Raw genomic sequence first — 70,376 nt, forward strand, 5'->3', positions numbered from 1 at the left:
CTCCATCTACATGGGGAAAAGAGCGCCAGAAGACACCTCAGGTGGTGTAAACTGACACAGCTTTGCTTGCTTACACCAACTAAGGATCTGGCCCCACATGCCTGTTACCTGCCACAGTAAAGAATCAAGTATTCAACCGCATTGAGTGATGACACCAACCATCTTAAGAAGCTACAGTGTCACTAACTGGTTACAAACTCAATGACACTGCAGTGTCGACAGGGCCCATTGGGCAGGGAAGCACCATGATATCACACTGGATCTATCCTCGGGGAGGCTAGCTCCTGCTGTCCATGCTGTGTGTGCCAGGGCTTGTGCCGATTTGCCATGCTTGGGGCTGATCTCATTGCCTGACACTGCTATTTTTTTGTCGTTAGCACGAAACAGTCAGTGGAGGCTGTGAAGACTCTTTTTTCCATGCCCGGATACTGGAAGGAATTTGCCAGCATCCAACTTCAGCAGGGTTGGGACATGATAGCCTCCCGCAATTACTACTCACAGGGTGTTGGCGTGATTGCAAGGTAGGAGCCCAAAGTTTCCATGTGAAATGTTCCTCTGTTCCAGGCTGCCATCTCAGCCCAGCAACTAGAAAGGAACACTCTCTCTCTCTCTCTCTCCCCCCGCTTGATAACCACAAGGGACTTTCTGCTCCATGTTCCAGAGCCATGATCGAGTTTGAGAACCCTCAGCTCCCTGCCGTCTTCAGAGAGGCCGTCACCACTGTTCAAAGGGAGAAGGAGGAGGAGCAGAGAAATATCGCCATAACTTTCTGCACTGAGGTGAGATTCATTAGTTGACAGGCACAAGTGGGCTTTCTGGAGAGCAGCTCAGGCCAGTAAGCTCTGGGCACATTGTCAGCAGCCTACAGCCAGCTAGCTCCTCTCCACACATGGATGGTCGTGGGGCACGGCAAAGAGAGGGAGGGAGAGACAGGGTGAGATCGCTCCTGGCTGGATGTGCCTAGATGGGATCATGTGACAAGAGGAGATGTTTTTCCGGTGCCCCAAGGCCATGCTTCTCTCCTCACCTTTTCCTGGGGTTCTGCTTTTCTTCTGCCACAGGGCAGGGGTCTCTCCATGGCACTCAATGGGGCCTGGAGATTCCCCTTTCCCTGGGGTTTATTTGTGACTTGCGCATAAGAACATTAAAATGGCCGTACTGGGTCAGACCAAAGGTCCATCTAGCCCAGTATCCTGTCTACCGACAGTGGCCAATGCCAGGTGCCCCAGGGGGAGTGAACCTAACAGTTAATGATCAAGTGATCTCTCTCCTGCCATCCATCTCCACCCTCTGACAAACAGAGGCTAGGGACACCATTCTTTACCCATCGTGGCTAATAGCCATTAATGGGCTTAACCTCCATGAATTTATCCAGTTCTCTCTTAAACGCTGTTCTAGTCCTAGCCTTCACAACCTCCTCAGGTAAGGAGTTCCACAAGTTGACTGTGCGCTGTGTGAAGAAGAACTTCCTTTTCTTTGTTTTAAACCTGCTGCCCATCAATTTCATTTGGTGACCCCTAGTTCTCGTATTATGGGAATAAGTAGATAAGGAAAAGTTATCCACTTTCTCCTCATCACTCATAATTTTATATACCTCTATCATATCTTTTTCAAGCTGAAAAGTCCTAGCCTCTTTAATCTCTCCTCATATGGGACCCTCTCCAAACCCCTAATCATTTTAGTTGCCCTTCTCTGAACCTTTGCTAGTGCCAGTATATCTTTTTTGAGATGAGGCGACCACATCTGTACATAGTATTCAAGATGTGGGCGTACCATGGATTTATAGAAGGGCAATAATATATTCGCCGTCTTATTCTCTATCCCCTTTTTAATGATTCCTAACATCCTGTTTGCTTTTTTGACCACCTCTGCACACTGCGTGGACGTCTTCAGAGAACTATCCACGATGACTCCAAGATCTTTTTCCTGATTTGTTGTAGCTAAATTAGCCCCCATCATATTGTATGTATAGTTGGGGTTATTTTTTCCAATGTGCATTACTTTACATTTCTCCACATTAAATTTCATTTGCCATTTTGTTGCCCAATCACTTAGTTTTGTGAGATCTTTTTAAAATTCTTCACAGTCTGCTTTGGTCTTAACTATCTTGAGCAGTTTAGTATCATCTGCAAACTTTGCCACCTCTACTCCTAGTCTAACTTCTGGGAATGAACCAACTGAAAGAGCAGCAACTGGCTCCCTACACACCGGAGATGTTGTATGGGAGTAAGTGGCCATTTGGTAAAGATGAGTGTCCAGGGAACAGATCCCACAGGAAGACCTCTGCTCCTCAACCCGATGTTGATTTGGCTCTTTCCAGTTTCTCCAGAGTCCTTCCATTGAGACAATACTGACAAAATCAGACCTCCAGGCGCAGCTCATGGAATGGACCCAAGACAAAAACCCCATTGTACGTCGGCTCAGTCTGCGAGGCCTTGGCAGTATTGTGCTCCAGCCAGAAAGGGTGAGAAGCGTGGCTTGCCCGGGGGACCGAGGAAGCCGATGTCTATCGAATTGCTCAGAAATGAGAGCAAGATCCCCACCCAAGCCTTGTTGTTTAACACACAGCACTCGAATGTTGGAGGTGCTTTACTGAGCAAATCAAGGCACGACGGGGTCCCTGCTCCCGTGAGCTGACCCCTGATTGCAGATGTGATGCAGTGGGGGAGGTGGGTGAGCAAAGACAAAGGTTACAGTGAGCTGCTGGCAGAGAGTGACAGGAGAATGACTTTGTGTCCCATGGTTTCTCATAGGTTGGAGTGGGATCATCCAGCATATGCCCCAGGCTGTTGCCCAGCATAGTAATGAGCTGCCTTCTTTCCTGCAGGTGCAATTGTTATGGGCCCAGCTGCCGGCGATCATGGACATGTCCTGTGACAGGGATGGAGGGCGTGTCATGGGGGCCATATATAAAGCTGGAGACATCATCTACCTCCTCGACAGGGAGGGGCTTGGCTCCATCTCCCAGGACATTGCAGTCAGCCTTCGCCCCTTCATTGATGACGTAAGGCTGGGAAACACAGGAGAACCCCATTCCCCTCCTCCGCCTGTCTCTGATGTCCTTGTGTCTCTCTCCCCATCCCCTTGCCTCCTGCCCCTCAGCCCTGCCATGAAGCCTCCAAGGAGTGCCCCCGCCATGGGTGGGGAATCTCCTGCTCAGCCACCTCCCTGTCAGAGCTCTTCTCCGCAAACCTCAGCCTCAGTGCCATGCTCCCAGCCCCTGCTGCCGCCTGGCGATGGGGAGAGGGGCCTGGCTCTGGGCATACGACCAGCTGTCTGGAGAACACAGGCCCCCAAAGAGGTGGAGATTCCCAGCAGGAAAGTGGTGGGTTGGGAATGGCCCAGCTCTCAGGGGCACTGAAAAGCAAAAGAAGTGCTGTGTTTTGTAGCAGCACCTCCCTGAAAGGCTCCAGCAGCTGCTCCTCCCCTTTCCCAGACCGGTCTCCAGCAGCCTTCCCTCCCTCTCCCCTCTCCTTTCCGCAGCACCTCCCACCATCCCTCATGGCAACAGCTCCTCCCCCCTTTCCTGCTCCTGATCACCCAGGGAGCAGAAGTGAGCGCCAGGCCCCATTACCCATGGGAGGGGAGCCCAGAGAAGCATCTTCAGCCAGCGACCTGGGAGGTCACTCAGCCATCACCTCAAGCCTTGGCTGGGGAAGAAAGAGCCAGAGGAGTGGTGGGGAAACAGAAGGGAATGGGCAGTGGAGAAGGGGAGTGGAGAGAAAGGGGGAAAACAGACTGAGAACGGAGGGACCCAGGGAGCTGGTCAAATGCAGCAGGAATGGGATAAGGATAGAGGCTCCCTATAAATTGCCCGTTGCCCCCGTCTTCACTCCCGACCCTCTCATGGCTAGTGACTCTCCCCCGACACTGCATAGGGTTGGGTTTGGTGTCTTTCCCAGGCTGGGCTGGTGGAGGTGGGAGAAGAACATGGAGAGATTTGCCTCCTCCCTATAGACTCTAGTCAGCTGGGGTGAAACTGGATGCAGGATGCTCTCCAAACAGACATTGCGTCTAGGACACCATGGGGCTGCACGGCCCTGCACAGCGTCTCAGGCCCTGTTCTGCACAAGATGTCTATGGCGCTGGCCTGGTGGCCTCACTGCTCCCACGAGCCAAGTCAGTTAACACGGGGGAACTGGAGCAGCGTGCGGATTAGGACTCTGTCGCGTTATGCTCTGATCCTGCCTGGCTTTAACCGGGCTTCCCCACTCCCTGTGTGTCATTGCCAGGAGAGGGACAGTGTGCGCTCCGTTGCCATTTTACTGCTTGGCAACGTGGTGAGCAGCGTGAAGGACCCAGACAAACCCATCGTGCAGCAGGAAATGATCCACTGCTTGCTCCCGTTACTGCTGGATCTTGAAGACCAGGATGAGAGTGTGACACTGGTAAGTGCCACGGTCATTATTTCCTTAAGAGCAAAGAGCCAGAATCCCCTGGGGCCCCCACTCCATTAATGGCCAGAGCCCCTTGCCCAAGCAGTGTCTTCTCCTCCCTGCTTCACTCCATGCTGGAGCCCAGTGCCTCATCCATTCTCACAGCACAATTGGGAAGAAAAGCCTTCTGGGAAAAAGCCCTGACCCTCTCCTGCAAAGACAGGCCTCAGGCCTTTGGGCTGCTGCATCCAAAGTTTCACAACAAGAAGCAGCAAAAGAAAAGGGAGCACAGATCTGTAACTGCCCCTTCAGTTCAGGGAGCTGATATCTGCCCACAGCCTTCTGGAAAGTGGGTGCAGCTGCCCTGACTTCTTCCCTGGAGCTCCTGAGAGACCTTCTCCAGGTCCCAGCATTCACCAGACATTGCCCTCTTTTGTTGGGCCAACTGGGATGTGGAGGGAAGCCTGATCTGGAGGCCCCTTTCGTCAGACTCTTTGGGATCCCAAAGCTGACTCACGCTCTCATGCAGTCTCTTTGCACCCCCATTTCTCCCCTTTCCCCAAACCCCTACCCCCTCCTCTGACAAGCAACACTGGGAGCCGGTGAGGCAAGGCGTAGCATAGCGGGGCCTGGTCGGTAGAACTGCTGCTGGCCCCCGTGCTGCCCAGGCCTTGTGACCCCAAAGCGCAGGGCCCTGGGCAACCACCCCAAACCGTCCAAAGGACAGGACGGCTCTGGCTCTCTCCAGCCAATTATCAGTTCCCTCTCCTGAGCACACTCCTGTGTACAACAAATGACAGGAATCTCCACTAGCAGGAAAACCAGGAGAACAAGGGACGGGGAAGGTTCCATGTCCCCCAGACTGTCCCTTTCTCAGTCAGAACCCTCTTGGTCTCATCTTCTGTTGCAGAGATGAACTGACTCTCTTCCGCTGCGCAGTGTTTCTCAGGTGGGCTCAATTGAAGATGCTGTTCCGCAGCATGGCCTGGGATGGCTCCACACAGCTCCTGAAGTGTACCTGGAAGTGCTTGGCAGGTGAATTCCTTGTGCCTTGAGAGTGGTGAATGGGGACTTGAGGGAGACCTTTCTAACCCCACACCCTGAGTACCAAGGGGATTTTCTGCACCCCTCTCGTTAGCCCGTGAAGTCAGAGGCAGTCCCTTCCAGAGGGTCTGAGGCTTTTTTTGTTTTTGTTTTCCAATCTGACCCCTTTTTCCCTCTGCAAACCTGCCTCAGTGCTGCCTCTGCCTCCTGCTTGTGGGGATTCTGCTCCGTTTGCCTGTGCGGTCGGCACATCGGCTGTGTACCCCGCTGCTGCTGTCTGCGGCCCCCGCTGCACTGCAGGCGCTGTGGAGTTAGAAACGCTGTGACTCCTTCGCTCCCTCTGCAGCTGGCCCTGACCCAAGCCTGAGAGGGTCCGGTTGTTTTCCCACCTGGAGCTGACCCCTGTAGCCAGGTCCCATCCGCTTCGGTGGGGTGGCAGGACTCTATTCCAGGCTCTCTGCTGGTTCATTTCTGCAGGAGTTACAATCCCTTCACATGTTTGAAATTTTTCTCCACAACTGTCAGACCTGCAAACGTTTGTCTTTGAAAATGAAAGCTGAGGTTCTGGAGAACACAATAGTAACTCCAGAGAGGTGCTGCTGTGGTGCATGGGCTCATACTGGCTGTTGCCATGCCCTGGCTCTATGCTTTGGCTTCCCTGGACTAGTCGCTGTGGGAAGAACATGTCATTTGTATATTGTGCGTTTCTTCCTCCTTTCTTCCTAGATGCAGAACAAGAGCCACATCCCCAAATTCCTGTTCCACGCCTTAGAGTACCTGGAAAGCTCACAGACAACAATCAGACATTCTGCAGCCCTGTTCATTGGTAAGCAGAGCAACTTCACTTGAGCTTTTTTGAACTGCTTCCTTCAAAGCCCTTTTCTAGACTGCTGCTCTGTTCCCTCCGACAGCACGAGAATCCTGAAAGTAAGTGTGTGTGGCGCGTATGTGTGTGTGTTGTGCTCGGCACATCGTTCCAGGTGACCATGCCAGGTGAGCCCCAGTATGGAGCAATGGCGAAGTGCTGGACTCATCAGTGTTTGGGGGGAGGAAGCTGTCCAGTCCCAGCTGCACTCCAGCCGTAGGAATTACGATACCTTTGGCCAGATATCAAGGGATATGCTGGAAAGGGGCCATGACCGGGACACAGTGTAGTGCAGGGTTAAAGTGAAGGAGCTGCGGAGTGCCTACTGCAAAGCCCTCGAGGCAAACGGCTGCTCCGGTGCTGCCCCCACGACCTGCCATTTCTACAAAGAGCTGGACGCAATACTTGGGGGCGACCCCACCTCCACTCCAAAGATCACCATGGACAATTCATAACCCAGTTCAACAAAGCAGGAGGAGGAGGAGGAAAGTGGGAGTGAGGGTGCTGAGGAGGAGGGAGACAGCCCAGCATCCCTAGATACATGAAGCCAGGAGGAAGGTAGCCGGTCGAAGCACACGGTGCTTGGGGAAGAACAGACACCAGAGGAGGTGCCCAGTAAGCGGCTTTTGTTTTGGGAAGGAAGTTGCTGGGTGCGGGCTCTTGGGGCGAGGAGGGTTGGCGCTGCATGCATGCCTAGATGCGGAATAGGGCATTGATGTGCTCTCTCACATTGTGGTAATCAGCCTCAGTGATCTCTTCCAAGGCCTCATGCAGAAGCTGGGCAATGCGCTTGCACAGGTTCCTTGGCAGAGCTACTGTGCTCCTTGTCCCAGTCAGGCTAACATGTCCGCACCACTGTGCCATGAGGGGCGGGGGGACCATTGCTACACACAGGCAAGCTGCATATGGGCCAGGGCAGAAGCCACATTGTAGGAGAAGACCCTCCCTTGCTTCTCAGGTCACCCTCAGCAGTGAGATCTTCCAGGACGAACTCATCCTATGGAAAATGTGGGGACAGTGTTCAGTAGAAGGGCCCCCTGCAGCTGTTGGCTCTCTCCAAGGCACAGAACCCCAGAGGACAGTGCAGCTGTGAAACAATCAGTCCCCCTTGACCCTGTGCTTACTCAGCATTTTGGGGCTCCTGTGGGTTATGTGCGCTCGCTTTGGGATGGGCAAATTATGCTATTGTGTAGACTGTGCTTGTCTTTAAGTACTCCCAAATCATTGCTCTGTCTGGTGTGAACAATGCTACCTCTGTTAAGTGTTGCATTTTGGCTTTACAGATGCAACCTGGAGATTCCAGCCGTCCTTGTTATCAATGGCCGAAAGACTACAAAGAATCAGGAAGCGGCCACATAGAAGCAGAGAGGACATGTTGCATGAAGGAATGCAGCAGTCCCTTAATGAAAATCACAAAGCACAGGAGTGGTGGGAGAGTAAAAGGAAGGGTCTGCCAGCAGAATGTGGATCGCTGGCACCAAAGCACAGAGCGGCTGCTAAGCATCATGGAGCGCCAAGTAGACTCCATACAGGTGCTCGTAGCAATGCAGCTCTCAGCTCTGGCCAGGATCAGCCCAGGGGGAGCTACAGGGAAGAGGAGGCCTGGAGGGACCTGCCCACAGAAAGCAGGTCTCTGCCAGAAGGGATCAGCGAAGGTCCCAGGCAGGAGATACCCACAAGGCTTTGAGGCAGGAAGCAAGAGGTGATTTAAACACAGTCCCTGACTGCATCACTCCGGCTCCCTGGGCTGGGACCCACAGCAGAGGGTGGGCCTGGATCCCCCTACCACCTAGGGATGGACGTGGGTAGAGACTGCTGAGAACCCTGACCGGGAGGGAACAGGAATAGTGGACTTTGCCTTTGTGTTCCTGCTGTAACTTACTTTATTTCTACTCTGCTGAAGTAAGAAGGCAAGAAACCTGTACAGGGGGGGAGCAATGGAAAAGGGGGCAGGAGAGACCCTGAGACAAAAGCCTAAATCCCTGGGACAAAGGCCCCACTAAAGGGGCCGGCAGCACTTTGGGTGGGGTCAGACTCCTCTCAGACCCGAAAGGGAAGAGACTAAGTCAGCTGGAGGACTGGAGTTACAAACACTGACAGATCTAGGTTCCATCCCTGAACCAGGTAAGGGAAACTGAGGCAGGGACAGAGACAGTTCTGCTGAGCACTGCTAGGGTTCCTACAGCACTAAAGTCCCTCAGTTATAGGTGCCAGTTGATACAGATATAATTAATTGTTAGTCATTTAGACATTTTGAAACTCCCATGAGGCATCTACCTGCATCTTTAGGTGCCTACTTACTCTTCAGTGGTGGCCTTACATGACATGACTGAGAGGGGGAGTTAGTTTCATTCTGTCCGTTCAAACAGATTTTATTTCTGCTTATTCAACTGCAAAACACCTGGGGGAAAAGATCGGCTTGTTCCGGATTCAGCCCCTCCATCTCAAATGAGAAACCTTCTGATATATGTGGGGGTCCCCAACCAGCCCCAGAAGCAGCAGGGAAGACCAGGCTCTACTGCCTGGAGGCTGCTGGAGAGAAACAGACAAACGACAGAATGGTTCTTTTTTTCAGGATAGAAAAGCTCCAGGACCTTGTCAGGCCTCACCTGTGCCCCAAGAGAAGCATAATGGGGCTCAGCCCCCTAGTTATTCTCCCCTCTTTGGATCAGCTTCAGGAAGGGCCAGTTTATAAATTACTGGACATGAGTCGTCACCTAGAGTTTTTGCCATTTTTTTTCATTCGCACATTTGAAAATAAAATCACCTCAGGTTTTGTCACAAATACTGACACTAAAGATATCTCCAGTTTTGCCCCTTTTTGTCTCTAATTATCAAATATGGTGATTAAAATCCCCTCAGATTTTCCTTTGCTCTCAAACTGTTGAATATTTATCTGTCACACACACACACCCCCAGTCAGGTTCTGCCCCATTTCCCCTAACTCTCAAATATCCCCAAATGAAACTGTCCAGCCCCAGGCCCCCCCTCCCAGTTGCTGCCCCTCCTAGCCCAGCTCCCCTCCCCAACCAACTGCCAGTTACCTGCCCCTCCCCTGCTGCTGCCCACACAACTGCCATGCAAAGCCCAGCTCCCCCCTCCCCCGACCAACTGCCAGTCACCTGCCCCTCCCCGGCGGCTGCCCACACAACTGCCCAGCAAAGCCCAGCTCCCCTCCCCGACCAACTGCCAGTCACCTGCCCCTCCCCGCTGCTGCCCCCAACTGCCATGCAAAACCCAGCTGCCCCTCCCTGACCAACTGCCAGTCACCTGCCCTCCCCGCTGCTGCCCACACAACTGCCATGCAAAGCCCAGCTCCCCCCTCCCCTGACCAACTGCCAGTCACCTGCCCCTCCCCTGCTGCGGCCCCCCAACTGCCATGCAAAGCCCAGCTCCTCCCCGACCAACTGCCAGTCACCTGCCCCCTGCTGCTGCCCCCGAACTGCCATGCAAAGCCCAGCTCCCCCTCCCCGACCAACTGCCAGTCACCTGCCCTCCCCTGCTGCTGCCCACACAACTGCCATGCAAAGCCCAGCTCCCCTCCCCGACCAACTGCCAGTCACCTGCCCCTCCCCTGCTGCTGCCCCGAACTGCCATGCAAAGCCCAGCTGCCCCCTCCCCGACCAACTGCCAGTCACCTGCCCTCCCCTGCTGCTGCCCCCAACTGCCATGCAAAGCCCAGCTCCCCCCCTCCCCCGACCAACTACCAGTCACCTGCCCCTCCCCTGCTGCTGCCCACACAACTGCCATGCAAAGCCCAGCTCCATGTACCCCGGCTCCAGCTTAGATCTCAGAGTCAGCCCTGGCCAGGCCCCAGTAAGCATCACAGCCCCCCTTTTGGTCAGGGGTTACAGCGTCACCCCGGGCTCCCTGCTGTTCACGTCAATGGCAGGGCCTGGGGACCCAGCACATCCCAGGTAGTGACTGAGTGTGGATGGAAAGTTCCCTTGGATTTCGCCCTTTTCTCTCTGATAACCCATCATTGACCAACCCCCCCCGCCCCCCGATTTGGCCCATTTCCCATTGAATGCCCAAATTAGATGTAAAACACCCTTCAGCTCGGCCCCGTCTCTCTCGTTACTGGCGACTGATATAAAATCTCCTCCGATTGTGTCACGTTCTGTCTAACTCTCAAATACTGATGGAAAATCCTCTGCTGCTCTGGGCTCCCCAGTCCCTGTCTGCTGCCACGTCTTGTTCTGGAGGGAAACTGCTGCCCCGAGTCATTACCCCAGTGCGGGGGAGGGGAACTAAACCCCCAAAGGACCAACTTTTGCCTCAGTTCTGAGCATCAGATTGTTTCCCCCTGTACATCTCACTCATGACTGAACACAGGTCAAATCTCCGGGTTTGCTCTTTCCCACGTCATTACCAGTTACTGACAGAAACTCCTCTCCGGTTGGGATTTTTCCCTCACATGTTTTAAGTGCAGCAACGTCTCCTTTTTTGGAGGGAAGCTGTCACGAATGGTAGTCAAGTTACTCCTTAAGCTACAAACTGACAGTGAGGAGTCCAACGATGATGTCGACTCGCATGTTTACGACACGAGATTGCTTGTGGCATTCACGGACATGCTCACCACAGTGGAACGCCACTTTTGGGCTCGGGAAACAAGCACTGAATGGTGGGATCACATCATCATGGAAGTTTGGGATGACGAGCAGCGGCTGCAGAACTTTCGCATGAGAAAAGCCACTTTCATGGGACTGTGTGCTGAGCTCACCCCCACCCTGCAGCGCAAGGACATGAGATTGAGAGCTGCCCTGCCAGTGGAGAAGTGGGTGACTATTGCAATCTGGAAGCTGGCAACTCCAGACAGCTACCAATTGGTCACTAACCAGTTTGGAGTGGGAAAGTTGACCATCAGAATCGTGTTGATGCAAGTTTGCTGGGCCAGTAATCGCATCCTGCTCAGAAGAACTGTGACTCTAGGCAATGGTCATGAGATTGTGGATGGCTTTGCACAAATGGTTTTCCCTAACTGCGGAGGGGCAATAGATGGGACGCATATTCCAATTCTGGCACCAGACCACCAACCCTCCGAGTACATAAATCGGAAGGGGTGTTTCTCTATGGTTCTCCAGGCGCTTGTGGATCATTGTGGGTGTTTCATTGACATTAACACAGGCTAGCTGGAAAAGTGCATGACGCACGAATCTTTCAGAACACTGGCCTGTTCAGGAAGCTGCAAGCCGGGACTTTCTTCCCAGACCAGAAGATCACCGTAGGAGAAGTCAAAATGTCCACTGTGATCCTTGGAGCCCCGCTTACACGTTAATGCTGTGGCTCATGAAGCCCTACACAGGGAGCCTTGACAGCAGCAAGGACCAGTTCAACAACAGGCTGAGTCAGTGCGGAATGACTGTGGAGTGTGTTTTTGGCTGTTTAAAGGGCCGCTGGTGCTGTCTGCATGGGAAGCTGGACTTGGCCAACGACAGCATCTCCATGGCTATAGCTGCGTGCTGTACCCTCCATCACATTTGTGAAGGGAAGGGTGAAAGCTTCACTCAGGCATGGATCTTGGAGGTTCAATACTCGGAGGCTGAATTTGAACAGCCAGAGAGCAGAGATACTAGAGGGGCCCAGCACAGGGCTGCAAGGATTAGGGATGCCTTGAGGGAGCAATTTGAGGCTGAAAGCCACTAGTAATGTCTGGTGCCCTGCACAGGAGTGAAGTGCAGTGGTTCCAATGTTAGTAGGAATCTGTGTTTGCTACGTATGATACACTGACTTGCCATGCCTATTGCTTTCCCTAGCTAAGGTGTCTTTTACTTAATGCAATAAAAAAAGAATGTTTTCAAAGCCAAAAATATCATTTATTGAAAAGAAAAAACTGCTGGGGAAACAGAAAGGGCAAGGGGGTGGAGTGCGGAACAGTACAATCACAGATTTGCGTATGTGCTGTTATCATACTCAGCCTTCCTGTCTGGAGTGCTGCACTTCAGGCTGAAATGCGTGGTGATGGGGGCTGAGCGCAGTGGGTAAGGGTCGTAGTTTGCAGGGCTGGGTGGTGAAGCTACAGGTGTCGGAGGTAGTTGGTGGCTAGAAGAACCCGGATGTTGGGGAAATTGGGTTGGAGGTGACATAGAAGCACAAGGGAAAGAGGTCCTCAGGTGCATGAACAATAAGGGGACATATTCCCTGGGGTAGTGAGATCTAAGGCTCCCAGGGCCCTTTGTGCAGTCACTTTCCAGCCCAGCCCAGCACTTTCCCCCAGGTCTCTCTCATCACCTAAAGCCTCCAGCTCAGGGGTTGGGGTCAACAGCACCTGGGGCTGCCCTAGGGGGCTAGTTCCAGTCACAGGAACCCTCCTCCCCACCAGGCTGGGCATAGAAGGGGCTTTAATGAAGGCCTTTCCTTGGCATAAAACCACATCGGGGAGAGCAGCAGCTGCTCAGCCCAGGATTGCAGATCACAATGGAGGCAGTAGTGTCTTGTAACTGGCTTCATCACTAACTCAGACCCAGGGCCTGCAGGGTTTCTAATTCCTGTTCTCTAGTCTCCCTACACTTCATAGTCTTACAGGGCAGTGGGTGCTTCACCTCCGTCCAGAGCTCTGTCAATAGGAATCACAGTGCAGGGTGCTGGGGTGGTTGTGAGTCTGTGCCCTGGAGCCTTGGTCTGGCTCCCTTCCTGGCCAGTGCTGGCCGCTCTGTGGGCAGCACTGGCTGGGGGCTGTCCCAGGCTAGGGAAAGTCACAGGCACAGTCTGGTTCACACTGACCACTGCACGGCCTGGCAGGAGCTGCATGGCTGGGTGCAGCGTGCCCTGAGTGACTAACACTAGTGTAATAAAAACAGCAGTGTAGCAGGGGGTCGCGTGGGTGGTGGCTCAAGCTAGCTGCCAAGTACGTACCCAGGGGGTCCAGGCGGGTTTGTTCTCAGGCAGGTAACCCGAGCTGCTGCCTGGGTTACCCCAGCTACACTGCTAGTTTTAGTGAACTAGCTCGAGCAGAGCTATCCTGTGTCCGTCTACACCACGGCAAAGCTCGCTCCCACCTGCAGTGCAGACATACCCTGTCAGGGTTCCCTCCCCTCTGAACTCTGGAGTACAGATGTGGGGACACACATGAAAGACCCTCTAATCTTATATTCCACCATCTTAGGTTATAAATTTTCCCAAGGCACAAATCCTTCCTTGTCCTTGGATTAGTACTACTGCCACCACTGAGTAGACAAAGATTCAGGAAAAGGACCACTTGGAGTTCCTGTTTCCCTAAAATATTCCCCCAAGTCCCTTCACCCCTCTTCCTGGGGAGGCTTGAGAATAATATACCAACCAAATAGGTTAACAAGGTGAGCACAGGCCAGACCCTTGGGTTTTTAGGACATTAAAAAACAATTATAATAAAGTTCTGTTTTTTAAAGAATCTAAAGAAAAATGGTAAAAGAAGCACCTCTGTAAAATCAGGATGGAAAGTAATTTTACAGGGTAATAAGATTCAAAACACAGAGGATTCCCCTCTAGGCAAAACTTAAAAGTTTAAAAAAAAAACAGGAATAAACCTCCCTCTTAGCATAGGGACAATTCACAAGCTAAAACAAAAGATAATCTAACACATTTCCTTCCTATTACTTACAATTTGTAATCTTAGATGCTTAGTTCAGGTATGACTTTGGGAGATGTATTTTCCCTGCCCTGATTCCTCGCTGACCTGGAGAGACTACACAGAGAGAGACAAAACAAAAACCTTCCCCCACAGATTTGAAAGTATCTTCTCCCTTTATTGGTCCTCTTGGTCAGGTGCCAGCCAGGTTATTTGAGCTTCTTAACCCTTTACAGGTAAAGGAGGGATTTTATGCTACCCTTAGCTGTATGTTCATGACATACCCTGAGAGAGGTTTAAATGTTACAGGTCCCAGCGGGCACAGAGCCAGGGTGACCCTGCTCAGAATTCATCCCTGACATTTGCACCAAGGCTCGAGCCAATGAGGGTGGGTCACCCACATGTAAAATCACCAGGGACTCATCTGCTCATTGGGAGACCCCAGAAAGCCCTCACGTGGGACAGGTGTGGTCAGGCAATGGAGCCACTTTTTCCCACAGCAATCAGTGGCCATTCATACCATGCTGGCATAGGTGCTGGAACTAGGGGTGGGAGAGAGGTGGTTTCCATTACATACACGGTTTACAGTTTGGTTCAGTAGCTCTGCACCCCTACTATAAAAACTGTTCCAGCATCTCTGCACACTGGCTTGTTTTCCTCAATATGTCCAATCTACAGTAGGGTCTAAATGCCCCGAGACAGGGCCCCATTGTGCCAGGCACTGTACACACCAATAGTGAGCAACCAGCCCTGCTATCAAGAGTGCATTACAATCTAATAGACTCAACAGCCCACAGGTGAAGCCACAGTGTGAGCGTGTGATATGGACCGGCTGCTGGCACAGGGACATCTGACCCTGCTCAGAGCCAGGACTGTGGGGATAGGGTTATGAAAAATTAAAAGTCTTGGTTATAAGCTGATGAGATACATAGGGTACATAACAAGACTTGTTCCAGATTAAGGCGTGTAAGTTTTTAAAAGTGGTAGGGAATAAGTGACCTTGGGTACGCCACCCATAGAGTGTATAGAGTCAGAGGCAGTAGCGGAAAAGTGGATATGGACATGGACGGAGTTTGTCCCTCAATCCGTCGGCATCTGGTGGGTCTTCTATGGACGGATACAGTCTGTTGGGGAAGGAAATGGGTTATTTCCCTCACTGTGTCCCTTGTTGGCTTTCTCATTCAAGCGTCCTGGTATTGTCGGTGTCCCGTGATATGTTCGGTGTACATGTCCCTGGACCATCTGATGGCGTCAGATGGTCCATTAACCGGACGTAGCACTGACCGACTCCGCACGCTCTCAGCACAAACTGACTGTTGGGGTCCCATGTGCCCAGGGCTCCGACGATCAGGGCATGGATTTGGACCTCGTAGGCCTGGGCGCTCAGTGTAGGCCAGCGGGGTATATTTCTCCACCTTCTGAGATCTCCCCCCCCCCCGGCACAGTGGTGCAGTGAGGAGACATGCCTCTCTCCCCAGTCCCAGAGCTGCTGTGGCAGGAAGAGGCACCCCTCCCGCATCCCAGGTGCTGTTGCGAGGGTGTGCGGGGGGGGTGAGGTCCTCTCCCTGCTGCAGCCCAAAGGAAACCTGCACCCCAAACCTCTCATTCCCAGCCCCACCCCACAGCTGAGACCCTCATCCCTGCACTCCGATGCGCTGCCCCAGCCCTGAGCCCCCTCCCACACTCCAAATCGCTCGGCCCCAGCCCCGCCACACATCATATTGGTGCACATAATAAAATACATCCCGCACACGGATGGGAAAAGATAGAGGGACCATCACTGCTGGTTCCTGGGGGGCTGAGGCCACAGGAGCGGGGATCACATGCCTCTGGGCCGGGCTCAGCCCAGGGAGACTCCAAGCACCGCAGTGTCTGCTTGGCGCTCCGGCCCCTCACTGGCACCTCAGCGGGGGGAGGGGCGTGGGCAGTGCTCCTACCATGGGCTGAGCAGAGGGACCCTGCTTCCGGTTCTCACGCTGGTTGAGGGCGGCCATTCGGAGTCATGCAGCAGCTGCCCGAGAGAACCCGTCTGGGGAGGGGGCAGTTGCAGCCCGCCCCCTCCGCTCCGTACCCAGGCCCAGATGCTGAGGATAGGGCCAAGCAAACCAGAACCACCCCCCTCCCTCACATTTCTGGATTGTTTGGTCCCTTTCACCAGACCCCCAAACTCAGCTGGGCCTGACCAGACACAACCCCAGGGCAAGCCGGATGGGGGTGCCAGCCGGACCTGGCCCTGACAGTGACAGCAGAGAACTCCACCATCACCCCAATCCTACTGAGAGATACCCCCCTTCAACCATCCCTTCATCAGGTAGACAAACTGCCCCTGGCCCACCTCCTTTCCACCCATTCCCCACTCCTGAAAGCCTGTGTAGGGGAGCTCATTTCCCCTTGCAATGCTCTGAGTCCCCCAGGATGCAGCCAGACCATAGATGGGTACCCCTTGCCCAGCTTCTCCCATATGAGAGCCTAAGGGTTAATAGAGAGGAAGCTAATGAGGCTCCAAGTTGGACCGGCTGATCTCCACCCCGATTCTCAACGGTTCTGACCAAGAGAGCTTACTGGAAAACAACTCACCATCTTTGTTCATTTTAATGAAATATATAAAACACACAAAATGAAGAACCTAAACTACTACCAGCACCATCAGCTCGCTCTTGGGTACACAGTACAGGTCAGATCAGGAAATGAGTCAGTCAACAAGGATCCTGCTTTGGAACCAAATCATCAGAATAATACAGCAGAAAATCAACCCTTCGAAATCCGGAAACAGGAACCAAGGAGGCAGCTGTGCATTTAGTTATTCATCTCAGCTATTGAATTTCACTCAGGCAGTGTGATCTGCACTGAGCCGCTCGAATATTTCAATACTAACACCAATTGATTGTTCACATTTAAGCCACAACCTCAGAGCTTCCCTCTTCGATTTCATTAGTATGTGGCTAACCTTCTCCTGGTGGCTTCCAAAGATAAAAAACTGAATAGAGACAGACCTTACTACACAGAATTAATAGAGACAGACCTTACTACACAGAATTTTGATACCTGACAGCTGAGGTTGTTTGAACACTTTCACAGAATGAGGAGCACATATTCAATTGTTTTGATGGGCAATATTTTAGAGTTATTTAGATTTGGGAATTTTTTTCTATCTCCTTCCCTGCATGGATGTGACAGGTTTCATACACACAGGTACGTGCAGAGCCCCACTGCAGTACAATAGAAAGACTGGGATGACACCCAGTTTGTAAAAATCAAACAATAAGACATTGAAATTGACGTGATGGAAACTCTGCAGCTTTTTGGACTCCCATGGAGTAGGCGCTAAAGCTGCAGTCTAGGTGACGGGGTCACAGGCTCAGTACTCCACATTCATAAGCTTTCTCAGGTACGGGGAGAGAGGTCAAGGCTGACACAGCCTGTTGCTGATATTATGTCTTCCTTCCCCAGAGGGGATCAGTCAGTGTCCTGGAATGTCCATCTTAATTTGACAGGTTGAGGGTGCAAAAGGGCTTCTGGCCTTTACCTTGGTCTTTATGGTTGAGGATTCCAGCTCACCCCACATTACAGTCATTCCCCTGAAGTCTCCGGGCATATAAGGAGCGAAGGATGTTTTGTTTACAGACACTGTTGCCTGATCCATTTCAAGCGAGGCAAACTCTGGGTTATCAGCAGTTTGGAAAAGTCCCATTAAAGCCACCAGTATTCTTAAAATATCGGCTGTTGAGAACCACAAGCATTGTGGAGGTTTGAACCCCAAAGATCTCCAAAATGAACGAAATCCAAGGACTGTTAAGAAGTTACATTAGCCTTGCCTGGGGGTTAAAAGGCTGAACTGTGACAGTGGGCTTCCTTAAAAAAGGAAAAGGGGTCTCAGCTGCCATAAATATAATGGGTAGCCAAAATAAACAAAAAACCCGAACAAACTACCTATTGCCTCATGCATCCATTGTCATTCATAAAAAGAATCGCGGACATCTCCTGACAGACATCATACATCTTCACTTTGCAGAGACGAGAGGAACTCAGTGACCCATGCTGTCTAACTGGGTAAAAGGTTACAGAACTTGTCGCCTTATTAATTTTACTTTAGAGCTTGTCAGAAAAAATTCCATTTGAAATAGAAATAACTGTCTTCTAGACTGGGTCCGTATTCTCCTATACACTATTTCTCCTAGACATTCCGCCACCTCAGCCTTGGAGTGATGTTTTATGTCAGAACTCCCCAGTCCAAAGGGGATATGTGACATCAAATAAACTTGACAGGAATGGCCATCAGTTCGTATAGTACTAACAAAAAAAGGTGAACCAATGGAAGTCGCGGGCTTCCAATATAATTCAGGAAATCACTAAGCTAGGCTTTAAGCAATAATGAACTTCATGTTTAACTTCATTTTCGCTGGGAACGAGAACATAGTCAAAGATTATAAAATCTTATCATACCTGTTTGTTTCATTTTAAGCCCCATTTCCAGCAAGCGAGTACTGCGTAAATGTTGGCTACACCAGCCTAGGAGCTTTCCACATCTGTGAGTTCACTGATCTCTGGTTCTTCTGAAAGAAGTGTTGATGGAAGGGGGCTCACGCTTTGCATCATGAGAAAAAGGACCCCGGCTCTATATTCACTCCTGCCAATCGTTCATAGTAGCAGGAAGTGGAGGCGGAGTGGTACAACTACACCAGACACAAGAGCAAAACGAAGTGACAAGAGCAAGCACAGAATCAGGACTCAACATTTGTACTTCCAGCTTTCTGAAACTGGAGCCTGACACATTGAGTCCCTTCTCTGTTACTGTCATTCTAACAGAATGGAAGTCCTTGGTGCTCAATCAGGCTGGGGAAGGAAAGTCCCCTCTAAAGGCATCAACTATTTTTCACTTTGCATCATGGAACTCTGGATCCAAATAGTGAAGGACCTTCCAGTGTAGCCCTGGCATCCACTGGGGTGGAGTACATGCAGCGCTGTAGCCAGGGAGATACAACGCTGTATGTGCCTTGCCAGTGTGGACGGTGAGTGAGTTGCAGCGCTGTAAAGCCACCACCAGCGCTGCAGCTCTCCAGTGTAGCCAAGCCCTGGGACTGTAATCAGTGACACTGAGTGGTGTTAGAAACAAACAGTTTTACCTGGACCGTAGTTCACCACAGCTTCCTTCTCTGGGGCAACAATCAACTAGTGGGTGTCTGCTATATCAGCCTGAGTTCTTCCAAATCCTTGGCCTTGGTCACAGTATGTTTCCATTCCTCCGGAACACAGTCCTTTACCAAACCACCCAGCGTCTGAGCGGAGTTAGTGAGGAATGGCTGCTCCAAACATGCCCAATTTGTTTCTTTAATCTGGTGGCACAGGGTGTAAGTTAGGGACTAGAAACACTTCTGCCTCAGAATCCCTGTAAGCCACCAAAGGAGGGGAAACTTATTAAAAATAGATATTCTGCAGTTATCTCACTTTCAACACGGAGTTCATTTCAGTCCACATTTGAGCATCTATCACGGGCAAGTTCACAAATGTACTTGTTTTCTCCACATCAACTCAGACAGGGAAAGTGTTTCCCAAATAGCCCACATGCACCCAGTTACTTCACTTAGTTGCAATCGGGGGGTTGCTGTTGTTACCATTTCAGAGTGGATGGAGGCCTAAGCGCGCTCCTGTTTCCTTGGCAGCAGGCCCAATGGCTTGGAGCAGCCTCTCCTGGTGCGTGAACTGCACTAGAGCTTCTGCAATGTCATCATGCAGCGGTGGGGGGAAGGACAACAATAAATTAAGGAAGGACTCTTTTAGCCAACAGTCATTTCTCCCAAAGTCCTTGATAAATCCGAGCTACATCCCGGAGAACACAACTGATATTTGATTATGTGACCAAATGGTCTTCAGGAGACAGAGAGAAACACGGAGCGCTGTAAGTCACTTTCTCTTTCATGAAAAATGAAATTCCAGATCAGGTTACATCTGATGACTCAGAAATCAGGAAAGCAGATTCCCCCATTGCTTTCTCCTCTGATCCATTCAAACCTGCTTCAGCAACAGCACTTTGTTATCACGGAGTTGTTATTGGGAGGGGCGGGGGGGGAGAAGCATCATTGTAATAGGGAAAAATTCCAACCTTCTCATCTGCAAAGAATCCCAAATCAGCAGGAAAAAGTCCAGAAGTGGCTTCATCAATAGATAGCAACTGGGATTTAAACTCAGAATGATGTCACAGTGTTTGGGATCCACTGGAATTCCCCACCAGGTCTGGGACACTTCCATTGCCAGCACTAATGAGTCAGATTTAGGATCAACTTGATACTAATTGCAGAGACTTTCTGGGAGCTGGAGGGGTAGAATAGAGGTGGAGAAACTCCATTGTGCCTCACACAGATGCCAGCACTGCTGGAGTGAGAGGGCATACTGATGGTGATGGGGAAGGAGGGAATCCCTCCGACTCACCCCATTTCCTTCCGCCATCGCAGAGGCTGAAATGAAACATTTGTCCTACTCCTGCTTCTCCTCTTTGCTATATTGAAATGTATTGTCAATAAGGAAACTGATAAAAGTAAAAATATCTGCTGCCCAGCACAACCTGTACCAGCGCGAGCACAACTGGGAAGGAGACATTTTGTCAGCAAAGAGGGAACTTGGTGACTAACAATCTGTTCTGCTACTGGGGTGGCAGTATAAACGTGATGCTCAGGGATTGTCCAGACCAGGAAAATGGGTGTCCATTAGGACAGGCCAAAGGGGAAGATGCCAGCTAACCCCAACCCCTGTGCCTGGGCGATGTCAGCACTGCAAACAGAGCGGTGTGTTTACATCAGGATAGCTACCTCGAGCACGCCGACTCCAAGGGAAATCCTAGAGTAGAAGTCAAAGCCCAGGTCCATTCGCACTCAGTGAGGCTACTTGTGGTCACCCCAATTTCCCCCACCTGGGGCTGATGGAAACTCCTTGCTGGAAGGACACACACTCCAATGACTCACAGGAGCAAGGACCACGGGATTCACCTAGAGAAGGGCGACCTGTAAAAGGCACGAGTGGTCAACACACGAGGGGTCTGAGAGAACAGAGTGACACAAATGGTGCAAACAACCCAAAAGGTCACTATGTGGGAATTAGCAAATGTATTTTGTTTTTTTTTAATTTTTTCTCCGCCCTACACAGAGTTTCTATGCTGTCTCTCTCTCCTGTGAACACTCTGATGTCTTTTAAGGGGTGAGCTCCGGGTGAAACTTTTCCCGCACTCAGAGCATCTATAAGGTCTCTCTCCCGTGTGAATTCTCTGATGTACAATGAGGTCTGAGCTCACACTGAAGGCTTTCCCGCAATCACAGCACTGATAGGGTCTCTCTCCTGTATGCCTTGCCTGATGCGTAATTAGGGTTGATTTCTGTCTGAACAGTTTCCCACACTCACAGCACTCATAGGGGCGCTCTCCCGTGTGGATCCTCTGATGTGCATTAAGGGATGAACTCTGTGTGAAAGTTTTTCCACACTCAGAGCACTGATGAGGTATCTTTCCCATGTGGATATTCTGATGTTCAATAAGGTCTGACTTTACAGAGAAGCTTTCCCCACACTCACAACATTCGTAGGGTCTCTCCCCTGTGTGGATCCTCTGATGTTTATTAAGGGCTGAACTCTGAGTGAAGCTTTTCCCGCACTCACTGCATTTGTAGGGTTTCTCTCCTGTGTGCAATCTGTGATGTCGAATAAGGTGAAAGCTCTGACTGAAGCTTTTCCCACACTCACAGCACTCGTAGGTTCTCTCCCCTGTGTGGATCCTCTGATGTTTATTAAGGGCTGAGCTCTGAATGAAGCTTTTCCCACACTCACAGCATTTGTAGGGTTTCTCTCCTGTGTGGATCTTCTGATGTATAAGAAGACCTGAGCTCCGAGTGAACTTTTTCCCACACTCACTACATTTATAGGGTCGCTCTCCTGTGTGGATCCTCTGATGATTAATAAGGTCTGACCTGTCGGTAAAGCTTTTCCCACACTCACAGCATTCATAAGGTTTCTCTCCTGTGTGGATCCTCTGATGTTTAACAAGACCTGAGCTCTGAGTGAACTTTTTCCCACACTCACTACATGTATACGGTCGTTCTCCTGTGTGGATCCTCTGATGGTTAATAAGGGTGGAGCTCAGAGTGAAGGTTTTCCCGCACTCACTGCATTCATGGGGTTTCTCTCCTGTGTGGATCCTGTGATGTCGAATAAGGTGAATGCTCTGACTGAAGGTTTTCCCACACACATTGCATCCATAGGGCCTCTCTCCAGTGTGGATTCTCTTATGTTTTAAAAGGCCTGAGTGGCTACTGAAATGCTTTCCACACTCAGCGCATGTGTTTTTTCTCTCTCCTGTAGGTATTCTTGGCTGGGCTGTGGTTTCCAGGAGGTCCTGGTGAGTTCCCTGACAACTAATGGAGTTACCCACTTTTTCCGCTGGCTGGTTTCTCTGCTCCCTCTCTAGTCTGTGCTGACTCTCACAGGCTTTCCCCTGCACACGACGCCTGGACACATTCCCTCTGGAGCCGTGCGATAATCCCCCATGTGGTGCCACTTGCTCAGAATCTTCCTGCTGAGGATTCTGCTTCTTCTCCTCACTCACCATCCCAGCACCTGCTGGGACAGAGAGAGAAACCTCAGACACAGGGATGTAAAAGGGGGAAACAAACCAAAATTACAGCTGGAGAGACAGAAAAGAAACCTAGTAGCTGAATTCTCCAAAACTCTTCCCTATGAGGAGGGGAACAATTCTGCCTCCACATCCCCTCAGGGAGGGAGCTCCGCCAGGTGTCAGTCAGGATGCGCAGGAAGCCATGAGCGACAGCTGCCCTGAGGATACAAGGCCTCCTGGGGACACTCCTGAAACCCGAGAGCTCACAAGGCTTTTAGGGACTCCCAGCTGTTTCCTTCAGGCACTGAGAGCTTTGAGTTGGTTTAATGATCCCTCACCTGCACAGGCACCTCTCGGGATCTCTCCTTCCTCACAGCCCTGGAGATCCGGGACCCACGGCTCCTCCCCTCGTTCCAGCTGGGAGATCACATCAGGTTTGGAAACTGGACACCCTGCTCAGGGGAAAGAAAACAAGGGAGATCAGGGGAATTCATGGGACATTTCTATTACTTTAAGCCCAGCCCATTTTACAGCAGTGAAATCCTGGGGGCAGCTCCCCAGATGCAGGAGACTCTGCGTATGAGGGATTTAACTATCCCCATCTCTGCTGGGAACACACACAGCCAGACACTGCTCAGCAAAGGGGCTCCTCAAACACAGAGACAGGAACTCCGTGTTCCAGGAAGGTAAGGCTCCAGCCAGAGGGGAAGTTACACTGGACCTGCTTCTTCACCCCAGAGAGAACGGGAGAGTTGTAGGAAAGCCGGGACCAGTGAGCATGGACTGGTGGGATTCAGCGCAGTGAGGAATAGGCGGGACGGGGGTGTCATTGAATGTCGTATCTCAGGGCTTGTCTACACTTGAGACACTACAACTCTACTGCTGTAGGGAGCTGGTGTAGACACTGGGCTTTCCTGTCAGTGTAGGTCATCCACTTCCCCCAGAGGCAATGGCTAGGTCAACAGGAATATTTTTTGGTTAAAGACCAACTATTCTAACTACCCTAAATTCCACAGGTTTTTTCGAAATGTCTTGAAATTTGCTGGGCAAATTTTTCATGGGCATTCAGGGAAGAGTTTGTGGTCCAAATATGGGGTGATTTGTAAAGGATCCTAAGACAGAGCCCCCACACATAAGGTGGCTTTTTAAACAATCATCTTGCTCTTGTAACATTTGCTTGCACACAGCTGGGGCTGAAACTATGGCTCTGATTTCCCCCCGACGGAGCTCAGTCACTTGGCATTCATCTCAGTTAGTAGGTGCCCCCTCCCCCCCCCCGTTTCTTTGGTCTGGCTCGAGGATTGGCTGTTGCTTTGGGTTGGCTGTGGTCATTGAAGCTGAGCTACACCCATGAATGTGAGATTGAGCCCCACATCTGCTACCTTTCAGACAACGCATGTTGTCCTTTTTTCTTGCATTCAGCAGACGTTCACCTTGGAAGTTTTGCCCTCTGATTACAAAATATTTGGGTTCAGAGTCACATTTTAAAGTGATCTAAAATCCACACAGTCTTCCCGGTCTACACTTAAAAGTTTTGCTAGCATAGCTCTGTCAGATGGGGGTGTGAAAAATCACACCGCTAACTATCGTAGCTAGGTCAGGAAAAGCTCTAAGGTAGATACAGTTATACTGGCAAAAAATCCACTAAAAATCAAGGTAAATAAATACCCATGAACTACATTCATGCCGTTAACACTGCCCAGTGCTGCCTCGTGTCTCCCAGCATGTGGATGGGAGCTAAACTTAAACCTCTGAAAACTAGGAAATTATAAGTTTAAATACATGCCACACCTGCAACACAACCTTAACTCTGCCCTTCCTTAACCCTTGAGTTGGCACTAAGCATAGGAAATAGTGCAGTAAGGCTGTTGTAAAGGTTTACAAACTATGAACGTAAGAGGCATCTTCTCCATCTCAGGAAGTCTCCAGGTCAAGACTGGCTGCCTTTCTGGAAGATGGTTTGTTCAAACACAAGGTGTTCAGCTCAATACAGCAGTAGCTGGATGAAATTCTATAACCTGTCTTATACAGGATGGATGAATAGTCCTTTCTGGCCACAAAATCTATGACTCTACAATAGACACGAGGAAGGACTGAGAGAACGTCACTGTTTCTGTTGTGTTCCACAGATGGGAAACCCAGCATTTATCTGCATGCCCCCCAGCTGTGTCCGAACGGTGTGAGGATCAATGGGAGCAGCTCGGTAGAGCTGTGACTATGGTAGGAAGAGAAGTGCCTATTAACACCTAGTCTGCCTCATCTCAGCACCGGGTGTTGTCGGTTGTGTCACTGAAGGTGCACAAGGGTGTGTTGTTGTCACGGAGACTGTTAGCAGCCTGGTGGCGCACATGCTAGTAGACTCCAGGGTTGATCAAAGACAAAGTGAAGGCCATGACGCAGAAGGAACACTCAGGGGGAGGGTAAGGGAGTGTGTAGCATGGAGGCGTGGCCTGCCTCAGCCCTAGACCTGGGAGGACCACAACCCACCCCTTGGGCTGCAGAACAGGAAAGCCACGACCCCCCCCGCCAGAAGCGCATCCTGCGGCTTACGTGCGCTGGAGCTGCCGAGGGAGATGGATGCTTCCCCTGCCGCTGCCGGAGCACGAGACCATGGAGGAACTCCCAGCTCTGCTGCCTGAGGACTGGCCTGAGCTCCCAGAGCCACCGGCTGGCCAAGGTGCTCAGGAGCGGCTGGGGCTACGGCTCACCACCCATCCCAGGGGGACAAGGACACGTGCAGCACAGAGGTCCCAAACCCAGAGAAGGTAGCAAGTAGCCCATGGAAACCAGATGAGTCTGGTTGGGCCTTGGCCGGATACTAGGCTGGCGTGTGACAGGCAGATCCCTGCTGATCCTGTGGTGGACCACTCCGCCACTGTCATGGCCCTGGGCTGGGACCTGGTGGAGTAGGGTGAGCTCGGGTCCCCCTACCTCCTGCCAGCCCACCCCTGGGGTGACAGCCTCCCTGCATTAGGCCAGGCCTAACCCCTGCCAGAGCCCCTAACTGCCTGATGCCCTGCCCTGACGAAGGGCCTGGGCTTCCAGACTATGTTACTCTGCCCTGACCATAGGCGCCCATTGACCAAGTTGTCAGGGGGTGCTTGACCCCCACTCCGCCTCAGGCCCTGCCCCTACTCCACCCCTTCCTCCAAGCGCCCACCTGCCCTGCCTCTTCGCACCACTGTCCCGCCCTCCTGCCCGCCGCAGGACAGCTGATCGCTGGCAGGTGGGAGGGAGGTGCTGATCCACAGGGGTTGCAGTGTGTGCAGAGTCAGCCCCTAACCGCTGGTGCCCTGCCCTGCCTGCAGGCCGGATTCACAGACTCACTCTTGCCCAGCCAGAGCCAGCAGACTGAGCTCTAAAGACAGCTCATTTCCCCGCTAACTGAATGCAGTGCTAAGGGCTCTGCGTGGCCTCCCTGAGGGCTGGACCCAGAGGGACGGCCCCGCAGGATTACAGAGCGGAATTATCTCGCACGTCCGAGCTGGTTTGTATGGAGCAGGCTCAGTGTTTGTGACACGGCCAGGGGTCGTCACACCGAACCCAAATCCAGACTTTCCCTTAGCAAAGAGAAGATGTCAGACGTCGCGCTGTGCTGCCCCTGTGCGCTGTTCCCAGAGTGGTGGCAGGGGAGGGCAGAGCGCCAGCGTGTGTCACGGGCGCGTTGGGGTGTTGCTCATAGGTGCCGACTCCGTGGGCATGCCGGGGCTGGAGCATCCGGGGCAAAACGAGTGGGTGCTCAGCATCCACCAGGATAATCAGCTGTGGCGGCCACAAATCAGCCCTTGCGAATGGGGGCCCCCTCAGCCTGTCCCAGCATTAACTGTTTCCAACCAATCCATTTGGTGGGCGGGGGAGCGAGCCTGCCCACGCCAGCTGTTCACCCACCGCCCATGGAGCCAGCAGTGTGTGGCTGTAATTCCTAGCCCGGCTCCTACTGCAGGTAAAGGTGGTCCCTTTCCAGGGCATCATTTGGGAAGGGCAGAGGGGCTTCTGCTCCTCCCTGAGTTTCCTAGCACAGCCAGAAAATGAACTGCTGCTCCCCATCCCCTCTGTCACTGGAGGATCCAGAAGCCCTTAGCTACGAGCGGAGCTAGAAGTTGCTTTGGCTGATAGGGCTGTTGCAGAGATCAGCAGCTGGGAAATGTAAATTCCCCCTTGTGCCGGCTGCTGCTGCTCCGTGGCTGGGAGCCAGAGGGGAGAGCTGTATCGTTCTCTCCACTCCCACCCCTTTGCACACAGAGGGTCTTTAATGAGGTTCTCAAATGCCCCCTCCGGCTGAGAGCCTGTGCCACTTCGAAATCCCCCTGCCAGCCCCCGCAGCCAGCAGCCGCGCTAGCAGCCTGGGGACCAGAGGGGCACTCAAAGCACCGTCTGTGGGAAATAGCTCCTTGTCACCCAGCTGATAGGATGAGTCAGGGGGAGCAGGTTCTGGCAAGCCTTGGCCAAGAGAAGGGACCTGATGATGCTGATCTCCTAAAGTCTCTCCCACAACACTGGTCAGTTTTATTTTCAGTGTAAGAGTTTATTTCAGTTCTATTTAGTCTATAATAGTCTAATTCAGTCGTATTTTGGTGAAATAGTTATTTCAGTTGTTCCCAGTGGAAATCAGAGGAAGTTATTGTACAGAGCTCTGCTTCGCAATCCCCAAATAACAATGTTTGCTTTCTTCAATTGGTCTCTGGATTCTGGGGATATTTTTTTAAACAATTCCTGGAGTGCTCTTAGTTCTATCTGTTTTTACAGCCTTAGAACAGATCGCTTTACTAGCTTCCATAATATTTGAGTGTGCCCTTGAAATGACATTGTTCAGAGGGCAAATCTTCTTAACATTTAAGATGTACCGTGTCATATTGTAGTTTCATTGAGGCACGGTTAAGACTCATCCAGTTGGGTCACTGGAGATACATACTCAGGATTTCTATATCACATTACAAACTGAACAGTTTCCAGAGGCTAAAACAGGCTTTTAGATCAGTCATTTGTAAATAAAAGTTCAATTTTTTAAATTTGTTTTTATGTTTTGAATCTTTACTATACCTTGAACTGAAGTGTGTTTTCATTTGTGCTGGCGAAATATCAAATGCAGTGTATAAACAGATTGCAGTGTTTAAGAGTTGATTTCTACTTCCTGAGTAACTAATAGGAAAAGGCAGCACTGCCACTGGAGAAAGGTGATAACATTTGTATATTCTGGAAATACACCTTCAGGTGTCTTAGAGCTGATGGGAAACAAACAAAAGGAAGTATTTCTATACACAGCGCACAGTCAGCCTGTGGAACTCCTTGCCAGGGGGTGCTGTGAATGCCAAAACCTGGATACCTCCATTGCCTGCATCACCACACAGGCATGAATGGATTTAGCCTAGGAGGCAGGGTCAGAATGAGCCCCATTGGGCAGGTGGGATGTAGGGCACCCAGAGGTGACGTGACTTTCTCAAGGCTAAGCAGGGAATCTGTGGCAAAGCAGAGAATCAAACCCAGAACATCTGAGCCCGATGCCTGTGCCTTAACCACTAGGCCACCCTTCCTACCCTGAGGCGGGAAAACATCCTGGGCCGCTTTGAGTGTGTGGGTGTGGGTGGGTGCTAGACAGAGCCACCAGGAGGGGGGAGCAGAGAGAAATGGAGTTGGGGTGGGGGCTCAGTGTCGGGGCCTTAGGGGAAGGGATGGGACCAGCTTGGGGCACCAGCTGGCAAAACCAAGGCATGCAATGCTGAAAGAGGGCAGAGCAGAGATTGCATTCTGGGGATGATGTGAATCTAAACTCTGCATATCTCCCCTTCTAAGAACCGAGGGGACAGGAACCCTTACCCAGCGAGGTCACGTTTTCATAGTTCTCCTGCATGACGTCTCTGTAGAGGGCTCTCTGAGCAGGATCCAGCAGAGCCCCCTGCCCTGCGGTGAAATACACGGCCACCTCCTCGAAGGTCACTGGCCCCTGAAAGAGCAAGAGCCCCCCACTCAGTGCCTGCTGCCCCTGCCACAGCCCCACTATTCATGGGGAGAGGAGCCAATCAAATGGAAGCTCTGAGTAGCTCACAGTCACCACGGTCCCACCCCCACCCCACTCAGAGCATCCAGGAGACACCAGGGGGAGGGGACAAAGCGAGAGCCCCTTGTCTCTCTCAGCAGTTCCATCACACACTTACTAGCCAGAGACTGATACAGGAGGTGGAGCCCTAGCAAGGGCCAGGGAGAGCTCCCTGGTAGGGAGCCCAACACCCTCCTCATTGTGAGGAGCTGGATACGAAGGGCCAAGTCATCTCCCCTAAGCCTCGCTGCTGAGTGCCACCTTCACATCTCCCAGCAGCCGCTGGTTAGTCGGGTCAGGCTCCAGCACTGGGAGTCTGGCCCGTTTTCCTAGCCCCACCTTGGTGGGTCATGTCCTCTTCTATAAATCAGGGCATTTCACCTCCAGACCTCACGCTCTGATCCTAGACTCTAAGCCACATATCAAACAAGTCCCAGCAGGTTTGCCACCCCCTGGCCTCCTCCCTTTCTCCACCCTGTGAATTTCCTGCCTGTTTGAACCTCCAAACCAGACCCAAACCTTCCCACCACCTGTGTATTGCTGCCTCCTCCCGCCTGCAGGAACCCACCAGCCACCCCCAAATAATCCCTACCTGAACTGGCTCCGCCGTAGCCATTTCTCTGCCCTGTGCCATGGGAGGACGGGAGGAGCTGGAGTGAAATGTGGAGTTGTTCTGCAGCCTGGCAGGGCAAGAAGGGAAATGGGGGAGGTCTCAGAACAGGCTTCAGTTAATTTCACACCACAATTCCCCCGATTCTTTCCCAGCAGACAGACACCCTAGATTCTGCCATGCTGGGAAAACGTTTGATCTCTTTATTCCTCCTGCCAGGCTGAGCCCACAGAGACATTCTAAAGTCTCCCAGTAACAGTCTCTGAACAACATGCAAGGGGACAGCAGAACAATGGGGCTGGGCAGACTCCATGGGGGACCTGTTCCGTCCTTCCCCTCCTGTGCCCTGTTGCTAGCAGGGAACGGCCACCCCATCCCCGAGGCAGCCGCGTCTCAGGGCTCCCCCAACAGCCCCCAGTGACCCCCGATCCCTTTTGGAGAATGACTCGCGGCAAGAATTTCCCACCCAAACAAGGACAAATCGCTGCTGATAATATGGCGGGAAACCGCCCCAAATCAGAGACTTTAAATGGCCATTTGAGACCTTTGGAAAAAATAGGGTGAAAATCAGAGACCAGAGAGTTAATTTTAGGAAAAACAGGGGACTCTGCCTGGACTGTATATCCAGCCGTGACAGCGAGCGAGAAGAGGGGGCGCACCAGCGAGAATCTGTACCAGGATGTGAGGGGAAGGGGCACAGACAGGGGAAGGATGAAATTAACTCCCCCCACAGACGCTTCCCCCCTCGACTGCGCGGACAGTTCAACCCTCACCTGCCCCACTGACCTCCCCCCCCTGCAACTCCGGCTCCCCCCCCCCGGGGCCCGGTCTCTGCCCCCCCCCCGGCTCCCAGCTGCGCCCTTTGCAGAGTCCCTTTCCCCGGGGTCTCCCCCCGGCCCCAGGGGTCACCCCGTGTCCGACCTCTGGGTCCGTTCGCCCCAGTTCCCGCCCCACCGCTCCCGCGCCAGGCCGGCCCCTTCCTGTGTGTGCTGCAGACACCGGCCGGGCTGCAGCCAGCGCCTGCCCCGGGATCGCGGGGGGGAGACGGAGCCTCCCGGGCAGGGGGGCGGGACCCGCGGGACCCACAGCTCCCTGCCCCCCCGGCTCCCAGCTCCGCCGGGGCCGCTCCCAGCTGCGCCCTTGGCAGAGTCCCGCTCCCGGGTCTCTCGCTCCCTCGGGCGGGGCCCGGCTGGAGACCCCCCCCCCCCGGGCTCCCCCCGCACACACCCGGGAGCCGCAGCAGCTTCCCGGCCGGATCCCGGCTCGCAGCGGCGGCGGCGGCAGCAGCAGCGTCTGGTCCGTGCCAGGCCCGGGTTCCCCGGGATCGCGCAGCGCCGGGCCCCGCTCGGGGTGGGGGCAGCACACCCGCTCCCTCCCCCCCTCCCGCTGCGGGCCGGGGAGCTGAGACCCCACGGGGCCCTGGGAGCTGTAGTTCCTCGGCCGCTCCCTGCCTACGGGGCCGGCCGGCCCTGGCGCAGGGCAGGAACTACATTTCCCAGCATGCCCCTGGGCGCCGGGAGGGAGGGGAAGCGGAGCCCCCATGCGCCCAGCTGGCTGAGCGGGGGTGGCAGCGGGAGCCCCAGGGCAGGGCGGCCCCGGCCCCGGCCCCGGCCCCGGCCCCGCTGGCGCCAGCAGAGCTCTGCCCCGGCCTGGCTGTCACCGCGCCTGGCAGCCCGCACAGACGCCTCTCTAGCGGAAGCCCGGCAAGGGAGGTAACTGGCTCCCGCCAGAAGCCAGGGCGGGGAGGCTCTGCTGGGCCTGGGGGGCTTTAGGGGCAGTGCCAGGCACGCGGGAGGGTTTCCAGGGTCGAGCCCTGGCCGCAGACATGGGCTTGTCCTGTCCAGATGTAGCCAATATTCAGGAATCCAGCACCTGCCTCTCAGATTTGAACTCACTCAGAATTCAGCAGTGCTCAAGCTCAGTTTGGGCCGCTGTTACTTCATTTCTCCCAAATCAAATATGCTGATGCACTGTAACATGCTGCAGGAAAAGCAGATAAAATTGAGCAGCAAATGCTGGCATCTCCCCCGTGCGAACTAGGCCTGGAATTGCTACTTTCAACAGCCATTACCAGTCTTTTTAGTTTGTTTAAAAGGAAAACAGTAATATTGCATTGGGAGCCCCCTCTCACCCCATGGGCTGGGGGAGCTGCCATTGTATCTCTCCCCATCCCCCACCTGCCGCTCGGCTCTGCCCTCCCCAGCCCGTCTCTGCTTGCTCCATATTCTCCCCACATCCCCCCTTTTCATCCCTTTATCCGACACTCAGAGCTTCCCTCTAGTCCAGCTCTGCTCCCCTGAGCCCCAGAATTCTCCCCCTGCCCCCCGATACCTGTGTGTTCCCCCAGCCTCCCTCCAGCGCCCCACATCCCCCTGGCCCCCTCCTGCACCCTCCCACATCCCTGTTCCCAATTCCTGCCACATCCCCCTTCCCCCTCCTGTCCCCTTCCATATCCCATTCACCCTCCTCCTCCCACATCCCTGGTCACCCCCCAATGCCCACTGCTTCAGAGCCCCCTGCTCAGCCCCTCTTCTGGCTCCCCCCCCCCCCCCAGCTCTCCACACTTCGCTGCCCCCCCCGCTGCAAACCCTGGGAGCTGTAGCAGGTTCCCTCTGCCCCAGGCCGGGACTCGCAGCCTGCCCTGCTGGGAGCAGCGTGGGGCCCCCTCACAGGCTGCACTGAGAACAGCTCCTGGGGGGGGGGGGCAGGTCTCCCCTTCTCCCCACATGGGGCACTGCTGGGGGGCTGGGCTGGGGTCTCTGCCCGGGGAGAATCTCTCGGGTGGGGGCAGAGGGAATGTGCCTCTCCGCCCGCAGCCAGGGCTCGGGGGGCCCCAGTGGCAGCAGCCGAGACCCCAGGGGGCTGGCGAGGCAGCACCCTCATTCAGTCCTCCGGCTGGGCTGGGCCCCGGGCTCGCTCTGCCCGGCACCCTCTGGGCCCTGGCAAGCTGGAGTCCCTGGGTCTCTTTTCCCCACAGCACGTCACTGTCTGAGCCCTGGGCTGAGCTGCAGGGTCGCTCCCCTACTTCAGGCCATGGAGCGGCCAGTGCTCTGCCTCCAGCTTCCTCTGGTGTTAGCTGTAGGGTTAAATCAACCCGCCACTGGCTGTAGGAAAAACCCTCCAGTTCTCCCTCTTCCCCCCAGGGCTCCCTGCTGCTCCCCCTGCCAGTGTCACTTTGCCTGCACAATTTGCTCTGGAAGCTGTTACTACCGTCTGTGTGTCCCTCCTTTGCAGCCCTGTCACAATTCGCTGCGTCTGCCTTTCCCCACCCTACAGCCCCAGGGCAGTAAGTTGTGATGGATGGAGAGATTCCCGCCACCGTTTGGTACTCTCACCTTTCCCCGCTTTCTGCTCCCGGCGGGGTTACAGACTGGGATGGGTGGGGTTCGTCTAGCATCGTTTTCCCACCTCGGCCTCTCGCCATCCTTTGGTCCAGGGCTGGTAAATTCTGATGGCTGGGGACATTCCCAACACAATGACCTTTCCCCGTTCTCTACCTTCCCCTAGCTCCTAGACCAGGGGTAGAGAGTTGTGATCGATTGGGGATATTGAAGCCTATAGGGCTAGCCTGCTTACTTGCCTATATATCTTTTCTCATGGGTTTGACTATTTGTTTTATTATAACAGGTTATAATATGTTTAGAGATTTATATTAGAGTGTTTTTGGCCGTAACGTAAGGGACCTACAGGCCACATCCTGTATGTTGTTCTAAGGCAAAGTTAGTGTACATGTGTTGAGGGCCTTTCACCTAGAGAGGTGGTGATGAGTAAAAGCATAAGGTCCATATATGGTTGCAACCTTTAACAGAGCTAGATAAAGGATGTGTTGAAGCAGAGTGGTCTGGGGGGCTACCTCAGTGCATACCCTCTTTGAACTGACCAGGTTCGCCTCAACTTGGAGAGGAACCGAAATGACCAGGTAGGGCAGAAATCAGAGAATGAGCTAATGCCATTAATATGTGGGTTTATGTTATCAGACACACCAGCCTATGGAGTGGGGGCACCCCAGCATTTCTGTGGGAGAGGAAACGAAGTTTGGAAAAGAAGGAGGGCTCAGGTGTTCATGCTCTGTGGCAAGAGGGACCCACCATGCCTAAGAGGCTTCTTCGTTTTTTGTTTATTGCCCTTTGGTTCATTAGTCCATTAGTTCTGAATTGTAAGTTTTAAGTCAGTCAGTTCAGTAAAATTCTGAAGTTATCTTGGCCAGTCTTCTCCAGCTCTCGCGTCACCTAAGCTCTGTCCTTCCCACTCGAGAGCTGAGGGACCTGGACTCTCTTGGCATGCCAGAGGCGAGGCTGGTCCTTGGTCTCTGACCTCCAGGTTATAACCAGGGCTGCTGGGGGTGGGGCAAAGGGGGGCAACTGCCCAGGGGCCTGGGTGACTTAGAAGAGCCCAGGTCTGCCAGGGTAGCAGCAGCTGGGGGCTCCCTGCTGCTTTTAAAGAACAGTAGTGGTGCCCCTGGCAGCCCGGGGCTCCTGGATGCTTTTAAATCGCTGGCCAGGCCAGCAGCTGTATGGGGCACCCAGCACTGCTGATAGGGGGAGGGGAGCAAAAGGGGGGCTACAGGCTAGTCCCTGCAGCCCCGCCCCTTCTACCTGAGGTCCCGCCCCTTCTGCAGGCCAAAAGCCATCCCTCCCCCCCCCCCCTTTGCCAAGGGGCCGGGCAATTCCGGTTATAATGCAAGACTGTGAGTATATTAATCAAAAGCTTGATAGTGCATCATATCACTTATATCTCTAGACCAACGTTGTTGCCTTTGTAACTCTGATCATTTTACCACTTGGTTGCTGTTTGGTTACTATTCCATTGATCTCTGGAAAAGTCTCTAAGGCTACATTTGTCTCAGTGCGAGTGTCCTTGTCGTACATCCCGAGGGTCCTCGCAAACTCTGTGTAGCCTGATTCTGGGACAAGAAACTTCTTATCCTCTGATCTGATCAATTGGCAAACCTATAACCCATATTATCTAGCTCAGAATATTAACCTCCTAAAATCAGGCAACTGTGTCCTGTCATAATTTGCTACCTCTCTCTGCCCATCAGTGCAGTGTTGCCAATTTGGGGAGACCAAAAATCGTGAGTCAAACCCCCCAAAATCATGAGATTGGCCCAGAAATCATGAGACTTTAATAAAAGTTTATACTGAGTTTGTAGGTCAGTCTTGTTTAAACTCCCCTCCCCTGCCCATCAGAGCTCAGGGTGTGCGATGTGAGACCCACTCCCTCACATACAGGAGAAGGTGATTTTGGTCCCTGCTGCGGGAGCTCTCGGCCCCACAAGTGTCTGTCTCCTGCCCAGCAATTAATCCTGTTGCCCCAACCCCCCATCAGTTCTGTCCCCACCCAACCCCTCAATTCACCCCCCCAATTCAATCCCCCAGTCGCCATCACCACCACCCCATCACTCCAGTCCCCCCACCGCAGTCAGTGCACCCTCCCAGCACTCACCCCATCTGCTCAGAACCCACTGTCAATGCAGCCCCCATCCCACCCCATCAGCCCCCACCTGCCTCAGTTCAGCCCCCTGCAGCCCCCAGCCTCATCTCTGCTCCTTAGGGTTCTTCACCCTTCCCAGGAAGGTGGAGGGGGGGGCTGCACTGGGGTCCCTTCTCCCATGTCCCAGGACAGCAGGGGACCGGCCACCTGGGCCTGGCAGCTGGAGCCCTGTCACGTCTGGGGCAGCTGACAGGATTGCAAAGTAACACTTAAGCCTCACTTTTAGAACTCTGCACTGTCAGGATTTTTTTTGCAGTAGATTAAATTGCTTGTTTGAGGATTGTCCCCTCCCCCTTCTCCCTCTCTCTCAGCTGAAGGCACCCCCCCCCCCCCCCTAGCTTTGTTTCCCTGCTGTGTAAGAGGTTTCTCATTGTCTTTCCAAGTGCTGTGCAGGAACTGCCTCATGGAGGAAGCACATTCCTTTGTGTAGGGCAGGTCTCTCCTGTTTGGCTGGAAACCCATTTTAAGAATCCTGTGGCACCTTATAGACTAACAGATGTTTAGTCTATAAGGTGCCACAGGATTCTTTGCTGCTTCTACAGAACCAGACTAACACGGCTACCCCTCTGATACATTTTAAGAATGTGCCTCAGGTGGAAAAAAAATCCTGCCATTGAGAGTTCTACCAGGAGATCTCTGAGGAAGGCTTCATTTGACTCAGAAATTGTGACTCTTGGGATCAGTTCACGACAGCTGGCATGTCTGCTCTGCCCAGTCTGGCCTGCATCCAGGACGTGGCAGAGCCTTGAACTGAAGAAGGATTTTATCTTTCATGGGACATCTAAGTGTTGTTATTTCCAGGTCTGCAGGTCACAGCTCAGCCCTGATGTGACGAAGTGCGGGGTGGGGTTCTTGGTTTTTCTGTGTTTCCCAGTGGGTTGCATGCAGAGGGGGTGGGACTTGGTGTCCCCAGGTGGTTTAACGAGGGGAGGGGAGAGGGAGTTTGTTGGGACACAGGACCGGAGAGGGAACTTGAGGATGGAGATCCCAGCGACTGATGACCCGGAGACCCAGCTCAGGAGTCACAGCCGGTTCTGGCCAGTGGGAGGACAATGGGCTGCAGGGAGAGGACCCCGGTGACCTGACCAGCCGGTTCCAGCCAGAGGAGGGCGGAGAGGAGAGGAGACCCAGGCCTTCCTGTTTACAACCCTGTTTACCTGGAGAGAAGACAATGGACAGAGGGGGCTTGGGGCCGGGGATATCGAATGCCCAGCTGGGAAGCAGGGGGGCTCTGGGCTGGAGAGGGGGAGCAGGCAGAGCCCACCTGGATGCAGGGAGACTGGGATGTGCTGGGCTGAGGGAGGCCAGGCCTGAGGCCCTGAGAGTTTCCGGTGCTGGGTTCAACTCTCAATAAACCCTCCTGTTTTATGCTGGCTGAGAGTCACTCCGGGCTAGAGAACAGGGGGCATCAACCCCTTCGGAGGTGGAGGCCCGGGGGGGGGTCCAGAGCGCGTGGACTCCCTGAGGGGGCCCACGGCAGAGACACACGTGCTAAGGCTCAGAGAGGTGGAGGGGCCTGACCCCGAGAGAGAGTGGACCCCCGAGAAGGGCTGTCTCACTGAAAGGGGCACCCCCCACGGACCGCACGGGGCCACACCGCTGTCAGGACACACACAAGGTGTGGTGGTAGTTGTGTATCCTACTTGTTTGTTTCAGTCTATAAATGTTGGGGCACTTTGCCTTAATTCTTTGTTGAGCCGAGGGGGCAGTGGACTGAGCCGTTCCTGGCAGCGTTACTAAGGCGAGGACGTTCCAGGCTTCAGCACTCAGCAACGCTGGGTAGTGCGGTGGATGTCTCTGAACCAGCTATCTGCGCTGAGCTGGGCAGCACCCCGAAAGAACACATATGGGGCAATGCTGGGGGGGGGGGCTGTAGCCACCCCAACATTTGCCTCAACCCCCCACAGCCACCCCTCTAAGCACAAAGGTCAAAGCAGCCGCTGCTTTCCGGCCCCCCAGCTCTGAAGGCAGAGTGGAGAGTGGGGGCTGCGGGCGGTGGGTATGGGGCTGGAACGTACCACCTACTTCAGCACCCCACCCCCACCCCGGGGCTGGGGAGCTCCTGAGAGCGTGGCAAGACTCCCACGTGGCACAGCCTAGCAGGGACGGGAGCTCCTGGTCCGGCCTCCAATCACAGCCCCAGGTGCGCTCTGCACAGGCCAAACAGACCAGCAGGTGCCCATGTAAACACCCTTCCCAAGTGCAGTCGGGAGAGGCGGGATTCCCTGGCACACCAGTCAGGTGTGGTGGGCAAGTGGGAGCCCCAGGCAGGCAGCGGCGAGGGCTCAGGGGTTCTCTTTGGAGCAGTTGGCTGCATTGAGTCTCCATGAAGGTGTGTGGGGGGGGTCCCCACCTCGGCTCTCGGGGCCACAGCTGGAGATACCTGCCCTGACAGGTGCTGGGGGGAGGGGTTATGGGGGGTCGCAGGGGCTGTAGAAGCTGTGTGAGTCGGGGGGGGGTTGGATACGTTGGGTGCGTGTGCAGGGGGGTAGGCTGGGCGCCTGTGGGGGCCCATGGGCTGGGATGTGCGGGGTTCTGTTCGGGGCAGAGGGGAGGGGACAGGGAGCGGCTGGGTTGACGAAGGGACCTGGGGTGCCGGGGGGGGGGCTGGAGTGCTGAGGGGTGTGAATGGAACTGGGGTTCTTGTGGGGATGGGGGTTACACAGAGGTGGGGGTGGGGCTACACAGAGCTCTGGGTTCTGGTGGGTGTGCCTTTGGGGTGTATGGGGTGGGAGTGGGGCTGTGTGGAGGGCTGGGTCCTGCTGGGGGTGTATAGGGTGTGAGTGGGGCTGTGTGGAGGGCTGGGTCCTGCTGGGGGTGTGCGGGGTGTATAGGGTGTGAGTGGGGCTGTGTGGAGGGCTGGGTCCTGCTGGGGGCGTATGGGGTGTATAGAGTGGGACTGTGTGGAGGGCTGAGTCCTGCTGGGGGTGTGCGGGGTGGATGGTTTTGGGTGGTGAGATGTGATTGGGTGGCTTGGGGGCATATTTTGGGGTCAGACACCTGGTCCCTAGGCCCAGGCTGGCTTGTCCCCTCTGCCACTGCCCCATTCTCCGTTGGGGGCAGCGTGTGCTTGGCAGCGGGGGCCTCAGCACCCCTGCTCCATGTGGGATACGGGCTGGGCTGCCCGGGCTTCCCTCCCTGCACTGAGCCCTGTAAAGATGGCACAGGTGGTGGTGGCTCTCTGGTCGCTGCTGGGGACCGAAGGGGGCAGCCATGCCAGGCCTGGCTCTGACAGCCCCATCCCCACTCTCCCCTAGGCAAGAACCTGTCCAGGCGTGGGGACGCAAAGCAGAGCCAGCGGCTCCAGGGAGCACCAAAGGGGGGGCCCAGCCATTGAATGTTTAAGGAATTACAGTAACACCTGCCTGGAGCGACCACTCAGTGCCCTCCCTGCTGCACTGCTGGGGGGGCAGCACGGTGCTCTGGCATTTGGGGAAGCTACGCTCCCCGAGGCCTGACCGTGGCTCTGCCTGGGTCCCTGCCCAGCCTCCTCTCCTGAGCCCCCCCCCCCCCACATTCCCTTCCCCCACCACGGCCCTTGGGTCAGCCCAAGGCCCCTCCCCCCCTCAGCCCCAAGCCCCCCCCCCCCCCCATGGACCTGCAACCCCTTCCTTGAGACACTACTGCTCGCAGGCCACTGAATGACAAGCCCTGTCTGAGACACCCCCCACCTGCTCCTTGCTGAGTTCCTCCACCCCCCTCCCCTGCCCGCTTGGGTGCTCTGAGTCCTGACTCCCTCCTTTCCTCCACTCCCCTCCCCTGCCCACTTCCTGAGTCCCTCCTTTCCTCCACCCCCCGGCCTGCTGCTCACTGACTCCCTCCTTTCCTCCACCCCCAGCCCCGCAAGGTCCCTGCTGCTCACACTCTGCCCCTCCCCCGCCCACTCTGGAACTTGAGCAAGTACAAACACTTGGGGGGAGCATTCGCTGCCCCCCCAGGTACCCCGAACTGTGGCTGCTGCTTACCGGGAACACTGCGTTTGAATCACTGCAAACCTGGCTGCAAGGAGAGAGACACTGCGTCTGCCGGGTTCCTGTACCCTAACCATGCCTTGTAATAGTCCCGTCTCAGTGACCGATTTTCCGGCCATGGGCAGGTTTTGGCTGCTCAGCTAAAGGAGAGGCGTGAGGGGCCGGGGGAACAGGCAGAGAGGAGCGAGCAGGGGCCAGGAGGGCCTTGGGGGAGAGGCAAAGGGAGGACAGGGCCCAGGGCAAGAAGCCGAGAGGGAGCAGGGCCTCCAGGTGGAGCGCGGCCAGAGCACGGGTGGGGCCACGGTCCAGGTGCTGGTGCCTTCCAACACCAGCCCGTCGAAGGCAGCAGGCGGGCGGGTCTCCGGAGAGGGGTGCGCCCCAGCCAGCGTTTCCTGCCACCCACGCCTGCGTCGCCTCACCTTCCCTCCAGTGCACCCGCTGCCCCACATCCCCGTCCCAGCCTGCCCCTGCACCCCCCGGGGCGGGTTACTGCACGGGCCGACGGGATCTGTGCCACGGGGGGCCCCGCCGGAGCGCTGGCTCTCTGCCCCGCCCCTGCTGCTCCTTCCCCATCACCCCTCAGCCCTGCACCCCCTCTTCCTTCTGCGGTCCCACGCCAGGCCGGGAGACTGACAGAGCCTGGGTGGAGAACGAGTGTATTCCTCCGCCCCTCCCGCGCGAGCCGGCCGAGCCCCCTCCCCAAGCGGCGCCCCTTTCCCCAGCCCGCACGCAGCACCGGCCGAGCCCCTCTCCCTACCCCCGCGGGCCGGCCGAGCCCCCTCCCTTCCCCTCTCCCCGTGCGGAGCCGGCCGAGCCCCCCTCCCTTCCCCTCTCCCCGTGCGGAGCCGGCCGAGCCCCCTCCCTTCCCCTCTCCCCCCGCGGGCCGGTCGAGCCCCTCCCCCAAGCGGCGCCCCTTTCCCCCAGCCCGCACGCAGCACCGTCCGAGCCCCTCTCCCTACCCCCGTGCGGAGCCGGCCGAGCCCCCTCCCTTCTCCCTTCCCCTCCCCGCGCGGAGCCGGCCGAGCCCCCCTCCCTTCCCCTCTCCCTACCCCGCGGAGCCGGCCGAGCCCCTCCCTTCCCCACGCGGAGCCGGCCGAGCCCCTCCCTTCCCCCCGCGGAGCCGGCCGAGCCCCCTCCTTCCCCCATCCCCAGCGCGGAGCCGGCCGAGCCCCCTCCTTCCCCTCTCCCCCGCATGGAGCCGGCCGAGCCCCTCTCCCTCCCCAGCCCCGCGCGAGCCGGCCGAGCCCCCTCCCTTCCCCACCCCGCATGGAGCCGGCCGAGCCCCCTTTCCTCCCCAGCCCCCAACGCAGAGCCGGCCGAGGCATCTCCCTTCCCCTCGCGCAGAGCTGGCCGAGCCCCTCACCCTGCCCCCATCCCCCCATGTGGAGCTGGCTGAGCCCCTTCTCCCTCCCCACCCCCATGTGGAGCTGGCCGAGCCCCTCTCCTCCCCCAGCCCCCGCTGAGCTGGCTGAGCCCCTCTCCCCCATCCCCTCGCGCAGAGCTGGCCGAGCCCCTCACCCTGCCCCCCATCCCCCCCACATGGAGCTGGCTGAGCCCCTTCTCCCTTCCTTTCCTCAGCCCCCCCAGGCCCCCAGCAGACCCTCCCCCCCAACCCCTTTTTTGGCAAAACGGGGCATTCATAAAGTTTTCCCAAGGCCAAAGCAGGCTGGATGGTCACCCGAGGCCAGGGGCCCCAGACTTTTTTGGTTGTGCTCTTTCTGGTCTGCACCCCACCCTGGGAGCCATGGCCAGAGCCAGGGGCTGTGGTGAGTCCAGAGGTGGCAGTCAGGGGCCAGGAGTGGGGCTGCATTGGGAGTGGGGCCAGAGGTGCAGCTGGGGCACCCCACAGTTTGGGCATCACTGCCCTAGACTGTGGTAAAAGCCACCCAGGGAGCCCAGGCAGCTATGGGGAGCCCATGGGCCTCCCCCTGTCCTGGGTGGGGGACGGGTGCCCGAGAAGAGCTGCTGCCCCATATCCCTGCCCCCCAGGGTGCGCCCCCCAGGGCAGATGAAGGGTCCAGCACAGTGTCCTGGTCTCCCTGAGCAGTTCTTACCACGGTTGGTCAGGCCAGCGCGTTGGGGAAAGGGGAGAAGAAGGGGGTGTGGGGAGATGGGGGGACAATGTTCTTTGTGCCCAGGGTCCCAGTAAATGTTAATCCACCCTGGGGGGGGGGGAATCTCTTTTACCTTCTCTCCAAGTGGTGCCCTCCCTGGGAGCAGGGGCTGGGAAGGGGGACCCTGGCTGGGCTGGGGGCTCTGCCCTGGGGGACGCTCCTGGGGAGCAGTGGGATGGGCCCGGCTGGAGATTCCCCGCTCCCGGCTGCAGCCAGGGCTTCGGGTCCCCAGCAGCTGCCAGGGCTCAGGGATCTTGCAAGGAACATGGGCTCCCCACAGCGACTGCCCCAGCCAGGGCCCCATACACGCCCCCCACCCCTACTAGGGCCACCATGCACCTGCCCCCAGACTCCCAATGCCCAGCTAGACCCGCTCATGTAGTCCCCCAAGTGCTCTGTTCTGTCCAGTCCCGTCCCCCCCACCAGGGCCCCACACACCCCAGTCTTCATTAGATCAAGATTCTGCCCCCACCCCCTTTCAGACTCTCCCTCCAAAACAGCATCCTTGCCCCCCCCTCGGATTTTCTCCATCACATTTCCCAGGGGGCAGGAACCCCTCATTCTGCCTCCATTGCCCCACGCACACACTCTGGGGTCCCTATCGGGTGTGCTGCAGCCGCCCAACCAGTCTGTGTTCCCGCTGCCCCTCACAGCCCTCCACCCCCCGGCCCTGGTGCAGGGCACGACCCCCAGCGATGCACCACAGCCGCAGGTCCCTACCTGCAGCTGCTGAGAATTCAAGTCCAGAAGGGTCTTAGCCAGGCAGGCAAGTGTGAGTTACGTGCGGAGGGGGCGGGGCCTGGGGGAAGAGGCAGAGCGGTGATAGGATGGGGTGGAGTGAGGGCGGGGTCTGGGGGAAGAGGCGGAGTGAGGGAGGGGCCTGGGGGAGAGGAGGAGTGAGGGCGGGGCCTGGGGGAAGAGGCGGAGTGAGGGCGGGGCCTGGGGGAGAGGAGGAGTGCGGGCGGGGCCTGGGGGAAGAGGCAGAGTGAGGGCAGGGCTTGAGGGAAGAGGCGGAGCGGTGGAGGGACGAGGCGGAGTGAGGGCGGGGCCTGGGGGAAGAGGCGGAGAAGTGGAGGGATCAGGCAGAGTGAGGGCGGGGCCTGGGGGAAGAGGCGGAGTGAGGGCGGGGCTTGGGGGAAGAGGCGGAGTGAGGCGGGGCCTGGGGGAAGAGGCGGAGCAGTGGAGGGATGAGGCGGAGTGAGGCGGGGCCTGGGGAAGAGGCAGAGTGAGGCAGGGCTTGAGGAAGAGGCGGAGCGGTGGAGGGACGAGGCGGAGTGAGGCGGGGCCTGGGGAAGAGGCGGAGTGAGGCGGAGCCTCAGGGGAGAGGAGGAGTGAGGGCGGGGCCTGGGGAAGAGGCGGAGCAGTGGAGGGACGAGGCGGAGTGAGGGCGGGGCCTGGGGGAAGAGGCGGAGCAGGGGAAGAAAGAGGCGGAGTGAGGGCGGGGCCTGGGGGAAGAGGCGGAGTGAGGGCAGGGCTTGAGGAAAGAGGTGGAACGGTGGAGGGACGAGGCGGAGTGAGGGCGGGGCCTGGGAAGAGGCGGAGTGAGGCGGAGCCTCAGGGGAGAGGCGGAGTGAGGCGGGGCCTGGGGAAGAGGCAGAGCGGTGATAGGATGGGGCGAAGTGAGGCGGGGCCTGGGGATGAGGCGGAGTGAGGGCGGGGCCTGGGGGAAGAGGCGGAGCAGTGGAGGGATGAGGCGGAGTGAGGGCGGGGCCTGGGGGAAGAGGCGGAGTGAGGGCGGGGCCTGGGGAGAGGCGGAGCAGTGGGGGGACGAGGCAGACTGAGGGCGGAGCCTCAGGGGAAGAGGCGGAGTGAGGGTGGGGCCTGAGGGAAGAGGCGGAGTGAGGGCGGGGCCTGGGGGAAGAGGCGGAGCAGTGGAGGGATGGGGCGGAGTGAGGGCGGGGCCTGAGGGAAGAGGCGGAGTGAGGGCGGGGCCTGAGGGAAGAGGCGGAGTGAGGGCGGGGCCTGAGGGAAGAGCTGAGCGGTGGAGGGACAAAGTATGGGTAATAAGCAGGAAGAACTGGAAGTGCTAATAAATAAATACAACTATGACATCGTTGGCATCACTGAAACTTGGTGGGATAATACCCGTGATCGGAATGTTGGTGTGGATGGGAACAGCTGGCTCAGGAAGGACAGACAGAGGAAAAGGGAGGAGGTGTTGCCTTATATATTAATAATGTGCACACTTGGACTGCGGTGGAGATGGACATAGGAGACGGGAGTGTTGAGAGTCTCTGGGTTAGGCTAAAAGGGGTAAAAAACAAGGGTGATGTCGTGCTAGGAGTCTACTACAGGCCACCTAACCAGGCGGATGAGGTGGATGAGGCTTTTTTTAAACAACTAATAAAATCATCCAAAGCCCAAGATTTGGTGGTGATGGGGGACTTCAACTATCCAGATATATGTTGGGAAAACAACGCAGCGGGGCCCAGACTATCCAATAAGTTCTTGGACTGCATTGCAGACAACTTTTTATTTCAGAAGGTTGAAAAAGCTACTGGGGGGAAGCTGTTCTAGACTTGATTTTAACAAATAGGGAGGAACTCATTGGGAATTTGAAAGTAGAAGGCAGCTTGGGTGAAAGTGCTCATGAAATCCTAGAGTTTGCAATTCTAAGGAAGGGTAGAAGGGAGTACAGCAAAATAGAGCCAATGGATTTCAGGAAGGCGGATTTTGGTAAGCTCAGAGAGCTGATAGGTAAGGTCCCATGGGAATCAAGACTGAGGGGAAAAACAACTGAGGAGAGTTGGCAGTTTTTCAAAGGGACACTATTAAGGGCCCAAAAGCAAGCTATTCCGCTGGGTAGGAAAGAGAGAAAATGTGGCAAAAGACCAGCTTGGCTTAACCACGAGATCTTGCATGAGCTAAAAAATAAAAAGGAGTCATATAAAAAATGGAAACTAGGTCAGATTACAAAGGATGAATATAGGCAAACGACAGGAATGCAGGGGCAAGATTAGAAAGGCAAAGGCACAAAATGAACTCAAACTAGCTACAGGAATAAAGGGAAACAAGAAGACTTTTTATCAATACATTAGAGGCAAGAGGAAGACCAAGGACAGGGTAGGCCCACTGCTCAGTGAGGAGGGAGAAACAGTAACAGGAAACTTGGAAATGGCAGAGATGCTTAATGACTTCTTTGTTTCGGTCTGCACCGAGAAGTCTGAAGGAATGCCTAACAGAGTGAATGCTAATGGCAAGGGGGTAGGTTTAGAAGAGAAAATAAAAAAAAGAACAAGTTAAAAATCACTTAGAAAAGTTAGATGCCTGCAAGTCACCAGGGCCTGATGAAATGCATCCTAGAATACTCAGGGAGCTAATAGAGGAGGTATCTGAGCCTCTAGCTATTGGAAAATCATGGGAGACGGGAGAGATTCCAGAAGACTGGAACAGGGCAAATCTAGTGCCCATCTATAAAAAGGGAAATAAAAACAACCCAGGAAACTACAGACCAGTTAGTTTAACTTCTGTACCTGGGAAGATAATGGAGCAAGTAATTAAGGAAATCATCTGCAAACACTTGGAAGGTGGTAAGGTGATAGGGAATAGCCAGCATGGATTTGTAAAGAACAAATCGTGTCAAACCAATCTGATAGCTTTCTTTGATAGGATAACGAGTCTTGTGGATAAGGGAGAAGCGGTGGATGTGGTATACCTAGATTTTAGTAAGGCATTTGATACGGTCTCACGTGATATTCTTATCAATAAACTAGGCAAATACAACTTAGATGGGGCTACTATAAGGTGGGTGCATAACTGGCTGGATAACCATACTTAGAGAGTAGTTATTAATGGTTCCCAATCCTGCTGGAAAGGTATAACAAGTGGGGTTCCGCAGGGGTCTGTTTTGGGACTGGCTCTGTTCAATATCTTCATCAACGACTTAGATATTGGCATAGAAAGTACGCTTATTAAGTTTGCAGATGACACCAAACTGGGAGGGATTGCAACCGCTTTGGAGGACAGGGTCATAATTCAAAATGATCTGGACAAATTGGAGAAATGGTCTGAGGTAAACAGGATGAAGTTTAACAAAGACAAATGCAAAGTGCTCCACTTAGGAAGAAACAATCAGTTTCACACATACAGAATGGGAAGAGACTGTCTAGGAAGGAGTACGGCAGAAAGGGATCTAGGGGTTATAGTGGACCACAAGCTAAATATGAGTCAACAGTGTGATGCTGTTACAAAAAAAGCAAACGTGATTCTGGGATGCATTAACAGGTGTGTTGTGAGCAAGACACGAGAAGTCATTCTTCCGCTCTACTCTGCGCTGGTTAGGCCTCAGCTGGAGTATTGTGTCCAGTTCTGGGCACCGCATTTCAAGAAAGATGTGGAGAAATTGGAGAGGGTCCAGAGAAGAGCAACAAGAATGATTAAAGGTCTTGAGAACATGACCTATGAAGGCTGAAAGAATTGGGTTTGTTTAGTTTGGAAAAGAGAAGACTGAGAGGGGACATGATAGCAGTTTTCAGGTATCTAAAAGGGTGTCATAAGGAGGAGGGAGAAAACTTGTTCACCTTAGCCTCTAAGGATAAAACAAGATGTAATGGGCTTAAACTGCAGCAAGGGAGGTTTAGGTTGGACATTAGGAAAAAGTTCCTAACTGTCAGGGTGGTTAAACACTGGAATAAACTGCCTAGGGAGGTTGTGGAATCTCCATCTCTGGCGATATTTAAGAGTAGGTTAGATAAATGTCTATCAGGGATGGTCTAGATAGTATTTGGTCCTGCCATGAGGGCAGGGGACTGGACTCGATGACCTCTCGAGGTCCCTTCCAGTCCTAGAATCTATGAATCTATAATTATTTATTTCAATGCCCCATCCCACCAAAAAAAAATTGACTGCAGTGGTGAGGTACATTAAAAAACCCTGAAGTGAGTTGAATGTATTATGATTGTTGTTGTTATTAGCTAGCTAGATAGGTTATTGGGGGGCAGGGTTCAGTGTGGAAAATGGTGTGGGTTGAATGATGACCGAATGACATAACCCCTGGCCCATGTCCGTCACTTAAGTCCAGTAATTTTGTCAAGTGTCTGTTGCACAACATGGTGGTGCCTACCCCTGCCTGCATGGAGGCAAACCCATGTGGCTCATCTTTACCCTACAGACTTCAAACTCTCATTCTGAACAAGCCCTTTCATCTCCGGTGAGATATTATCCCAGGAGCTTCCTGGAATCTACACTCCCTTTGATTAGAAACCTTCTCAGTCAAGGCAACTGGACGAGTGCACTGCTGCCTGGGCCTGCCTGCTGAGGTATGGACTATAATGGTCCGAGATCTCACCGGCACAGAAGTATATTGAAGGTGAATCCTAAGGAAATAGAGTTTAAATGATCCTCCACATGTCCTGCCTCCCACGAAAATGAATCCAAGCCACAGGTCACTTGGGCAGACATATCCATGGCAGGACACTACACTGTTAGCAATGCAAATGAAGCTGCCAAACAAATGCTGTTTCAATGACCTCACTCTAGTGTGCAGACTCCTCTGCTAAGAGGTAGTTGATGCACATGAACACCAGGCAGGGTCCTTGGAAGCCGGAGACTCTGTGCGTCCATCCCACACCACTGTCGAGTTTCAGCACGTTGGGGCTAGTCAGCAAATAAGAACAATCTTAGCCAGGGCTGCCCCTAGAGGGGTGCAGGGCCTGGGACAGCTTCCCCCACCCCACCCCTTCCTGCCCCACGTGTTCCCCATTCTCCTCCTTCCCTGCCCCTGCTCCGCCCCTTCCCCCAAGCCCTGCCCCTGCTCTGCCCCTTCCCCCAAACCCCACCCTCTCTGCTCCCGAGCAGTTAGGCAACAGTTGAGTGTGTGTGTGTTGTAGGGTTGTTGGCATCAAAATCTCAGATTCAGGTATCTAAAGTGAAAGTAGCACCTGGGCATCTAAATCTTTTTTGTGCATCTAGCCCCGTGGCTCTCAAACTTTTGTACTTGTGACGCCTTTCACACAGCAAGCCTCTGAGTGCGACCCCCCCCCCTTATAAATTAAAAACACTTTTTTATATATTTAACACCATTATAAATGCTGGAGGCAAAGTGAGGTTTGGGGTGGAAGCTGACAGCTCACAACCCCCCATATAATAACCTCGTGACCCCCTGCGGGGTCCTGGCCCCCAGTTTGAGAACTCCTGATCTAGCCCCTAATGCCTAACCTGCTTTGACAACCCCACTAAGCCCCTCTCTGCATCCTCAGGTGCCTAATAGCTAAAACTCTAATCCTAAGTCTCATGATGTGTATGTACTTTTGAAAAATTTACTGAAAATCCAACCGGATTTAAAATCCAGTTTAATATAATCTGGGCCCCCAAGCCCTAAAATACCTTCATCAGAACAGCGTGGGGCTTTGATGGTATCTCTCCATGGCAGGGTCTGACAGCCGGTGCAGAATGTCGGAACAGCCCCATTGGCAGTGATTATTGCTAAAGCCGTAAGAGAGTGACTGTCCTCAGAGAATGTCGTCTGCGCTCTAGGGGTAAGAGCTGTAATTCTGGGGAAGAACAATCTGCGTTTGTCACACGTAACAGAAGCTGAACAGCTGCTTCCAGGGCAGAACCTCGTTCTCTCAGCCATTGGGAGATGCTGCCCCCTCCCCTCATCATTCCCCTTGGGGCGCCACTCGTAGCCGGTTAGATTTCAGAGTCACTCCTGACACGTGCAGAATCCTTATGTTGGCTGTTCTGCATATTTAGGCTGGAAGCTCTTTCCCTTAGGGGCTGTCTCTCATGATGTGTATGTACAGCACCTAGCGCAGTACAACCTTGGGCTTCTGGGGAGCCTCTGGCTGCTGCTGTCTAACAATAATCATGGTATTAACTGAGACACAATTATTTTGTAGCCAGACATGAATTAATTTGGGGAAAGTTGTGGTGTGAGGATCAGGCCGAGTATGATCAGGGAGAGACTCCCAAACCCACCCATCTAACCTCCCAGTCCTGCCAAACCTTAGTCACATGCTTAATTGTACCACTGCTGATAGCCCCATTGCTTGAAATGGGTCTGAGCTAGAATTAGGCAGGTGGTAAGGTTGAGAGAGCCGGGGTTTGGGGTTGAAACCAGCTCAGAGCAGAATCACTTTAGCCCGATTATCCACACAGAAATTTGTCAATATACTGCCTGCAACTGAGCCTAGGAGAGGGCAGAGCTGAGACTGTCTGAGTGACCTCACTGCATTTCCGTACCAGACCACAGTAGCACTGCAGTTACTGTTCACCTCCACTCTGAACCCAGGGGGTATTTCATGGAAAACAAGGACACAGTGTGAGAAACTAAATTCTACTTTATTATAACAAAGGAGAAACAGACTCCTGTCCCCACCCCCAGCCAGCTCAGCATGGGACTTTCCATCCCCAGCCCAGCTCGCTGCTGCGCCCAAATCCCCCGGGCACCAGCAACAGAGCAACATTTACCAACCGGTAGAAAAGGGCAGAGAGATGCCCAGGAGCGGTGCTGGGGCCGTCCCAAAGCAAACACTGCGAGGGCAGGAATCCCAGGAACGGAGATTAGAGGGATGGGGTGTGGGGTGAGTGGGGCAGACAGCCCCTGTCGTCCCCACACAGGACACCGGGTTAGGTGGGGAGGGGTGACCAGCTGGGCTGTCAGGCTCCTCATCTCCCTCTCGCCTCTATGGTGGGGTCAGCCTGGCTTCAAGGCTGGCTCAGGCCTCTTGACTTCCCCAGCTTCCGTCTTGCCTCTGCCCAGGCTCGTCCTCTGAGCAATGGGGAGACGCTGCCCCCTCCCCTCATCATTCCTCCTGGGCATCGTTTGTAGCCCTTCCGACTTCAGGGATGGCTTCACCCAGCACTCCCAGGGCAATTCCTGTCTCCCTCTGGCACTGGCGCAGCAAGTTCACCGTTCTCAGCCTCAGCTGTCTGGCTCCCAAGAGACAAGTCTGCAGTTTCCCAGCTCTGTTCCCCACCCTCTCCCGCTCCTGTCTGCATCTCACAGCTCTGCAGGGATCTGGCAGTAACTCCATACCCCGAGTGTGAATCTAGCGCTCACCCTCGGTGTTTGTGCTGAGAGATATCGATAACTGTCATTGTTCAAACAATCTCCTGACAAACGGAAAGAACCGTGAAAATAAAACAAAAAAGGACTCTTCTGGCAAATGATCCTTTGTCTCATAAAGTCCTTAATAAAACTGCTACATCCTGTCAAAGTAAACTACTATCAAAATATAAGACCAAACGGCCTGCAGGAAGAGACAGAAACCAACACTACAAGGTGTGCTACAAAATAATGTCAGGTTTATAAAGTGAAAATCCCACAGAACTCTAACTCCCCAAAGAAGGAAAACCCGTTCATTCATTTTCTTCTGACCTGGCTAAACCTGCTGTACTCAGCACCTCCTCATTATCTGGTTGTGCCATTTACAAAAGTTTTAACATCGTCCTAATGCAAAAATAACAAAAAAAAACCAAAGCTCAAACCTGACCATCTACAAAGCCCAGAAGCCACTTTAACAACAGATCCAAGATTGGCAACCTTTGGCACCCAGCCTGCCAGGGTAAGCCGCTGGTGGGCCACGAGACGCTTGGTTTCCCCGAGTGTCCACAGGCACAGCCGCTCGCAGCTCCTAGTGGCCATGGTTCACCTTTCCTGGCCAATGGGGGCTGCAGGAAGTGCGGCCAGCACGTCCCTTGGCCCGCGCTTACCCTGACGGACCGGGAGCCAAAGGATGCCGACCCCTGCAATAGATGAAAGCAGGGACTTTAGCTCAGAAAGATGAGCCAGAGCTTTGGGGTTCATTTGAATTCCCCCTCCAGGTGTGGGACATTTTCATCTGTAGCCCTCAGGAGTCTGAGTCAGGACCAAAGAAGTCAGAGTGTGATTCCTAAGCACGGAGAGCACAGAACATTGTGGTAAGTGCCGTGCTGGGAGGACAGTGCACCCCTGGGGTTTGCACTCCTGCAGTGGTGTGCACACGAGTGCAGGGCACTTCCTGAGCTGGGTCTCACCGTGCAGACCTAATCTCCGCGTCCGTGTCTTTCTGCAGCGGGATGTGGCACTTCCTGTGGGTGTGACAGAGTAGGCTGGCAGGCTGGGGTCAGGGGGCCCTGGCTGGTGGAACGGGCAGGCTCAGTGGAACCCCAGTACATCAGGTGACATACCCAGATCGGCAGGACAACCCGTCAGGACTGATTGGGGCTTCTTTTCCCCTGCTGGGGTTTGCTTAGACCAGGCAAAGCCAGAGGGTCCCTGATCAGCTCCAGGTCAGCTGCTGCTGGAACCTGCCCCCAGAGACGGGCAGCTGGATACTGTTAGCACATAAGCCTGGTTGTCAGCCTGAGACAGAATTTGGGGCTTGACCCTTTGATACTCTTGCATATTTTACTAAATGTGTGTGAACAAAGGACAGTGGCACCGTGTGCTACATCTGCCCACACGCAGATGGGGTGAAGAGCTAAGAGCTGGAGCTAGCGTTCCTGGGCACAGCTGGAGTGTAATATACGAGCGCCCACTGCCAACCGCTGCAGCTCCCTCTCTCAAAGCAAGGCCAAGCAACTGGTCAGGAGGGGAAGGCGGGATGGGGGCAGTAAAACACTAAAAGAGCAAAGAAATGCCTGCCCCTGCCGGAGCCCAACCTCACCCCTCACCCCTCCCCTGGGTACAAGAGAGGAGGCACGAAGACCCCAACTCACGACCCTCCCGAACAGAAGTTGTAAGGGGCGTGACTGGGGCGTGCGCTGCAGCTCTGTCTGGGCCTGCTGAGGAGGAGGAGTGGGAAGGGGACTGAGGAATGAGAATGGGGAACAGGGAATTGGGCCGCAGGGAAGGCTCTGCAGCGTCAGAGCCGGGAAGGGAACACCAGGGAACAGGCTATCGGCGCGTAGAGATAAGCCTGACTGGTGTGAAGGGTGCGAAATATGCTTGCTTGGAAACGAATCCCAATAAACATTGAATTGTCTGTCCTTTGGACTTCTGGTCTGCTCTCTGTCTGTGAGACAAGAACCAGGAGAGAGGTGAGGGGAAAAGCCCTCTAACAGATACCCGGGAGCCAAATGCCACCGATGCGGGTGGGAATTAGGAAATGGAGTTTTTACTAAGGCCAGCCCCAGTCAGGGCACTGAGGGCTTGGCTACACTTGAGAGTTGCAGCGCTGGTCGTATAGCTGTGTAGGGAAAGCGCTGGTGTGTGGCCACACTCACAGCTACCAGCACTGCAGTGTGGCCACATTTGCAGCATTTGCAGCGCTGTTGGGAGTGATGCATTATGGGCAGCTATCCCAGCGTTCAAATGGCAGCAATGTGCTTTTCAAAAGAGGGGGGTGGGGTGTAGTGTGACAGGGAGCGGGGGAGAGAGAGAGAGAGTGGAGTTTTGGAGCCGACACTGTGTATCAGCTCCCTGCCTTGCAAAATCAGAAAATTTTCCCGACCCCTTAGTCTTAACTGCAAACAGCCTGCAGATCAGATAAGCAGCATGGACTCCCTTTCTCCCCCTCCCCTGCTGTTTCTCTCGTCAAGCAAACACTCAACCCCTGTGAATGAGGCAGGCAGGGGTTTCTCTCATTTGATTGTTCACAGTCACTTACAGATTGATCACAGCAAACAGGAGCTGTGTTTGTTTTTTAGATAAGCAGCTCCCAGAGCCCCAAGTTCACAACAAAACAAAGAGAGGCTGCATAACAAAACAAAGAGAGTAATTTAGTTAAAAGCATTCTGGGATACATCCTTATTCCCTGGAGGCCAATTAAAGCGCTGGTGTGTGGCCACACTTGATGAGCAGCGCTGGATCACCAGCGCTGCAATGCTTATTCCCCAAGCAGACCAGGTGTTCAGCCAGCGCTGCAGCCAGGGAGTTGCAGCACTGGATGTGCCTTGCAGGTGTGGACAATTACTAAGTTGCAGCGCTGGAAAGCCTCCACCAGCGCTGCAACTCTCAAGTGTCGCCAAGCCCTGAGAGAATTTCCCTCCTGTGTGGAGGAGTCTCTGATGTCCAGTGTGGTGTTCGCTCCATCTGAAGCATTTTCCATGCTAATGACACATCAAAGGCTCTTCTCTGTGTGGATTTACTGAGGCTTGATTCCGTGTGAGCACCAGATAAAGCTTCCTGCACATTCTAGCTCTTTCTTCTGTGAATTATGCGCTGAGGAACAATGTATGAGCTCCGACTGAATCTCTTTGTGCTGTTATTGAACCTTTTCCCCCAATCCAAGCATTTATGGGTTCTCGGTCGTGTGGATTGTCTCATGGGATGGAAGGTTTGATCTACAAATGAAACCTTTTCCACAGTTGAGGCATTTATAGATTCTGTCCCGTGTGAATTCTTCAATTTTTATGAAGTTATGAGCAGGGACTGAAACTTTTCCAATCATCTAAGCATTTATAGGGGTTTTCTCTTGTGTGGATTGTCTGATGTCTAACAAGGTTTGAGCGCTGACTAAAACCTTCCTCACAGTGGAGGCATTTATAAGGTTTCTCTCCTACGTGGGTTCTCTGATGTACAATAAGGGCTGATGGTGCACTGAAACTTTTCCCACAGTCCAAGCATTTACAGGGTTTCTCTCCCATGTGCAGCTTCCGATGGGCAGTGAGATTTGAGCTCTGACTGAAGCTTTTATCACAGTCCAGGCATTTATAGGGTTTTTCTCCCGTGTGGGTCCTCTGATGTGTAATAAGGGCTGATGGTACACTGAAACTTGTCCCACACTCGAGGCATTTATAGGGTTTCTCTCCCGTGTGGGTTCTCTGATGTACAATAAGGGCTGATGGGGCATTGCAACTTTTCCCACACTCAAGGCATTTATGTGGTCCCTCTCCTGTGTGGATCCTCCTATGGCTAGTAAGATGTGAGCGCTGATTGAAACTTTTCCCACAGTCCAAGCACTTATAGGGTTTCTCTCCCGTGTGAGTTCTCTGATGTACAGTAAGTGCTGATGGTGCATTGTAGCTTTTCCCACACTCAAGGCATTTATACGGTCCCTCTCCTGTGTGGATTTTGCCATGGCTAATAAGGCTTGACTGTTGACTGAAACTTTTCCCACAGTACAAGCACTTATAGGGTTTCTCTCCAGTGTGGGTTCTCTGATGTGCAGTAAGGGCTGATGGGCCACTGAAACTTTTCCCACAGTACAAGCATTTATGTGGGCCCTCTCCTGTGTGGATTCTCCCATGGCTAGTAAGATGTGAGCGCTGACTGAAACTTTTCCCACAATCCAGGCATGTATATGGTCTCTCTCCTGTGTGGATTCTGCTGTGGTTTATAAGTCTTGAGTGCAGACTGAAGCTTTTCCCACAGTCCGAACATTTATAGGGTTTCTCTCCTGTGTGGGTTCTCTGGTGTACAATAAGGGCTGACGATACACTGAAACTTTTCCCACACGCAAGACATTTATAGGGTTTCTCTCCTGTATGGATTCTCCTATGGCTAATAAGGCTTGAGCTCTGACTGAAGCTTTTCCCACAGTCCAAGCACTTATAGGGTTTCTCTCCAGTGTGGATCCTCTGATGTGCAGTAAGGGCTGATGGGCCACTGAAACTTTTCCCACAGTCCAAGCATTTGTGTGGGCCCTCTCCGGTGTGGATTCTCCCATGGCTAGTAAGATGTGAGCGCTGACTGAAACTTTTCCCACACTCAAGGCATTGAAATGGTTTCTCTCCCGTGTGGGTTCTCTGATGGATAATAAGGACTGATGATGTACTGAAACTTTTCCCACATTCAAGGCATTTATATGGTCCCTCTCCTGTGTGGGTTCTCCCATGGCTAATAAGGCCTGAGCACTGACTGAAGCTTTTCCCACACTCAAGACATTTATATGGTTTCTCTCCCGTGTGCAGTCTCCGATGGGTAGTAAGATTTGAGATCCAGTTGAAGATTTTCCCACAGTCCAAGCATTTATAGGGTTTCTTTTCCTTGGGATTTGTCTGTGGGGTTGTGATTTCTTTGGAATCCTTGTCTCCTCCCTCACATCCAAAGGATTCGTGCACTTGATTGTGTGGGTGGTTTCCCAGCTTCCTCTCTGACCTGTCCCAATTACTCCAGACTTTTCTCTGTTCCCAGCGCTGGGAAAAATTCCCATCTGCTCCTCTCAAAAAGTTTCCCTGCAGTTCCACTTGCTCAGGACCTTCCTGCTGTGGATTTCCCTCCTCGTTCTCACTCATCGTCTCCTCACCTGCTGGGGGAGAGAGAGGGAACCCAGGCAGGAGTCAGTGCCTGGGCTGGCAGAAAGGGCACAAAGGGGAGTAGCAAAGGGGGAAAACACAACGCAATCACTGTTGGGAGACTGAGCAATTGGATTCTGTCTCCACGTCCCATCCAAACACTCCCAGGGAAGTGACGTCAGGGAGAAAACTCCTGACAGCGAACAGGGTGGGTGGGAAGCCATGAGTTATATCTGCCATGAGATGACACCTGCTGACTATAGTCTAACCTGGGTGAGATGAGGCAGAACTGACGGGGGCTCATGCAAGTTTTTTGGGGTTTTCAGCTTTTTCCATACAGTTTCTGTGTCAGTGTCATTCCTCACCTGTGCAGGTGCCTCTTGGCATCTTCCTTTCCTCAAAGGCCTGGAGATCTGGGACCCACGGCTCTTCCCCTGCTTCCAGCTGGGCGATCAGGTCAGGTTTGGGAATGGGGAGTCCTGCTCAGGGGTGAAATCAGGCATGAGCACAGTGCCCTGAGGATCGGGGCAGTATTTGTCACAAAGGGCACAACTGAAGTTTCAAATGACCCCATGATTTCTTGGGGGAGTTGTGGGATGTGAACAGATGGGAACGTGGTCACTGAGTCCCCGTGGCACAGGCCGATGTCTGGAGGGAACGGGAAGTTCTCACAGTGTTACCGGGAGCGTTCAGGGTCTGTGGGCTCTGGGGAACTTGCTGAGGCACACACAGCTCTGGTGTTAAACCCCTGCCTGTGTCTGAACCCCCAGAGCCCTCCCCACACCTGGAGCCAGTCCCAGGAAGGGAGGTGCACAGAGATGCTGTGTGTGAGTGAGAATTAATGCAGAGAGGCTAAGACACTGCTCCTGCCCCTGTGACAGCTGGAGGGACGGGGATGAATTAGCATGTCCATTAGGTCCATGACTCCCCCTGTCCCACTGGAGGGGGTTTGGAGGTGAACGGCTCCCTCCTGTGGACTATGCGACCCATTCCCCTCTAATGTAACTGACCAGCTGCAGAAATGCAGACCCCGTGGCTTCACATAGCTGAGGGGACAGGAACCCTTACCCAGCGAGGTCACTGTTTGATAGTTCTCCTGCATGACGTCCCTGTAGAGGGCTCTCTGAGCGGGGTCCAGCAGAGCCCCCTGCCCCGCGGTGAAATAAACAGCCACCTCCTCGAAGCTCACCGGCCCCTGAAACAACAGGTGCCCCCCACTCAGTGCCTGCTGCTCCCGCCACGGCCCCACCATTCATGGGGGAAGCAGCACAATAGGACGGGTCTGGGAGGGCCAGAGGAGCAGAATCCCATCCCACCCTGGCCAGGAGGCTGCAGGGAACAGAGAGAAGAGGAGAGCTCCTTGTCCCTCCCAGCAGGCAGAGGGGGGCAGGGTCTTCCCATTTCCCACCCACCTACTAGGCACAGGCTGAGGTGGGAGGCAGGGAACAGGGACAGGAATCCCAGCCCCTCCCCTTTGTATTTCATCGCAGTCTCTGCCTGGGGGGTTCAGGCTCCAGCCAAATACTAGAAAAGAGCAGAATCAACGGAGGAGCAAAGACTGGGTGAGGAGGGGCCATTTGAGACGTTGCACCCCATAATGCTTTATGGGAATATGCTTATAGATGTAAATATGACATAACTGGATTATGTTTTATGCTACATATGCCATGTAACAGATCTCTGTGAAGGTTGTGATCTACTGGATATATTCATCCTATTTGTATGCATCAGTTTTGTACTCAAAGTTATGAATATTGGCTGCATACCTGTTTGATTCTAAGTAGGGTGTAGTGAAGCAGTTGATTGGGTTCCTGAGAAAAGACTATTCTCCGTAAGTGCCCCATCAAGAACCACCAAAGAATCCTGTGGCTTCTACAGAACCAGACTAACACGGCTACCCCTCTGATAATCAAGAACCACTTTAGCCAACAATGAACTTGGAGACACCAACCCACATCTGGGCTTTCCCAGGAATGTGGCTTGGCTGGTAGGAACTCAGTCATGCATGGACATGTGACTTGCCCAGGTGACTCCAAAACTCCATCTTTGTAGCTGGATTCTACACAGGGGGAGGGAGGGGTCTCCACCCACAAGAGAGAGTCTATTTAAACTCCTGGGAGACCCCTCCATGTGGTCTTCAGCTGGCTCAAGAGATGGTCTCTCCATCCCCAAGGATACCTGAAAGGAACTGGAACAAAGGGCAGTGACTGCAAGGGGTGAGTGATTGCTGGACCCAGACCAGAAGGAGGCTGGTCTGTAAAAGAAGCTTATTGGAGCATCTCTGAGGGTGAGATTTTATCTGTATTCAGCTTCTTACTGTATTAGGTTTAGACTGGCGCATTTTATTTTATTTTGCTTGGTAATTCACTTTGTTCTGTCTGTTACTACTTAGGCCTGGTCTACACTGGGGCGGGGGGATCGATCTAAGATACGCAGCTTCAACTACGAGAATAGCACAGCTGAAGTCGAGGTATCTTAGCTCGACTTACCTCCCATCCTCACGGCGCGGGATCGACGGCCACGGCTCCCCCGTCGACTCCGCTTCTGCCTCTCGCCCTGGTGGAGTTCCGGAGTCGACGGGGAGCATGTTCGGGGATTGATTTATCTCATCTAGACGAGACGCGATAAATCAATCCCTGATAGATCAATCGCTACCCACCGATCCGGCGGGTAGTGTGGTCGTACCCTTGGAACCACTTAAATCCTACTTTTTGTATTTCATTAAATCACTTTTTACTTATTATTTAACCCAGAGAATGTATTAATACCAGGGGGAGGGGGAATTAATACCGGGGAAACAGTTGTGCGTCTCTCTCTATCAGTGTTATAGAGGGCGAACAATTTATGAGTTTACCCTGTATAAGCTTTATAGAGGGTAAAATGGATTTATTTGGGGTTTGGGCCCCATTGGGAGTTGGGCATCTGAGTGTTAGAGATGGGAACACTTCTTACACCGCTTTCAGTAAGCCTGCAGTTTGTGGGAAGTGGTTCAGACCTGGGTCTGTGTGTTTGTAGTCGGCAAGCGAGTCTGGCACAACCAGGTGGGGTTCTGGAGTCCCAGGCTGGCAGGGAAGGCAGGGGCAGAAGTAGTCTTGGCACATCAGTTGGCAGCCCCAAGGGGGTTTCTGTGATCCAACCCGTCATAGTGGCGTAGTTGGCAGGGTCTGTGCACAGCTGATTGCTCTTAAGATACTGGTAGTGATTTTAAGTGAGTTTTGGATGTGATGGCTGGAGAACAAACAAAGTGGTTACTGGTTTGTTATTTTCTGTTTGCTTATTTGGGGGAAGGGAAAAGAGGCAGGAAAATCAGCAACATGAGTGAGAGCGAGGCTCAGAAAAAGCTAGAACTGTACAGGCTGCAAATGGCTGAGAAAGAAAATGAACATAAAAGGCTGATGGAATTCAAACAAATGGAAATTAATGCAGAAACAGCCAGGGAGGAGGCTGCCCACAAGAGAGCTATGGAGGCAGAGGCAGCCAGAGAGTAGGCTGCCCATAAAAGAGCCCTGGAGTTAAGAGACAGAGAAATACAGGCCCAGATTGAGGCCCAGAAGCATGAACTGGCTGTTATGGAGTTGAAATGACAAAACCCTCTAGCTGCTGGCTCCACGTGCCCAAAAATCCACAAATGGGAGCGACTATGTCCACAGTATGATGAATCCAGTTATATTGCTGAATATTTCATCACCTTTGAGAGACTGTGCACCCTCCATGCTATCCCTAAAGATCAAAAGATGACCACATTGATAGCAACATTGACTGGCAGAGCTCTGGACATATTCAATAAGATGCCTATTGATGATGCTTCAAACTATGGTAAATTTAAGGAATTGGTTTTGAAATAGTTTCAGATTACACCTGAAATCTACAGGGTTAAATTCAGGAGTCTTAAGAGGGGATCTGGATTGAGTAATGTGGCTTATGCAAATGAAATGAGAGATTTGGTAGATAAGTGAGTGAGGGGGAAAGGCATTACAAGCTTTGAAGGGATGTGTGATTTGGTTACTCAGGAACAATTCCTGAATATGTGCAGTGATGAGGTAAAACAGTATTTCTGGGACAAAAAGGTGAATGTAGTGGGTGGATTAGCTGGGTTTGCAGACTCTGATGAGCAAGCTCAAGCTGCAATTAAATATAAACCACTGGCAGAGGGGTACAGGGTTGGGGGAAAGCAGAATCACCATTTCACCCCGGGAAAAAGGAGGCTGGACATTCACCTCCCCAGTCCCCTGGTACTCGTCCCTGGTACTTCTGGGCCTCAATCTGGGCCTGTATTTCTCTGTCTCTTAACTCCAGGGCTCTTTTATGGGCAGCCTACTCTCTGGCTGCCTCTGCCTCCATAGCTCTCTTGTGGGCAGCCTCCTCCCTGGCTGTTTCTGCATTAATTTCCATTTGTTTTAATTCCATCAGCCTTTTATGTTCATTTTCTTTCTCAGCCATTTGCAGCCTGTACAGTTCTAGCTTTTTCTGAGCCTCGCTCTCACTCATGTTGCTGATTTTCCTGCCTCTTTTCCCTTCCCCAAAATAAGCAAACAGAAAATAACAAACCAGTAACCACTTTGTTTGTTCTCCAGCCATCACACCCAAAACTCACTTAAAATCACTACCAGTATCTTAAGAGCAATCAGCTGTGCACAGACCCTGCCAACTACGCCACTATGACGGGTTGGATCACAGAAACCCCCTTGGGGCTGCCAACTGATGTGCCAAGACTACTTCTGCCCCTGCCTTCCCTGCCAGCCTGGGACTCCAGAACCCCACCTGGTTGTGCCAGACTCGCTTGCCGACTACAAACACACAGACCCAGGTCTGAACCACTTCCCACAAACTGCAGGCTTACTGAAAGCGGTGTAAGAAGTGTTCCCATCTCTAACACTCAGATGCCCAATGTTTCTACTGGGGAATGATTTCTTTGATGTGGTAGAATCTGTCCCAGGGTTGGTTGGCAGCAAGAAGGAATCTTGTGCTAAAAGCCCCGGGAGAGAGAGAGAGAGAGAGTGAGTGTGTGTGGGGTCACATGGACTGCTGGGGAAATGGGAGGGAGGCTCTTAAATTCCTCTGTAGCTGTGAAAAATGCAGCTTTGGGGGCAGGGATGGTTGTAACCAGTTCCTGTAGCCCTGGGCCTGGAGGCAAGTTCCAGAGGGAGGGGCTGGACGAAGCCAACTCCTGTCCCATAATCATCTGTTTGGGGGAGGGGAATGTTCCACCTTGTAGCAGGGGGGCCACCCCAGCTGCTGACTGCCAGGAAGTTGCAGGTCAGCAGGGGACAGGGCCTGCCCTGGGGTGCACAGAGACATGTGTCCTAAAAGTGGGAGTCAAGGTCCTGGTGACTGATGCAGCGGGAACAGGCCCCGGGAACTCCGTAGCTGGGTGCCAGCCCAACCTGAGTGGAAGGGGGTGGGATTTTGCTGGCCAGTGAAGGGTCTGTCATAGCTGGTAGCTGTGAGCCCACAGCCGGACCAGGGTCACCTTCCTTTTAGGGGACACAGGAGTGTCTGACCCAGAGGGAATTCCAGACACAAGGTGGGGGGGGGGGGGGCGCGGAGGGTCCGCCTACCTTTCCTAGGGAGGATCTTTCCCAGGAGGATGGTGAAAAATCTGCATTTAAAATGCCAGACCCCTCTCCTGTGCATCAGGGTTTAAGGGAAAACTGGGGGTCACATCTCCTGGAGGGGAGCACTCCCCCCCCCCAGCTAACCTTTTGGGAACAGAGAGTGGGGTATCCAACGGGATCTTACCAATCCAAAGCACCCCACTGAAAGATGATGTTCCTGCTACGCTTGTAAGAGATAAAACTGTCTCTTCAAGGCAGGAGGGAAAAAACCTCTGCCTGGGTTCACAAGGGAGTGGGGTCCCCCCCCCGGAGACATTCCAGAGGGAGGAGCCGAGGGCAGGCATGGTGGCAGTGCACCCTGTCCTTGCCAGAGCCTCAAACACAGGCCTGAATTAAAAGCCTTCTCCAAAGAGGCAGAAGAATCTGCATCAGGACACCTACCAGGTACACAAAGGAATTGAAAAATGTAATAGACACTCAACAAGCTAAATTGTGTGAACGAAGCCTGTCCGCCGTAGATTTGCTGTTAATCTTGTGTCTTTTGCTACTTCATCAATGGGTCAAGACAAAGGAGTTAACACTAGTGGTAAACACTTTAAAGATGTGGGACATACCTGATCTGCGGAAGAAACAGGGGTACATGCTAGGGATGGTGACAAGACAGTCCCACAAGCACCAGGTTTCAGAGTAGCAGCCGTGTTAGTCTGTATCCGCACAAAGAACAGGAGCACTTGTGGCACCTTAGAGACTAACAAATGTATCTGGGCATAAGCTTCCGTGGGCTACAGCCACTTCATCGGATGCACACAGTGGAAAATACAGTAGGAAGATATATATATCTACAGAGAACATGAAACCATTTCTCCCTGCTTATTCCCCCCCCCCCCCAGTTCCTCACATCTTGTCAATTGCTGGAAATGGGTCATTTTCATTACCACTACACACAGTTCTTTTTCTCTCCTGCTGATAATAGCTCACCTTAACTGATCACCCTCCTTATACTGTGCATGGTAACACCCATTGTTTCATGTTCTCTGTGTATACATACATCTTCCTATTGTATTTTTCACTGCATGCATCCCATGAAGTGGGCTGTAGCCCACGAAAGCTTATGCTCAAATAAATGTGTTAGTCTCTAAGGCCTGGTCTACACTAGGAGTTTATGTCGAATTTAGCAGCGTTAATTCGACTTAACCGTGCACCCGTCCACACCAGGAAGCTAATTAGTTCGACCTAGAGGGCTCTTTAGTTTGAATTCTGTACTCCTCCCCGACGAGGGGAGTAGCGCTAAATTCGACGTGGCTATGTCGAATTAGGCTAGGTGTGGACGGAAATCAACCTTAGTAGCTCCGGGAGCTATCCCACAGTGCACCACTCTGTTGACGCTCTGGACAGCAGTCCGAGCTTGGATGTTCTGACCAGACACACAGGAAATGCCCAGGGAAAATTTGACACGCTCCGGCGCCTTGTGGATGTTCTGCAGGACCACAGGCAGGAGGACAGAGCCCCCCTGCACTGTATCTGCAACCGCCCTCCCCCGCCACAAAGTCCCAAACCCTCCTCACCCAAAGTAACAAAAAGGAGGGGCGACAGGGGCCGTGAAAACTGTCACTGCACCCCTGCAGAGTGCACAAACACAAGAAGGCTCTCATTCCCTAAATGGTGAGAAGTCCTTCCCTTCCTGGCTCACCAAAGCCCCAATCCCAGTTTCATCCCCTAACTGTGTAGTTGATTATTAAAAGTAGTTTGCTGTTAATTACTATTTCCGTCAAGTTTTTCTACAGAAGACTGTCTGTGAAGGGGGGTGCCAAGGGGGTTGTTAATTGCATATGACAGTCACCTTTACCAGGGTACAGACATGGGGGCAGGATCAGCAGCAGGTCACACACACAGTGCAGTCAGTAGGCACCCTGGTCAGTCTGGGAGGTGTTTTCCATGTTCTGTGTGGGTGGGGGGTATGTGACTTTGTGGCATGGGAGGGCGGTTACAGAACTTATGCAGCGGTCCTTGTCCCGGACCACAGAGCCACGCAGCAGGGGAATCTGTAACCGTCCTCCCCCACCACAAGGTCACGTAGCCCCCGCACACAGAGTCCCGAAAAGGAGGGATAGCAGGCTCCATTGAAACAACCAGTCCGCCACTGCGGACCGCTCTAGGAGCAGGAGCCTGTCATTCCTCGAGTTTAGAAGCGGTCTTTACATCACTGCACACCCTACCCACCACAGTCTGCATCCCTGTTTCAACCCTTTAACGCGAATTCATTAATAAAGAAAACGTTGTTAATTAACAATGTTCCATTAACTTTATTTTTAAACGTGTGTTGGAAGAGGGGAAATGTGGTGAACGGGATATGTAACCGCAGAAGAAAGTCAACAGTAACTGAAGCAGGGGCAGGTTCAGCTTCTCTGTAAAGAAACTGAACAGTCACAGGTCACGCTGCTCGCTGAGGAACCTAGCTTTCAAAGCCTCCCGGATGCACAGCGCTTCCTGCTGGGCTCTTCTAATCGCACGGCTGTCTGGCTGAGCGTAATCAGCAGCCAGGCGATTTGCCTCAACCTCCCATCCCGCCATAAAGGTCTCCCCCTTGCTCTCACAGAGATTGTGGAGCACACAGCAAGCTGCAATAACAATGGGGATATTGGTTTCGCTGAGATCCGAGCAAGTCAGTAAGCTCCTCCATCTCCCCTTGAGAGGTCTGAAAGCACGTTGAATGATGACAGTTACCCAAGACCACCCTCGACACATTTTTCCCCCCAGCATGCATTGTGGGGAAATCCCAAAATTCAAATGGGCAGCGGAGACTGCAGGAACTGTGGGATAGCTTCCCACAGTGCACCGCTTCCAGTGTCGACGCTGGCCCCGTTACTGTGGACTCACAAAGTCGAATTAGTGTCCTTAGTGTGGACACACAAATTCGACTTTTTAAGGTCGATTCCACAAATTCGAATTAAGTTAAATCGAACTAATCTGGTAGTGTAGACATACCCTAAGGTGCCACAAGTCCTCCTGTTCTTTGTGCGGATACAGACTAACACGGCTGCTACTCTGAAACCTGCACTTTAACAGATTTTCCTGTCTGCATTCTATTAGCAATACTACACCCCAACCTGGTTTCAGGCACCCGGGGACCAGGAACCCCATAACTGGCTAGAACACTTATGAATGACGCCATATGGTTTAAAGGTACTGAAAGGGAGTGTGAGCAAAGAGAGACAGGGATTTTACACGTACTGCCTTCGTCATGGGCAGTGTCCAAGTCTCGGGCAGTAAGCTCAGGAGGAGGGTGTGATGCACTTTATGGGAATATGCTTATGAGTGTATACGATATAACTGGAATATGATGATCTTATTTTCATTGAAGAGAAGACAGCAGACTAGCCAGCGGGCTAGTGATGGCTCCAGGACGGCCTGCCCCAGGACAGTGAGCAGAGAAGGGGGCCAGCCCACTGGAGCAGGGAGTGAGAGGGGAACCTTGGGAGCTGCCTGCACCCCATGGGAGGCAGAAGGGGGCCCAGAGGTGGATGAGCCACCTCTGAGATGCCCCTGGGGAGAGAAGGGGTTGGATGCTCCCTGGGCCCTGAAGTTCATAATAACTCCCCAAGGCCAAGGGCAAAGGTAACGGCTCCCCAAACTTCTCCCCGTGACATGCCTCCTCCCACCATCCCCAGCCCTGGGGCAGCGCCTCCCTCCAGTTGCCCCACTTGAGGCAGGGTTCATGCTCCAAACTCCCACTGAAGCCGCCTGCAGGGCCCACTGCCAGCCCCCGCTCGGGGCACTGTCTGATACCCGCCTTCAAACCCCCCCTCCCCCGGAGCTGTTCTCTCTTTTCACCCATCCTGGCTATGGCAGGCTCCGATTCAGGGCCAGTCTGCATGCAGCAGCGTGTGTCCTGCCGCTGACCCAACCCTGCTGCAGCAGTGAGCCCTGAGCTGGGCTCTGAGCCTAGCCGAGCGACTCCTGGAGCTCAGGGAGCTCTGCCAAGACGTGACCACCTCCAGCCGGGAGCTTCACCTGACAGGATGGGCATGGAGGGCGACTGAACGTTGTGACGTTGCACCCATAATGCTTTGTGGAAATATGCTCATGAGTGTAAATATGACATAACTGGAATCTGTTTTATGCTAGATATGCCATGTAACTTACCTATGCAACGGTTATGAGCCACTGAATCTATTCAGCCTATTTGTAGGCATGTCTCATTTCTGTATCTGAAGTTATGAGCGTTGGCTCTGTGTTTGTATTGAAGTGTTTGCTGTAGGAAGCACCTAAGGCAGATTTGGTCAACATAGTGTGAAGGGTTATTCGAGTAATTGGGAGCACTTAGCTAACAATGGACTTTGAGAGACGCCAATCCACACCTGAGCTTTCCTGGGAACCTTCAAACTAACATGGAAACAATGGCGTTGGCCTACAAAAAGCTGAATCATTCATAGAAGATGGTTAGAGACCCCATCTTGTGGCTGTGATGTTGCACAAGAGAGGATATCAAAGGACCTGGAAACCCCTCCATTTTGTCTTCAGCGGGCTCAGAAGATAGCCTCTCTACCCCAAACAGATGCCTGAAACGGATTTATTTGGGGGTTGGATCCCATTGGGAACTGGATGCCTGGGTGCTAGAAACAGGAGCACTTCTTAAGCTGTTTCAGTTAAGCCTGCAGCTTTGGGGTACATGGTTCAGACCTGGGTTTCGGTTTGCAGCAGGCTAGCGTGTCTGGTTCAACCAGGCAGGGTAGTGAAGTCCCAAGCTGCCAGGGAAAACGGGCTTAGAGGTAGTCTCAGCACATCACAAACGTGTGACAATTGCACTGAAGTCTGACAAAGTGACAACAAAGAATTTCTTCAATATGAACAACTGACCATTGGTGACTTTCTGGTGCATGGTTAAAATGCCAGCTGGAAATATCAAAAATCTCTTCTCCGTTTCCTGAATTCTTACTAGCGTCAATGAAAAAAAATGAGAACGAAATCTATCAGAACTGACATCTTTCTCTCATATATAAATACCCTGACCCTAAAGAGCCATGTCAGAAGAGGACAAACTCAAGGCAAATTTAATTTCATCAAAACATGGATGAAGATGGAAATGCTTTGTCAGAAGTCAGAAATAATGATGCCAGAGAATCAAAGTCAGCGCTCCTGGCAATCTGCCTCCACGAGGGGAATAGCTCCCAGCGCCGGGAGCCCGTCCACACTAGCGCTTTAAAGCGCTCAGACTTGCTGCGCTCGGGGGGGGGGGGGTGTTTTCACCCCCCTGAGCCCGAGAGCGCTATAAAATGTAAGCGTAGACAGGCCCTTAAAGCACTGTGTAGCTGTGACACCAGCACTGGGAGGGGCGTAGCTAGGTGCTGCGACTACACTGGTATTTTAGAGCGTTGAAACTTGCCCTGCGGGTGTGGGGGGGTCACACCTCTGAGGGCTCGGCTACACTTGAAAGTTGCAGCACTGTGAGTTGCAGCGCTGGTCGTGCAGCTGTGCAGAAACAGCGCTGGTGTGTGGCCACACTCACAGCTACCAGCACTGCAGTGTGGCCACATTTGCAGCATTTGCAGCGCTGTTGGGAGTGATGCATTATGGGCAGCTATCCCAGCGTTCAAGTGGCAGCAACGTGCTTTTCAAAAGAGGGGGGTGGGGGGTGGTGTAGTGTGACAGGGAGCGGGGAGAGAGAGAGAGGGGATTTTTGGAGCCAACACTGTGTGTTTAGCTTCCTGCCTTGAAAAATCAGAAAATGTTCGCGACCCCTTAGTCTTAACTCTTAATTGCAAACAGCCTGCAGCCAAACGGACTCCCCGCTGCTTCTCTGTCAAGCAAACACTCACTCCCTGCCTGCCTCATTATCTCATTTGATTGTTCACAGCCAGGTACAGATTGATCAAAGCAAACAGGAGCTGTGTTATAAGCAGCTCCGGGATCAACGGAGCTCCAGAGCTCCGAGTTCACAACAAAACAAAGAGAGTAATTTATAAAAGCATTCTGGGATATCTGCTAATACCCTGGAGGCCAATAACAGCGCTGGTGTGTGTCCACACTTGACGAGCAGCGCTGGATCACCAGCGCTGCAATCGTTACACCCCAACCAGACCAGGTGTACAGCCAGCGCTGCAGCCAGGGAGTTGCAGCGCTGGATGTGCCTTGCAGGTGTGGATGGTTACTAATTGCAGCGCTGGAAAGCCTCCACCAGCACTGCAATTTTCACGTGTAGCCAAGCCCTGAGAGAGAAAGTTGCAGCGCTGTAAAGTGCCAGTGTAGACAAGGCCTAAGTTAGATTTGAGCTTGTAGCCACGGAGAAAACCCAGCTGTGGGGTTTGAAGGGCTGACACCTACCACTGGCCAGCGGGCTGCAGGGAACAGAGAGAAGGGGAGAGCTCCTTGTCCCTCCCAGCAGGCGGAGGAGGGCAGGGTCTTCCCATTTCCCACCCACCCGCTAGGCACAGGCTGAGGTGGGAGGCAGGGAACAGGGACAGGAATCCCAGCCCCTCCCCTTTGTATTTCATCGCAGTCTCTGCCCGGGGGGTACAGGCTCCAGTGCTCTGCTCTGGTTTCCCAGCCCCGCCCAGGGGGTGTTTCCAGCTTCAGAAATGGGGGAATGTTCACACACTCCCAAGGGGTCTGTTCATAAGCCAGGCCCTAGGCTGGGCATGTCCCAGCAGGTTTATCAGTCTCTGTCCCCCGCACCCCCTCACCCTGAGTGTTTCCTGACCCTCCCCCTCAACAACAACCCTCCCCAGCAGCTCCCCCAAATCCCCTACCTGAGCTGGATGCACCACAGCCATTTCCCTGGCCTGGCTCCTGGGAAGATGGGACGCTCTGGAGAAAAACGGGGTCGTTATTCTGCAGCCTGTCAGGGTGAGAAGGGAAAGTCGGGAGGTTTCTGAATTAGTGTTAGTCCATTTCACAGCCCGACCCCCCAGGCTCTGTCCCTGCAGACAGACACTCTAGACTCTGCCAGGCTGGGAGAAGCCTCAGTGACGCTATTACAGCACAGACCCGACCTCTCCCACCGGGACTAAACCCGCCAGACGCTGTTACACTCTCCCAGGAACAGAGTTTCTGAGCCAAACGCCAGACAAGAGCAGAACCAAAGGAGCCACTTTGGGGGATCCCCCAACACTGTCCCCCCAGCAGCACATTTCCCCAGCAGTTTGGGCACCAGGCAGAGGCAGGACCTGGCTTTTCCTCTCCTGCCCCTCCCCTCTCCCAGGCAAGTCAGTCTGCCCCGGGGGGGCTGCAGGGCAAGGCTGGGTGCCCGGCACCTCCCTCCCCACTGATTGCTCCAGCTGCCCCTTCCAGGCTCCCCCCCTCCCTCCTGCATGAGGAGCCGCTCACTGTCCTGCATTCCCGCGGGCGTTTCCTCCCCAGTAGCTACAGCCCCTGCTAACTGGGGGGAGGGGATGGGGTGGTGGGGAGCCTGGCTGTGTCGGGGGCAGCAACTTGGGGACTCTCAGACACCCGGGAACAGACACAGTGTGAAGAGGGGCCTGCCTGCCCCCAGCACTTTCCCCCAGGTGTCTTATCACCTGCAGCCTCTGGCTCAGGAGCTGATGCCAGCAAAGCACTGGGCTGCCCCAGGGGGATAGTTCCAGACCCAGGAGGAAGTCTCCTCTCACTGGGCACAGGGGGACTTTAATGAGGGTCTGTCCCAGCACAGACCCCACTCGGCAGCAGCACCTGCTCAGCCCAGGCCCCCAGATCCCAGCAGAGGCAGCAGCATCTGCCCCAGGAAGCCCAGCGAGCTCCAGGGCTCCAGTATCCTGAGCTCAGAGAGAGACGGACACCGACTCCTCGGCCTGAGCAATGCCCAGAGCCTCTGCTGGGGGCAGCTAACGACCGAGCCTCCCTGCGCTGCCCCCGCAGCCCCCAGGGACAGTCATGAACCAGAACTGAATCTCAGCCATAAATCTGTGTTACCGACTGAACCAGAACGGAACTGAACAAAAAAAAAGGGGGGGGGGCGGTGGAGGGGCTGTTACCAGTTAAAATAAAGATTCAGCATTTTTAAGCTCATTATTAAGCAAAGCAAAACAAAACAAAAAACGACATATGGTGAGCAGAGAAGGGGGCAGCCCAGGAGAGCAGGGAGCGAGAGGGGAACCTTGGGAGCTGCCTGCACCCCATGGGAGGCAGAAGGGGGCCCAGAGGTGGATGACCCACCTCTGAGATGCCCCTGGGGAGAGAAGGGGTTGGATGCTCCCTGGGCCCTGAAGTTCATAATAACTCCTCAAGGCCAAGGGCAAAGGTAACGGCTCCCCAGACTTCTCCCCGTGACATGCCTCCTCCCACCATCCCCAGCCCTGGGGCAGCGCCTCCCTCCAGTTGCCCCACTTGAGGCAGGGTTCATGCTCCAAACTCCCACTGAAGCCGCCTGCAGGGCCCACTGCCAGCCCCCCAGGACACTGTCTGATACCCGCCGCCATACATATTGTGATGGGGCCCCCAGGGTGCGCCTGGGACCGTGGGACCACTGTGCCCCCTGAACCCTCTCCAGCCTGGGCTGTCTCCCACAATGCCCTGCTAGCGACCAGCAGCAGCCCCTCCAGGCGCTGTTATCCCGCAGCACAATGGCATGTGGAGCGGCTTGATTGCATGGATGCTCCCGGAGCCACTTGTGAATCCCACAGGGAAAGGCGCCAGCCAGATCCCCCAGGGCCTGGAGGCTGCCGGCCGACCGGTAAGGTTTCCGTGCTGGCGCTGGGTGGCCCCCCTCTCCCATTCTTCCCCCCTCCCCTTCTACCCTCCTGCACAGGGTCCCAAACCACCCCCCCCCCCCGTGGCCCCCAGCCCAAATCGCTGGATGGGCGGTGGGGGGAGGCCCCAGCAGGCCCGAGCCAGCAGCCCCAGCCCCTGTGCAGCGCGGCCACAGCACCCCCAGGCTCCAGCCACAGGGCTCAGGGGGCCGGGCAACACCGTCCCCCTACCCGGGGGGATCCAGTGGCCGGGCAGCGCGGTGGCCACACTCCCAGACCCAAGCTCCCCACACACGCCCCACCCCCCTGCCCTGACTGCTGCACCTCCCCACACCCCCCAATCCTGGGCTCCCACACACCCCCAACCCCTGCCCTGAGTCCCCACATCTCCCACCCCTGCCCTGAGCCTGCCTGCCTGAGTCCCCACATCTCCCACCCCTGCCCTGAGCCTGCCTGCCTGAGTCCCCCACATCTCCCACCCCTGCCCTGAGCCTGCCTGCCTGAGCCCCACACATCTCCCACCCCTGCCCTGACTCCTGCACCTCCCTACACACACCCCAATCCCGGCTCCACACACGCCCCAACCCCTGCCCTGAGTCCCCACATCTCCCACCCCTGCCCTGACTGCTGCACCTCCCCACCCCCAATCCTGGGCTCCACACACCCTCAACCCCTGCCCTGTCCCCACATCTCCCACCCCTGCCCTGACTGCTGCACCTCCCACACACCCCAACCCCTGCCCTGAGTCCCCACATCTCCCCTGCCCTGACTGCTGCACCACCCCACACACACCCAACCCCTGTCCTGAGTCCCCCACATCCCCTGATCCCCTGCCCTGAGCCTGCCTGCCTGAGCCCCCACATCTCCCACCCCTGCCCTGACTCCTGCACCTCCCCACACCCCAATCCTGGGCTCCACACACCCCACCCCTGCCCTGAGCCCCCACATCTCCCACCCCTGCCCTGACTGCTGCACCTCCCACACCCCAATCCTGGGCTCCACACACCCCAACCCCTGCCCCCGCCCCATCCTCAACCCCTGCCCTGAGCCTGCCTAACCTCCCCTACACACACATCCCCAACCCCTGCCTAGACTCCTGCACCTCCCACACCCCCAATCCTGGGCTCCACACACCCCACCCCTGCCCTGAGCCCCCACATCTCCCACCCCTGCCCTGACTGCTGCACCTCCCCATACCCCAATCCTGGGCTCCCACACACCCCCAACCCCTGCCCTGAGTCCCCCCCACATCTCCCACCCCCCTGCCCTGACTGCTGCACCTCCCACACATCCCCAACCCCTGCCCTGAGTCCCCACATCTCCCACCCCTGCCCTGACTGCTGCACCTCCCCACACATCCCCAACCCCTGCCCTGAGTCCCCACATCTCCCACCCCTGCCCTGACTGCTGCACCTCCCACACCCCCAATCCTGGGCTCCACACACCCCCAACCCCTGCCCTGAGTCCCCCCATCTCCCACCCCTGCCCTGACTGCTGCACCTCCCCACACATCCCCAACCCCTGCCCTGAGTCCCCACATCTCCCACCCCTGCCCTGACTGCTGCACCTCCCACACATCCCCAACCCCTGCCCTGAGTCCCCACATCTCCCACCCCTGCCCTGACTGCTGCACCTCCCCACACCCCCAATCCTGGGCTCCCACACACCCCAACCCCTGCCCTGAGTCCCCCCATCTCCCACCCCTGCCCTGACTGCTGCACCTCCCACACATCCCCAACCCCTGCCCTGAGTCCCCACATCTCCCACCCCTGCCCTGACTGCTGCACCTCCCCACACCCCAATCCTGGGCTCCACACACCCCCAACCCCTGCCCTGAGTCCCCCCATCTCCCACCCCTGCCCTGACTGCTGCACCTCCCACACATCCCCAAACCCCTGCCCTGAGTCCCCACATCTCCCACCCCCTGCCCTGACTGCTGCACCTCCCCACACATCCCCAACCCCTGCCCTGAGTCCCCACATCTCCCACCCCTGCCCTGAGCCTGCCTGCCTGAGCCCCCATCTCCCACCCCTGCCCTGACTGCTGCACCTCCCACACATCCCCAACCCCTGCCCTGAGTCCCCACATCTCCCACCCCTGCCCTGACTCCTGCACCTCCCTACACCCCAATCCTGGGCTCCACACACCCCCAACCCCTGCCCTGAGTCCCCCCACATCTCCCACCCCTGCTCTGAGCCTGCCTGCCTGAGCCCCCACACATCTCCCACCCCTGCCCTGGCTGCTGCACCTCCCCACACACCCCAATCCTGGGCTCCACACACCCCCAACCCCTGCCCTGAGTCCCCGACATCTCCCACCCCTGCCCTGACTGCTGCACCTCCCCACACCCCAATCCTGGGCTCCACACACCCCAACCCCTGCCCCCGCCCCAT

At 54.3% G+C, this 70,376-nt stretch overlaps 1 protein-coding gene and 1 long non-coding RNA gene across 2 annotated transcripts; one reads left to right on the top strand and one right to left on the bottom strand.

The window, feature by feature from the left end:
- The first annotated feature begins 7,937 nt into the window (after positions 1–7,937).
- On the top strand, positions 7,938–9,083 carry LOC120393518. The gene is made up of 2 exons (XR_005592059.1): positions 7,938–7,987; positions 8,861–9,083. It is a non-coding gene; the product is annotated as an uncharacterized LOC120393518 (long non-coding RNA).
- Positions 9,084–16,430: 7,347 nt separating this feature from the next.
- Positions 16,431–54,867, bottom strand: LOC120393495 (zinc finger protein 420-like). The gene is made up of 7 exons (XM_039518084.1): positions 54,816–54,867; positions 54,113–54,226; positions 51,944–53,761; positions 30,296–30,537; positions 28,239–28,290; positions 22,763–22,876; positions 16,431–22,429 (listed from the first exon to the last, which is right to left on the bottom strand). Exons 1-7 carry the CDS (start codon positions 54,847–54,849, stop codon positions 20,961–20,963), a joined length of 3,843 nt encoding a protein of 1,280 aa, XP_039374018.1. The 5' UTR covers positions 54,850–54,867; the 3' UTR covers positions 16,431–20,960.
- Between the last annotated feature and the right edge of the window lie 15,509 nt (positions 54,868–70,376).

This window comes from Mauremys reevesii, unplaced genomic scaffold (genome assembly GCF_016161935.1).
Source record: "Mauremys reevesii isolate NIE-2019 unplaced genomic scaffold, ASM1616193v1 Contig21, whole genome shotgun sequence".
NCBI lineage: Eukaryota > Metazoa > Chordata > Testudines > Geoemydidae > Mauremys > Mauremys reevesii.

What these genes read in the sequence shown, in the direction of transcription:
- LOC120393495 (XM_039518084.1), bottom strand. Translation starts at nt 54,849, where the DNA reads ATGCAGGAGAACTATCAAACAGTGACCTCGCTGG. An exon ending in AGATGATTGGAAAAGTTTCA is followed by an intron (nt 30,538 to 51,943) that starts GTCCCTGCTCAT and finishes GCCCTGCGCCAG; the next exon opens with GGCCGGCCGGCCCCGTAGGC. An exon ending in TGAAAACGTGACCTCGCTGG is followed by an intron (nt 22,877 to 28,238) that starts GTAAGGGTTCCT and finishes TCCCCTGAGCAG; the next exon opens with GGTGTCCAGTTTCCAAACCT.